Here is a 54,258-nt window from a genome sequence, read left to right as displayed (position 1 = left end):
ATAGAAGTTACTCCCTATTAAATTAATTAGGGAAATAGACACAAAAAATTCAATGATGAAAGAATTTTTTTTAGATTACGTAAGCCACTAATAATTCAATGCCTCCTTTCTATTTACATTCTTCGTATGAGATAGGAGGTTAGAATAGTTGGCTAGTTCTCCGACTTTTAAGCGTGAGGTCAGGGATCAAATCTCATCAAGCACAATTTAGGAAGGATTTCCCTTACATCTTCCCCTTCTAGGACGGGCCTTTTTCTTACCCAAAAAAAAAAAAAAAAAACTTCGTATAATTTCTTGGATATACTTAGATTAATTGTTTAATTTCTTAAGATATGTCTTTGGTAATTATTTTTTATCTGTTTACTTATTTAAAATCAAATGTTTTATTTATGAATAATGGAGGGAGTGTTGCTTAGCTTGAAAAAAATATGATAATGTAATAAGGAGTGTATTAATTTTAAAAGCAAAGTATTAATGAAGAGTAAAACAAGATCTCATATATGATGTTGATTTCTTGTATACAATTTACAGATTATGGGTGGTTAATCTTATTTACGAGTACAATACAAATGAAGTGAAGTGAAAAATATAACGAAAGTAATGTTTTAATTGTTGTAACGAATGCAAGAAAAATTAAAGAAACCAACAATCAAGAACATTGGACAAATTTTATGTGGTTCTGTAACGATGAGTTAGCTAGCTACGTTCACGAAGAGTTTTATAATTGATCTTGAGGAAAGAACAAATTACAATATAATAGTTAGGTTTAATACTAAAGTATCGAGTTTATATATTACTGAATACTCCTAAGCTGAGACCCTTGTCATAGTCAAACAAAGGGCTAATAAATGATTCACAACATATTCTACAATTAGTATATACTCCCTCAATTCGAAATATAGTGTCATACTGTCATTTGTCATTTTTTTCGCAAAAATTAAGAAAAGTAAACTGTAAGAATATATTTTTTAAAATTAATCATTAAGTGTAATATTGATTTTAGGATAGTTTTCAAATGGCCACAAAATTATGGCCATTGTATTAAATCAAATCACAACTGTTCAATTTTATTGACTAATGTGAACCGTTGATATAATTTAAAAAATACTACTCACATTCTTATCAGGTATGTTTCAGTTTCTTCTTTATTTACTCAGTATTTTTTTCCCCTTTACTTCTCTTCAATCTATATTCGTGATCCATGTATAGTACGTGATTATAACGATTGACTCCAAGTTCAACCATTATTGTCGTCTTCACTGTAATTTTTCTTGAATCCACCCTTTGCTTTAATCAATAGTTTTTCCCTATTACACTAGTGAAATCGCCACACAGTGCTATGGATCCATCGGTATGAGAATTATATAAATTAAGTAGAAATCAATGACGTACAATAAATTTAACGATAAGAATAATAGGAGCGTATCTTTTTTCGAATTTTGCGCATAGTACTACTTTTGGATGGCATTTGATCGACTCTATTTTAGCCTCTGAATCTGGCATTCAAATAGAGTTGATTGAATTAAAGAGTGCTACTGTACGATTTTTTCTTGATTACAAGTACTTGATGCATTGGCAATATTAGAAATTACAGGAGTTTGGTCTTTATACTTTAACTGATAGTATTTCTAATTGTTTGGTCAATTTTTTTTTTTTTTTTTTTTAAATTAACGATTCACATTAGTCAATAGAAATAAACAGCTGTAATTTGATTTAATACAATGACCACAATTTTACTGTGGCCATTCAAAGGTCATCCACTTATATTATAAAATATAAATTAAACTCTCTAATTTGTTTCTATAGACATTCAAAATAAAAATATACAAGCATTATTATCTAATTTTGATGGTTAAAAAAGTGAGAAATCTCCAAGTGAAAGGGGCAAGTGCCGGCCACGAGATGTCTGGGAGACTGTAGATAGCACGTGAAAAACATGCGATGGAGTGGGGACACCAGATGATGCGAAAAGTAGTCTACTCCGTTTTATATAACGGCAGGATAGTCAACACCGTTATAATTATTCTTTCTTACAATTTTTGGACACCAATTTTAACGCTGTTTATCTGGATTTAATAGCTCTATACTTGTAGCTACTAGTGCCATTCATACCAAATTAATGGAATTATCGTTCTCGTGCACCACGACGCCCACGAGCGCTACTGTCCTCATGACAGAGAGAGGCCAGGAGTCGGGAGTGGAGCCCTCTTGGAGACTTGTTCCTCACCCCGCCCTTAAAAATATAACAGTTAAATATTAATAAAATTTTCATTAAGATAATATATATATATGTATTATATAATTACAAAATTATCTCATTTTATAAATAGTGTCATGATTTCAAATGGAAAGAACAAGAAAGAGATAGAGGAAGTTGTGTGTTGGGATTTCTTGCAAAGTCTAAGAGTATTCTAACACATTATCCATCCATCTCTAAAAGTTACTTATATTTATACAGTACAGTATTTGTTTTACAAAATATTGGTCAATATAAGAAAAGAGACAGAGAGTATTTAATTTTGTGGTTTTGGACTTAAGTTTTTTTTTTTTTTTTGTTTTTGAAAAAAAAATTTATTAATAAAAGATTGTCAAACGACACTTACAAACAATTCCTCGGAAATCTAAAATCCCAACATAAATACAAATCACCTTAGAACTAGTTACATCGCAGATTCGATCAACTATCGCCTTAATAAAAAACTCATCCGAAGCAATACGTACAATTTGTGAGTTAGCACTAAGTCGATTTGAGATCCACCGATGAATAGTTGTTTGAGTGAAGATACTCATCATATGGTCTTCTAGATATATTTTCGGAGATTATAAAACCCTAAATATTCAATATTCGGCAGACGAACTAAAAAAAATTAAGCCTATTAGAATAACCATCATCTTAAAGATGGGGATTTATTTATTAAAAGTAATTAAAAAGTTTTTGGGGCTACCACCAATAAAAACACCAATAGAAGCCCCTACAAAGATTCACAATTGAGACCAGAAGAAAAGAAATGAAAGAGAGAAAAGGAGAAGAGTGGAGGAAAATCTTCAAAAAAAAGAAAAAATTTAGTAATGGAGGCTAGAAAACCCCTCCCAAGCTAAGAGAGCAACAGTAAAGGGAACTAGAAAAACTCTCCCAAGGAGAAACCCTAGAGAGACATCAGTTTCAAATTAAATACTTCGTATGTTGTTTGAGATTTTGATTTTGGACTTAAGTTAAAACAAAGAGACTATCAACAAAAATATTCAGATAGTATAACTAAAAGTAATGTTGATTTAAAGCCAATCTTTAAATTAGGGTTACAACTTACAAGCTAAGCTCATATCGTTAGTACGTACACTTTTACTTTGTTCCAATTTTGGCACTCTTTATTCCCTTCAATTCTTACTCCTTGCTACCGCAAATTATATTGACTTCACATACAATCTACGTAGTATTATTTATCTTTTCTACTTAATCTCACACAAATGACAGAGACACACAGCCCACTTAGTATTTCACTCTATTTTCGACTTTTTCTTACACAAACACACTAAAAACGAGAGGCGTAATTTCAAAACCACAAAGTTGCAGAGCACAAAGAAAATGACTTTTGCTTACAAAAAACAACCTACTTAGTGCAAAGTAAAGTATTTACTCCATTCTTAAAAGATTGCTTCATGAATAAATTACCACAAAGTTGCTGAGAACAAAGATAATTACTTAATGTGAAGTAAAGTATTTAATCCATTCTTAAAAGATTGTTCCATTGCTAAATTTTGGGTCAAGCTTTTAGAATTTTGAAATAGGATTTTTTTTTTTCAACAATGGTAATAAAAGGTGCTTAGTTTCCGTCTCTTATCGAATAATGAAGCATGCTCCACGACTCCGCGCACTACACCTTGGTAAATATATTGATATTTTAATTAGGTTTTCAGTAATTAGTGTTGATGGCTGATTAATTACGATAATCACATGCCATTTTTTTTCAATTCATGTTAATCATGCAGCTAGCCTTGCCTAATCAATAAAACATCGTGCGCCATAATTCAATTTGATTACACATTTGTCATCTTAATTAGTTGATTAATTATAGGAGTCAAGAGTAATTAAATCGAAGATGAGAAAACAGCATTGAATAAACGAATATTAAGGAAATTTAAGTTCGGATAGTTTAAGTATTAATAAGGCATGGATATTTAAGTTCATTTTATTAAGTTCTGATAATTAAGTTCAAATAATATAAATTTCACAAATTCTCCTAAAAGGCAGGTGTATATTAATTTATTGTAAGAGGAATTAAAGTTATCTTAAAAGTATTTAAAGTTATCCTTTATACTACAAAAGTTACTATTTTTCTAATATTAAATTTTATCTTAGAAAAAACTTATAATGTATTAGATTAGTCATATTAGCCTTTATAGTATGTAATCATGAGATTATAAGAAATTACACATTAAAATAAAATGTACCCTTTAAGAGGTTAAAGTTAACATAAAAATACTTAAAGTTACTCTCAAACTTATCGTCTTATAATAAAATTAACGTACACCCGCCTTACACAAGACTTATTGTACAAATTTTAATAAGTTCAAGTAAGTTCACTTTAGGTCAAATATGTATTGATAAGCTAAATTCAAGTAAGTGAATAGATGCACTCTTAATATACAAGTATAACACACCATTAAGCTGGATAAGATAAATTTTGGCAAATTATCACCGCCCTTATACACTCCCTCCTTTTCATAATAATCACAACACTTTGACCGGCATATATGTGATGCACAATTTTGACTATTAATATTTGTAATTATACTCGTATATTACTAAGAAAGATAAAAACTTGATCTAATGAAAATATACATAAAGACTAATCCAAAAATATACTACATGGTAATATATTTTTTTTATAAATTGATTAAAAAATAAAATTAGAATCAAAGTAAAGATATGAATAGTGCTAAAGTCAAAATATTACGATTATTGCGAAACGAATAGAGTAATAAACAAACGCACCATGTATCTTTATTACTCTTAACTTATTTATTTGTTGTGTTTTTATCGGATAATTATGTTTTTATAAAGAAGAAAGTAGGGAATATGGAAGTCACTTGAGAATTGAGATCAACACTATACTCCTATCACTTTATTTATTTTTTTCCTTCTCTCATCAATTTCATTCGTCTGCTTCAAAAATTTAGACATTGTTATTAATGGTTTTATTAAGCAGGTAACATGCAGTTAAAAAAAAAAAAAAAAAAAAAAAAAAAGGTACTCGTATATGAGAAATTATTGTTTTAAAATAGAATTATTGTGGCCTTTTATACGTGCTTCATGTCTAAAGCTGACAATATACACACACTCATCCTTACATGTTGTGTACGATAAATCAACTGTATTTAACTTGGATATCTCAAAGTGACGCGTAAGTTAGGTCAGATTGAGTAGGTACATATGAATGTTAAATTTCTAAATAGCACATGTATTTACCCTTAACACGACTTTAAAATTCTAATCAATGGTTTAAATTTGGTTGGACGCTAGCTCTTTATATTCTCGAAATAGGTCCAGTTTACATTATCATGGTATCATCGTACTTAAAAAAACATATTTTCCTTTCACGATGTCAATTGTGGTCACCGATAAAGATAACTCAATTATACAATATCATAATTGCACATCATTTTCAATTGTACAATTCGTGGGTTACGAAAATTGGCACCCTGACAAAAGAGTAGAGAATAATCTTGAGGTAGTACAACACAAAAATGCACAATACCATAAACAATACACCATTTAGGCTTTGTTTGGCAAATGACTATTGGCGGTTGGCTGGTTCACTTGGCTTTTTTGTCCAGCTGGAATGTTTGGCTGTTTATAATGGCTTTTGAAATTGGCTGTTTTTATAAGTGTTTGGTAAATTTAGTTATTGGATGTGTATTAGATAATTTGTGGGTCAACAAGCCAAAAGCCAACAAAAAAAACTACTCATAGCAGCTTTTTCTTTTTGGTTTAAAAGCCAGCTTTTTCGCTGAATGAAAAGCCAATTACCAAACACTTTTTTTGACTGTTTAACCACATAAAAAAACCAAAAGCCAAAAAACTAATCAAAAAGCCATTTACCAAACAGGATCATAGTAGAATTACACAATAATCACGAGGAATTCCAATTATTCATTAATCTTTTCACACCTTAATTATACCAGCATTATTCTTCAATTAAATATTTTTTTTGACTGGTTCAATTAAATATAATTCCCAGCAGCACCACACCTTAATTAGAAATTTAAAAGACCAAATAACTTTATTTGACTAAGATTCTCTTCAACAACTCCCTTTATATTAAGGTTTCTACATCTAGCTAAGTAAACTGAGATTTTGGGTCAGCCGTTACGCTTTTGACACATCTGAATCAAACAGTAGTGTAAAGTGAGAAAGGAACAGTACCTTGCCACTTAAATTACCACTCGGCGTTTGATTTTTCACGCTATCAGTATGCGTAGATATTTTCAATTCTATATGCGCAAAAATTATACTCTATAAAAATGTGATGTTATAACAAATCTAACAAGATTTTACTTAGATATATTACTTTCTTATAAATTGATGAGGATTTGTAGTCAAACTTTTAAAAGTTTAATCCTTAAAAACACGATGAGGCAAAAATATAGAGACACAGGGAGTACTCCTTTAGCTTCGCAACAAGTAGTGCTTTTTTTTTTTTTTTTTTTCTATTGTGCTATTTTATTGGCCTTCTATGTGTAGCTCCTATGTGCCTTAGAAAAATTTGCCAAACACTAGGCCTAGAGATAAAGAAAATTCAAAGAGAGAACGTTTCGAAACCAGTAGCTAATATGCGTTGCACGGATATGAAATATATTGTACAAGAAGTATATTAGAAATGTGAAATGTTATAACAATACATCAACTATTATGCGTAGTAGGTCTCTTAATGATGTAAACATTTCTGATTCAATTGAGGTTAACTATAGCAAAAGACGGCGCATGTCATGCCTCGTGTTATTATGGATGTATTAAAAGTTCACGAAATCAACACCCATGATAATAATCATATGTAGGGGGTTAAGGACTAACTGATTCAACACATATACACGTACACCTTCCCCACCGTAACCAACACCCAAGTGCCTCATTAAAAAAAAAAAAAAAGTTACTACAAGTAGGATTTATTTAGCTTTCTTTTGGTCTGGCCCTAACATAAGCCCGTTTGTTGTGATCTTTTGGTCCCTTCAACAATCAAGTCTAAACAAGTAAGATTAATGAATATATATAGTGCTAAAACTAAGCTCAAATTCAGACATTGTCTCACATTACTACTTCGTAATTACGAAGTACTACTAATTATTATGGCTTAGGCTGAAGCTCAAATTGTCAAAAACCAAATTAAAGACATAAAGTAAGTTTGAATAATGGAGGAGAGATGACCTTGTAGTTGGGCCTGGTGTAATACAGTATTGGGCCTGGTGCAATACGGTGTTGGGCCTTCCCAAAGTGACCGAATCTGCATTGCCTTTATTCCATTGGAAAAGTTAATTATAGACAGAATATTCAATATTGTACTTCGCAGTTGGAATAAGAAACGAAAACAAGCTGACATACAAAGGACTGTAAGGTAGCAAGGGCAGGGACTTTTTTCAGCTTATACTTACATATTATGTTCATGTAATGCTCACTTATCAATTACTTAGTCCGAAATTTATAGTCACGTTAATAGTGTATCCATAGTCAACTCAGGTACGTTTATAATATAATTATCAGTAGTTAAACAATTGTTTTCCTTGAATAATTTGTGACAAATAAATGTAAATACATTCCTAAGCAAGTACGAATTATTTCTATTATCTTCAAAGACATACAGTATTTAGCATATGCTTATTCTCTTATTTTAATTTATCGTATTCCATAGCTTCTTGTATGTATAGTTGCACAACTAATCAACGTCTATCAGAAAACCAACATCACCTTATAGGATTATGAAAATACTAATAATAGAATTATGTGAATACAGGAATTCAAAGTATTATCAAAAGACAGGATTATATTGAATGTATAAGTAAAGTAATGGGAAAACAGAAATGAATTCAAGTATGTGGGAAGATATTGAATTGGTGAGCATAAAATGCCCTTATAGGAGCCCGGTAGCGCGGTACCACAGAAGAAGATGGTCCTATACATGATGAAGAAATAACTAACCATTGAATAATAACACGAGTATGTAGCAACAATTTAAATAATATAAGACAGCCACATATATCTGACCAACATCACCAAATAATTCATGCACTACAGTTCCATAATGAAAAACTTTATATCATTCACTTGATGGATAGTGTGGTCCTGGAATAAAATTTCATTAAACTACGATTTTTTAAACTAAAGTTTTGATAAATAATAAAACATTGAATTTTTTTTTTTTTTCTTTTACATGATAAGCCTGTATATATGTATACTTGTATAGGTAATTCCTTTATTGTTGTCTCAATAACCCTTCAACTGTTTCATTTAGGGCTAAAGTTCTTCTTAAGTGACGTGGTCGAAACCCAACCACCCCCCACCCTTTTTGGTGTAAATAAAAAGAATCGTTAAAACAATGACGTAGATGAGATTCAATTCCTTGAGTACCACCTAGTACATCTCAACAAGTTTCTTGCAACAATCATTCACCTTTAAAGTTGAGTGGTGGAGGTCTTTTGGCTATAGGTAGTAGAGTAGCTTTATTACTCAATCCTCCAGTGTATTGGGAACTAATGTTATCAATTTGGTCCACTATATATATTCATGCTTTGACAATATTATTAAGATGAAAAGACATATATTTCAACCAAAATAATGATCTTGAATCTAAAACTATAATGAATCAAAGAAGACAATGGAACCACTCGATCACGGCCTACTAAAGCACCGGAGATTGGGTAGTTAAAGGCATTATGTATAAACCTTGCAGCTCATGAATATATATAGCTAGCTTTTCACAAATCTAGCTCACGCTTACAGTCTCACATTTTATTTATTGCCCTAAAATGATGTTATGCACAAATTTCTAATCTAGCTATATTGCCACAAATTTAAATCTATATGACAATTAGCCCCATCTTCATCCATTTCATCCCAATTCACCCCTCTTTTTAGATAAGGCGGTGTAAGAAGCATACCGGCAGCCATGCTATCAAGGAAAGCTGGCATATTAAATATTACTTCTTCATCAATAAACAATAACTCTTTGGAATCAAACCTCATTGAACTTTCTCCCATATCTTCACTCTTATTACCTTCACAAGGTGAGGAAGAGCAATGATCGGACCTAGTGGCTTGTAAAGCCGCGAGCCTAATGTCCTGAGCTGAGCTAGACTTAGCTCGAGGAGCAAGCCAAGCCGAGTCAGGGAAGTTGAGAGCAGCTTTGTCACCCCTTAGAGCTAGGGCTGCAACGTCGTGTGCCCTAGCTGCAAGTTCTGCCGTAGGGTAAGTCCCTAACCATATCCTACTTTCTTGTTAGGCTCACGTACTTCACACACCCATTTCCCTCTATCTCTCTCGCGAACCCCACGAAAAATAGGGTGGCGAGTCTCTTTGAATTTTTTCCTCCCTGCCTTCCGCTTATGGGGAGGACATGCAGCTTCACCACTCAGTAAGGTGCTGAGTGGTGGAGCTGATTGGATACTAGGCGAGTCCAAGGATGTTGTATCGTCAGACTCGCCACCACTTGATGGAGGTGAGTATGGTACTTGGGATGATATTTGTGGGTTCATAGCTTAGCTAGGTTTGAAATAAATGTGAGGATGATATTGGGAAATGGAGTTACTTCATGGGTCAAAAAATGGAAATATATGTATGATTTTATTTTGGGTATCATCTATAATTTGGCATGTCACACTTCACACATCACACGTGACGAAAAAAAGAATGTTATGGAGCACGTGAAAAAAATGGGATTGTGGGACACCAAAAACAAATTAAAAAAGAACGTGCTAAATAGATAACGGCGGGACATGAAGGATGGTTTTGTGAAGGCGAAAAGATAGAAATAGCTGGTGATTGATGTTGTAGGTCACCAAAGTTTTGACGCCGTTTGTTTGCTTTGATTTTTGTCCCCCACTATAGAAACTAAAGTTTGCTAGTGCTAGTTAGTACTCCGTATAATTGTTGTTGAAGCTCTAGTCTCATAAATTATCACATGGTGGTAAAATTGTTGTTGAAGCTCTCGTAAAATATCACATGTGACTATGTTAGTGTCTTACATTGATAAGAAATTAGACGATTGTTTACATCAAAAAACCCAATGGACTTATTGTCCATGTCATACCCCCAACTTCTGTTTCAAATTAAGAGTATCATTTTACATGTCGCATGTATCAATACACAATGTTAATTATTGATATGTTTATATGTATCTTTAAAAAAAATAAAAAAAAAATAAAAAAAATTAAAAAAAAAAAAAAAACGTATAAAGTAACATTCATAATATAAATATAAAAAACATACATTTATTATTATGTCAACATATTGTCAAAGTTAGCATATAAATTGAATAATTCAATAGAGTAATAAAATGATTAATAACATGCTATGGCTGGTATCAAAGTCATGACCATAAGACCTATAATATGTACTTGGAGTCCCCAGTTTATCAACTAGAAGTAGTTTCACCATAAAAATAGATAAATAAATAATTAAATAAATAAAAATAGAAAAATGAAAATCAAATTCATAATTATATAATAGTAAGTGAAAAGATATAAATTTATCTACTTCATTCGTTTTGTAATAATAGCAATATTTTTTTTTTTTACATTTTTTCATAACTGCAACATTTTTCTTTTTTGTTATTTATCAAATGGCAAACTTATAAATAAATAAGGTATTTTTTACACTAATTATAGGTATAATAACCGCTAACATTGGTAGCAGTTTTAGGGTAGCAATTTAACCCTAAAATTAAAGGTTTTTACCCCCCGATAAGCATCCCTAGTTTATCAACTAGATAAACCGGTGCAACCTCGAAGTAAAATTTCTTCATGTATTGTGAAACTTCCAAAAGGAAAAATCATATGTTGATCCAAATTGGGCTAGGATCGTCGGCTTGGACTTAAAAAGGAGTCGCAAGCTTTAACCAAGCAGGGTTGCAGGTTGGGCTAGATTGCTCATAGACAGGATGGGGTTGACCACATGGGTTAGGTTGTGGGTCAATCGGGGCTTGTGACAGGTTGGGAACAGATTAAGGATGGTTCACACTTCACAAATCATGCTTGAGGATAACAATAGTTACAAATATACCCTACCACAACAATAATAAAATCCATGGCAAATAACTAGATACCACTCTTAAAAGTACGGTGGTGGCATGGTGAACTCGTGATGCACGAAATAATAAATTTTTTAAATCCAACCTCAAATAACTTTTTAGGTTGGATGTGATAGACTTTTATTCCTAAAACCTAAACGAACGTTTTTCTGTATTAATAGTTGTTGATTAGACTTGGCAACAATAACAAAAACATTTTATTTTAAACAATGTTTATGCAATTGATACAGTCATTTAAGATACCATCGAGTAATGCTTGACTAGCTTAGCAACTTAATATCACCGACCAATAGCTTCCTCAATTAAAAAACATGGTTATATTGTTTAAAAAATTGTTAATAACTTACATGAGGTTTGTTAGTAACATTTGTTATCTTCAACTAGCTTTCCATTAACAACTTTACGGCAATTATTCAAAACTCCATTTTAATTAAATTCTAATACTAATGTTATTTATTAATGTTATGATAAGCAATGTTTTTGGGTGTATATAAAAATTAAAATCCAATGAAGATAAGGGTTCCTGACATCTAAACCCCGAGATGCCAAGTTGGTCATGTAAACAACTATTATCTTTTATAGCTTTTCACTACCAATGCAACATAATCCTGAAATAGTAGCATAACTAAACCAACCTCATTCACGAGACTTAATAAACATATTTATAGATCTCTTATAATTTTAAACCAACTATTTGACCCTGGGACATCCCACACATCTACTTCATTTTTGAGAAAATTTCCCAAAATTGGTCATTTGAAAAGGCATTTGGTCGTTTGAAGGACCATCTACATCCTTGCCCCAACACTCACCCTAAGTACCCATACATACTCATCTTATTTACACAGGATCTACCTTACCATTGGCCACCTTCAAACAATTCTAACACTTACCAAATAAGTATGTAATACTTAACATTGTGACTATTAACATTAAGAAAAAAATCAATCATTGATGACCAACTGTACCTTATATAGGCAACTAAGGCAACTAGGCAGGCATGAGGCTGGGGAGATCAATATGAGATAGACACAATCTGAAAATCACACCCACCACGCCATAAAAAAAAAAAGGGGGTAACCATTAATCTCATACTCATATGAACTTGTAGTGCAACATGTAAGTTAAACCCCAAAATTTGTAATATCAATGTATCAGTCTTATGCAAGAATAGGTGTAAATGTGTAATTAGTGCATATGTAACATACAATAACATGAGCAACAGCAATACATAAACGACTACTCCCTCCTGATGTATTCAGCACTCTATAATACACAGGAAGAACTAGGGATTCATGTAAGCATCACACATTAACTTAGAAAACATCAAAGACCACCTCTCCCAAACAGCTCCTTTCCACACGGACCACACCCCAATCTCCAAAATAAAGATTTAAGAAAGACAGCAAAGTATGATGTTTAGCGTCATTACACTTGTGATGCATCTGAACTTACGCAGTCACCCCCCGGAAGCTGTAAAGAGACGGTAAAGAAAGAACCTTGACGCTTCTTTAGATTTGCCATCCGTTTCCTATGTCCACGCCCTTGATTATGTTGTTCCCACTCATGTGCACCACGAAGGATCTTGTCACATGCCTACAAAAATGGAGCAAGAGAGAAAATAATTCAAAATCTTCGAAATTAGCTGCCAATGTTGCAGACATGGAAAATAGAAAAGCAAAAACAAGGAAACAAGAAATGCAATTTTCAAACTATGAAATGTGGAAATGCAAAAGCTAAAATAATGTACCAATACTTTTGTCCAGAAACCTAAAAATATTTCACTATTATCAACAAAAACATACATTAAGAAAGAAATTAGGGTTGATTTATAGAAATTATAAAAATTTATGGGGTAAGAACTGAGAACAGTAACACAATCCTCAAGAGTTTCTGTGCATCAAAGATAGTAGCTTCATCACACAATGGGTGTAATATCTATTCAAGGTTAATTGTACCTTGCACGTGTACTGAGTCCATAGATCTCTCTCATTGAGTTTTTGGACCAAGTGGTCAGTATCATCTGAAGCTGAGGTCACATCAGAATTGAGGAAAGAGCTTATTACTTTTGCAGCTGGTTCAATCACTTGGCAAATCCATGTATCCTCTGAATTTCCTGAAAAATCAGTGTTTCATAAGATTAAAAATAATTGAAACAGACCGGTAGAACTCTCAAGATGAAATATTTGTCCATCAGGAGATGTCAAAAACAGAAAAACTCCAAAAGGATTACCAAGTAAAGACTCAGTAGAATCTACAAAATGTATGTTCCATCCAAATAATGTCTGCAATCGATTTATCCTCCTCTTCTGCAAAATAACAATAATGACCAGCAATTAAGGGGCCGTTTGGTTTGCACGGGGTAAACGGAATAGAATGAACAAAGGGAAAGAAAAACCCTGAAATTTACTATGTTGTTTGTTTTAACAAGGGGAATCAAGCTACCAGCCCAACCACCACACCACCACCTATTACCTTCATTTTCCACCTTTTCCAGCCACCTCACCACCCAGCCACCACTCTCCACCCCTCCCCCACCCCTCGCCGCCACTCCTTTCCCCCTTAAAAGCCCTCCCCTCCCCGAAAACACCCCCCACCCCCGCAAAACCCTAGAAACCAGTCCCCCTCCCCAAAAAACCGCAGGCCGCCTCTCCCCCTATCCTCGAAACCCTAGCGGGGGTGAATTTCGGGGAAAGAGAGGGCTTTTCAGAGGGTTGCGAGGGGCAGGGGAGGTGCGGCGAGCCGGCTGGGTGGTGGGGGTAGGGTAGGAAGGTGGTGGCTGATGTGGGTATGGTGGTGTAGTGGTGGCTAAGGAAAGGGAATGGATAAACCTAGGGGGGTGGGGAATCAAGTTGGAAGGATTTGGGGGAATGGAGAGTAAAGGGATTGGGGAAAAAGGCCTAACAAAAAACAACAAAGGGAATGAGGACAGTTGATTCCCATACCCTATGATGAATACCCCCAACCAAACGGCCCCTAAATCCCTCTAGTGTACATGATCCGAAGGATCTGAAAATTGAATCCATGAAAAGAGAATCATACAAGTTACTCTATATTTTCCTAGAAAAGAAGACTTATTTTCCTTTTCAAAGTAATAATGTATAATCCTCAAATATACCTAATTAATTGATTGATTCATTGGGGAAATGATACTTTTGATAGAGGCAAATTGTTTAAAGAGAAAAAAATTTGTCTATTGTAATATGATTGTCCTTAATATGTGTCAGAACTGAAGATAAACTTTATTTTTGGGGCAAAGAGTTGAAGCAATCCCTGGCAAGATCTTTCCTCTGACTCAGTAAAGTGAAAATGACTATGTGAAGATAGATAAGGACATTTGTGGAGGACGGAAATTAATGAGTTTATAAGAAAATATCATAGCATCCCTCCCTTTTTAAAACGACAGTGAACCCGAAAATTTGGAAGTGCACAAGTACAGCATAGTTGCAATTTGTGGGTTCACATCCATCATTAAAAACAAAAAGTGAAATAAATATAAGGCGGTAGACAAAAAGCTTACTTGCCGACGAACAAGTCGTCTGGTGTTTTGTTTTAGTTTGGAAATAGCTTCTTCCAATAGGCGCCTATCTGGGGTATCAGAAGAGGAACTTGAAACTTCCTTCAAATCTTGTCTGAGAGATATATCAGTATTATTCAGTGAAGCTGTATCTTGGAAAGAATTGTTCCGCTCCTTCCTCACTTCAGAAATTTTAGCACAAAGAAAATCCTCAAATTCCCTTACTCCAATAGCCTGTCGCAGACCTCGTGTATAATCTGTATTCAGGTTGTAAATGTCATAAACTTCATTAAGCAAACCAGCTCCAATCATCCGATCAACTCTCTGGTCCACAAATCGGTCTAGTACAGGAAGAGATGCGTCAACACAAACAAAACAGCAATTCCATCTTGAATTACAACCAAGACGACCCCATTTCTGTCTGCCACATAAAAGTGAAACAATTTTTAAGCAAAAGATCCAAGATTTGACTTAATTCCAGCTCCTTGACTGACCACAAAAACTGAAACTTACACAAAAAGATGCATAAAGATGATGCCATGCCATGAAAGAGAATTTCATTTTCAAATATAGTTAGCAACTCTATCTTCTTATATTTTCCCAGTACAGGCCCTATTTGCTTATAAAATTATAGCAAGCAGTCAAAAAAGGCTGAACAGCATGCAAAAACAGGCATTGATCCAGATACAAGATGGATATACAAGTCTACCTAATCAAGCCAAGTTCCCAATATAACAAAGTCAATTCCAAAATAGTCCTTTCATATCTTAAGAATACAAACCTCTGTCATTTCTCCCTGAAAGAGTTGGCTAGGGAGGATTTCAGAACGAGTGAACAACTCTAAATATTGCCTAATCTGCAAAATATTCAACAAATTCACCACAAATCAATGAAAGTAATTAGCAGAAACATCAGACCATAAAAGTCAAGCAACTTTAACAGAAAAGATAGATAGGCAGCAGGCATGACTTCAAACAATTATATTTTTTTGGGGGGTGGTGAATAGAATTTAATCACCAAATAAATGATGCAGTTTACAGCCGATATTCTGATCTATTATAGCCATTATCCAACGGCCCAACAGTATTATACTCAATTTTGGCCTTAAACTGCATCAAATTCACTTTATTGATCAACTTCAAGAAATTTCTAAGGTTATCAGTCTTATCACTGAATATTAGTCAAATGATGGTCCAGAAGCATTGCAAGGGGTATCTTAGCAAAATATCTTTATTGTCACCCATATCTTTAACCCCTTCCCTAACTCCAAATAATAATTCAAAATGATGGACATGGAATGTGAGATTGAGAATATTACTTTTCTATGGTCATTTGGATGTATTCTGTTCGCTGCCACAGGATCCAGGTCTCTAAGGCGGTCATAACTGTAATCACAACTGCCTTGCTCAAAAAGTTCACATTTTTGCAGATTAGCAACATCTACAAAAGAAAAGTTTATATTATGATCATAGCCTGACAAGAAGATCTAAATTGTTGTGAAATGTGCTTATTTGCAATGAAGATTCAAGATATTTGCTTTTAAAGAAAACAATAGGTGTAGATAAGAAGATAAATAGACTTTCTTCTACCAAATGATAACCTTTATGTTTACCTGAATTCTCCCTTATACATGAATCACTTATTTCTTCAACAGAATCATCAAGCAGGAAAGAACTCACAAGAGCCTGCATGCAACACAGATTAAGTAGCATCATTAGGTACAATAGACCATAACAGGTACATAAAAACCAGAATGAAATGGCTAGATATATTCTTCCTCCGTTCATTAGAGTTTTAACATAGTGTCAAAAGTCAAATCTGTCAACTAAAAAATATGAAATAAGTAGAGAATAAGAGCATTACTTAATTTCCAATGTACAGACAACTAGGATTCAGAAAAATTGAGGGCTTATGCAAAGAAAGAAAACATAATACACCATACTTGAGAGTATGTATAATTAAAATTGCCCAAATAAATTTTTTTGTAGGAAATACGGCTACATAGCTAGAAAGCTTAAAAGGCCAAAATGAACCAAAGATCATACCTGTATATAGAAATTAGTACCGCCAACTATAACGGGCAAATGATTGCGAGATAAAATATCCTTGATGATCTGAAAATCCAACAAATGTTGTTACACATAGCAACACACATCGCTTCTGTATTAAAATAATGATGAATTATCTTTAAAAAATGCCGAACTACCAAAGGACGATAATTAGGAAACCACAGCCAGCAAAAAATGCATATGAAAACTAAAGGGGCAGATTTCCATATGCCAATGACAGTGAATCTAAATGCTAATACCACAAATTACAAAAAAAAAAAAAAAAAAAAAAAAAAAAAAAAAAAAAAAAAAACATAAAAAAAAATTAAAAAAAATTAAAAAAAAAAAAAAAATCTGCAATTCCATAATACACTTCTTCCAATCACAAATTGCAAATTTACAACTAGTTTTTCCAGAAGTTTATCACACAAAACAGTTGCAACAATAAGAAACCAGATGCGGGTCAAAGGAAAAGATTAGTTAAATCACCCCCACTTCCTCACCCCATCCTTCCTCTTGACTTATTGAGACATACCAAAGTCCCACATCATTAGATTACAAGGAAAGTGATTGATTTATATGAAATATATCCCTTCCACCAAAACAACGAGACACTCCACTTTTCAATATAAGTGCTTTGAGTAAGACTAGTCTTGGGATAGGTGATCTTAAGAAAGTTTCCTAAGGTGTGTTCAAGTATGGACAAAGTACATAGACTGGGGTGTTACCCTCCCCTTACCCCCCCCCCCCAACTCCCCCACCTTGAACCCTACCCCCGCCCCAACACAAACACAAGAAGGAGAATAACAGGTTCCAAATTCTAGCAGAGAGCATCAAATGCAATTTAACTTCGAAAAGGCAGCATCAGATGCCAATGAGATTCATTATCCCAAAACAAAAATAAGCTACTGAACAAATAACCTAATAAGCGGCAACTGTTGATGCTTATAAGATAGAACAAGAACGCCTCCTCGATTATCATTCAGTTTTATCCAAAACAATCAATTACCAACATACATTGATGTAAAGAAAATCAGAATTCCAAAGTTTACGAACACAGGTCTGTAATTTGGTCTACTTATTTACAACAGAGAAGCAAAATGGACCTATATTCATCTATAAGAGGGAAATTGTTGGCATAATTATCAACTACTAGTCTTCATTCCATGAATTCAACAACAATGCCTGGCAAAATAGGGAAGCAAACCACTCCTCAGGCCGGGGTAGTTCAAATTACACTATCAACGCGACTATTCATTACCGTCAGGAAATCACCCTTTCTAAATTAGGAGCTTAACGCATAATAAATAATAATGCATACATAATCACTATTAACCCGATAAAGAGTTCATAAAACCAGAATTCAAATCAGACCCAAATTAGCAGCTACAAAAATTAAAAAAAAAAAAAAAGGTGCAAAATCTTACAGGAATAGCAGCATCTCGGAAATCTTTTGCAGTGAATTCCACATTAGGGCTGATTGTTCCCAGAAGATGGTGCGGCACTCCTGCAACACAAAACCCCAAATTCAGAAAAACTAGAGAGAGAAACTAAAGAGAGAAATTAGAGGGAGAAAGAGAAAGAAGTTACCTTTCTGCTCAGAAAGAGTGAGTTTGTTGGTGAGAACATCCAAGCTATGGTAGACTTGCATGGAATCAGCGTTGATGATCTCAACCGGGAAATGGGTTGCTAAATCAATGCCTAATTTTGATTTTCCGGACCCGGTTGGACCCATAATCACCACTAATTTGGGTTTAGTTTCTCCTCCGCCATTGTTAGGGTTTTGGAGCTCCATTTTTTCGCATCCTCCAAATTGTTTGATGTGGATTACGGAGTAATGTTTAGTTAGTGATCCTTCATGCCAAGTTGTTAGTGTTTTTTTTTGGGAGGGGGTCGGGTTCGGGCCATTAGGCTATAGACGAGATTTACTTTTAATCTATTATTTAGGCCTCTGTGATGTCCCGGTTCACATTATGGGATTAATCATTAATATACTTTTTAATTTATGACTCAATTTTCTAGTAATTAAAATTTTTATTCATATTGTCATTCGCTGGATATTAATATTTTGTATTCAAAAAATAACATAAAATGTCACATAATTTGGTGGTAGACATTCAATTTTGGAATTAGAGGTTGTATGTTCAAATCTTGAAGATAACTAATTTTTTTTATTATAAGTGCATGACATGCAATGAGAAACAAATAGAAGGGACGATTGGCGGTTTTAAGAGGAGGAGGATCGTTTTCTAGGGTTTTGCGTGTGCGGGGGAAGGTTTTCCGGGGTAGCGAGGGGTAGGGGAGGTTCGACGACGGGCGGTGAGGGGTGGGGAGGTCGTGGCTGGAGAAGTGGGAAAGAGGGGTTGTGTGGTGGTGGTGGTGATTCTCTTTGTTTTTGTAAAACAAACAACATAGTACATAGAAAGGGTTTCATTCTATATTCTCTTTCATTCTCTTTATTCATTCTATTCCGTTTACCATGTACAAACCAAAGGGTCCCTAAGTAATTGATATCAATTGATATCATCGGCCAAAAAAAAAAAAGTGAAAACAATTTTGAAGGGAAAAAACAGTACCAGAAAGTGACACGTGTCATTCCTGGTATCTGTTTTAGTACTATACTTTTATGTTATAGATTGATTGGCATAATGCATATTGAATTGAAAATATGAAATATGTGTACAAACTTTGGCATATATTGTTGAGGGGCAATTAAGCAAATAATTTGTCTTATTTTTTTTTTTTTTATATATAAATAATCTATTTACTCTATGATATTCATCATTCTTAGTAACGGTAACTTAGACATCTTTACAATTTTGTACACAAATATAGCCTTGTACACAAAGCGCAACAAATGATTGAGGTAAGTGAATTTTATTTCCGTTTAGCATATTAATCTTAATCAACAAGCAACATACATAACACAAGATATTCCATAATGCACAAAATTTGTATACAAATCTGAAAACTTTCTCAAGTATTATAGAAGTATAATACACATATTATTCACATTTGAACACAACAATTTCCAGATGGAGCAAGTTCTCTAAAATGTCCAGCTAACAATATGAATTCTGTAACCCCAAAAATATTAAAATACACAAAATCAAACAAATCAATTCTAGTGAACCACGCCAAAATAAAAAGGAAAAAAGTGCTAAAAATCAGCCAGTTAATGATACTGAATTAGAATTATAAAAATAAATCAATGAAGAGATTCAATATGCTTGCCGAGCTCCTCCAGCTTCTTGAACCTCAGAGTCTCACTTTCACTCACCAACTGCAAATTATATAAGAATAATTATTTAAAATTAATTAATTAAAATTTGTGATTAATTTAAGTAAATATTGAAACCAATAATAGATGAAAGTTGTGATTACTTTTGTTACCTCCATTAGTTTGGCAACAAGCTGAGATTTTTCCTTGCTTTTCTCATTGAAGGATTCAAGAGCTTCTTTGTATTCTCGTTCCTATCAAAATCAAATGAGTATATAAAAAAGATGACTACTATAAAACTTTCCTCGAAACAATAATCTAGTCAAAACCTATTAGTACACTTCTAGTCTCTTACGCAACAACTTCTAAAGATACTCTCGCCTATGATGAGATGACAAAAGAGGTTGTTGGACATAATTAATCTTAGTTTGAGATTGTTTCCAATTGACCCTTAAACCAAATAAACAACAAATGTATATACTTTGTAAATACTAAAAAAGCAAAGACCATTCAACAAACTATTTTAATTCAATTCATTAACCGATGTTAACAAAGATCCTAAAACAAAATTTATAAAAAAACAGCGAAAGATGTGAAAAGTTTACCTTCTTCTGGCATGTAAATCCAAGTGGCCTTAGCTCTTTGTTGATAGTGTCAATCCTCTTTCGAACATATGCAACTTCCTTCCTTTTTGGATCTTCTAATGCTTCAAGTTCCTAAAATTTTAAGTACACCCTTACAAATTATTCATGGTACTATTGCTAAAAATATGATTTCAAATTCAAATTAATAACGAATTGCTTAATATGGACATTGAATTAAGACTCGAAAAATTAGATTCATTAACACAAATTAAACCCGACAATACCAAATAAAAGTAAAATCACCTAACCCAAAGCAACCTACCTAAGAAAAACCCGACCAAATTCAAATGAAAACCTCGAAAGCCCCTTAAAAGAGGTAAAAAAAAAACATACCTCGCGAATCTCAGCTAGACGCTTAGTTTCCTCTTCAACACGACCTAAATGAGCCTGAACACGTTCCTTAACCTCCATCTTCTTCTTCTCGATCTCTTCTTCCTTGGCTCGAAAAGCCGATAAGACCGACTTCGACATCTCTTCATCCTTGTCTTCCATATTAGGACTTCCCATGAAACTCATAGTACCCGAATTCTTAGTCTTCATCCCTTGATGTTGTTGCTCCCAAATCTGTTTTTGGTGTTGTCATTATTTCCAATATACCAAATCACCTGATCTTCAAAATATATAGCACCTCTTTTGTTGTTTTATAACAGCACTTAGCTTAGCTTCTTTCTTTATTTTCCTGTTACACAGTTTGCTTATTGGATTCTCATCAAGTTTGGCTTTTAAGGCAATGAACCAACTTATGAAATTAAATTAAACTATAGTATTTACAGGTATCTTTTTTAAAAGCGTATACTATAATGTATTATGTATGATATAATATACTATTATACATTAACATGAAATGACTAAACTGCCTATGTTGTTACTCTTTAATTTACAATACAAAAACAAAAGTAGTGAAAGTGAGAAATTCCTGACCTTTTTCTAAGGGACAGTTTGTAGCCTGAAGGTCCCAATAAAATTCCTTTTTTCTTCTTCTTTCAATAAAAGAAAGATCATCTCTAAAATTGATCTAAATAATTGAGTTGTAGTAAAGTTTTAATACACCTCACTTAATATCTATATATGGATTTAAACATTGGTGATGGACCTCCTTTGGTAGGATTGCTATTTTCTTAAGTTGGTGAATTGGCAAATTCATCTAACAACATAATTTGTTCCTATGTACATTTTATCCAAACTTTTAGTACATAATTTTTATTTTTATGATTGGTATTTACCCTCCATTACTTATATCCTTTTTAAAAAAATGAAACTCATAATAGTAGGCCCAATAATTAAATGCTTGTGAAATAATTTGCAACTATAATGTGCTGAAGTGATTTTAGTAATACTCATCAAAAAAAAAAAAAGAAAAAAAAAAAAGTGATTTCAGTATGTAATAGACAAATTGTTAGTAAAAAAGACCACATGAGTTGACACGAGTTGTCACACATTAAAGAAATACAGGGAGAATGACTAAAATACATAAGATTGATGGGCTACACTCACCCTTTCACCAATAATTGGTTTTAGGATGGAACCTTGGTGGGTTTATATTCTCCAATGCCCACATATATGCCCACATGTGCTCAATTCAGTCAAGTATACCAAAACACAATTAAGGTTCGATATTATTCAGTCCATCCTGGTCATTTACAGGACATCCTGGTCATTTACAGGACATCCAGACCATCACACATTCACACTTAATCTGCTCTAAACATGACTTGCTCATTGTAACTTATCTGCACAATCTACTCTAATATGAAAACTTATCCTTTTGTTCCCATAGTCATAAGGCCTTAGTTTGTCCAACCATATTTATTTCTGACATGCCCTTTTCTTATAAATTGAGTAGAACAATAATATATATATGAGAGAAATTAAAGCATATATATATGAAAGAGTGACAGTAAATCTTTCTGTTATCTTGGTAGAGGGGTGCTTGAAGTAGAAGATTGCTCAAGGATTGGCCTGGACAGTAAAGGGTCACCTACATACAATCCTGTTACTATAAACATTTAAACAAACAAAAAAAAAAAAGGTAAAGGGCATAAAATGGAAAATTATTTAAAGCCTTAAGGACCAAGACAGGGTAGGAGAGAAGTTGCCTTGCCTTTTACAGGTATGATTGCTCTCCAGCTTCTTGTGCCTGTCACATATTGACATGTGAAATTAAACTACCTTAGCTTCATGAGTTGTGAATCTTGTTTCTAAATTTCATATGAACATTCTTACTTTGTCTATTGATTTTATATGTTACTTACTTTTGTGACTATATGATGGCATACTTATGCAATACATCTCTTTGTGTCTAAATTTTAACTTGAGGCTTGATAGATCATCCCAACACTATGTGACTAACCACTAACGTAGACTTGAAGGTTCTTACTTTGTCTTGGCCGGGGAAACTTTCTTCAAATTGACTCAAGGGAAATTACTTGCACCTGTTGGAGAGTTATTTCATCATATAACTTTAGATCCGCAATGAACTTGGCTGAAATTTTATCAAGTTAGGTTTTTTTACTTTATGTAGTTCCTCAATTGTCCAGAATTGATAGTCACGTTGATAGTGTAATTTGAACTAATAATGTGAAAAACAAATGATTTGGATAAAAGGAGTATATAATTATTTCAAGTCATGAAAGATTAGTAATATTATTAAGCATATCCAAATAATAAATCATTCTTCTAACTAACTCTCCTTATTATTAGAGCTAAACAAAAGAAAGAGCCCCTACAAGTGGATCTGTATGCTGCTACTGCCCCTGCTAGTAATTCAAAAGTTTCCAATGTAATACTATGTTCAAATTCACTGATTTATAATGCAAAGTAATCATTAAATGTAGCACCTTTTGTATACAATTACTTAGCTCTCTATCATAGCTTAAACTGTTTTTCAAAAAAGTTTTGACATTGATTGGTTAGAGGATTTAAAAAGAGATCATAAAAAAAGATGAAGCAATAATTTGTTTTGTCCCAAAGATGACAGCAAATTATCAGTAATTATTAAGGAATCCAAAATCTTAAATTTCTGAATTTAAATGACAAAGATTCAATTGACAGGTGTTTCTGATTGTAGTTTTTTTTTAAAACTTTGAATTAAGGCTCTAAATCATGTTCTTTTTGCACAAATTTGTTGAGTAACAACTTTTTAATGTTATCTTTGCTTTTGTTGAGCTTTGTGGCCATGACTATTATTTTGAAAAAAGTAGTGGTAGGCCACTGAATTGCAAGAGACAGAGTAGTTAGAATCAAAGAGTAACTGTCTCTGCCTTTTTGGAACTTTTCTGAATTTTTGTTTTGGTTGCTAATCTTGCTATTGCTGGCTTTGCATTTGCCTCAGGCTTATTTCTTGGCACACTAGATCTATATTTATATCTATTTTTATGCAATTTGTGCTTCACATTTCGAAAACATGTAATAGTACTCGTAGTATTGAAAAAATAAATTTTAAAAAGGTGTATGTAAAGTAAGGATGCTGTAAGTAAATTATGTTGATACCAATCATCTCTAGCTAAACTTGGCCTATAAATAAAAACAATATTCACTTCACCTTTTTTTTAACAATTTAGATTATGGTAAGAAATGTTCATGTAAAACAAGCTCAAGATTCGTATAAAAACCAATTAAGCAATGAGAAGTTCAGAAAGCAAACTTAACAAGGATGAAACTACACTTACAAGGAATTACTACAACTCTATCAAACTACAAACGTTGATTGTATGGCATCGAATCATATACTCCGTATCTAGTTTATTCATTGAATTTAACAACTATCAGTATTCACAGTATGGGAGGGTGCCTTAAGAATTGGAGCTAGAAAGTAACAACTTTCGTAGATTTATCAAGCAAAACTTCATTGTAAATGTAGCAAACTTGTGCATGTTCATAAAGTTGATATCATGACAATGAAAAATAAGGAAAAGGGATGAGATATGGCCGAGTGATATTAATATTATTAGCTTTGCATATATGTATGCCAATGGTTTCCTTACAAGTTACTATTAACTTACCTCCCTCTGCCAAAGAATATTTTTTGTTCTTTGTTTCTCATTTGGTACAATGAATTAAGTTTGCAACAAGTATACCAAGTATGACACTAAACCTTTCTTCCAACAAAATGATAAGAATAAGTTATTTTAACAAATACTTCATACTTGGGTCTAAAACAAATTTCATTGTTCTTTTGTTGTTCTTCCACTAACAAAAGTCTTGGGTGAAACCATATCATACTAGTTCTAAATAATCTACCAATATATCATAGGAAATTATTAAAATTCGTTAGACGGTCAAATCCTAACATATAATCCAATTTGCAACACCTTTTATGAATTTTTTTTTTCTTTTTTTACGCCTTATTCTTGACGAATTAAGCAATGTTAATACATATTAAGTAAGATTACATATGTTCTTCTATACTATTTGGATGTTGAGGGCTTTATAGCCTTTTTCAAACTACTTTGTATCAAATTGAAAATTGAATATATTAAATATAATATGTTCCAATTATGAATATGAATTACTATAATCAACTATAAGAAAGTGTAAAATAATCCTTGTGATTGACAAAAAATAAAATGTAAATTTTTATTAAAACTTTGCCTATGTAACCCTCCTATAGTAGATGTGATCTTTATTAGTAAATTAGTTATTCTCTATTTATAAGCGACTCTTCCAAAATTTGATGTTCACCTATAATATTATGTATTTAAAATGTTCTTACTCTACTATAAACAAACTGAATTTTTGTAAAAAAAATTAATTGCATGCATATTACCAAAGACACTAGTTCTCTCACCACTCATTTTTACAATTGAAATATTATTGCATCTATCGAGAGTCAAATCGGACAACAGATTAGATAATTAATGTAGGCCATTTAGTATTTGGCAGTATGAATATAAATGTTTGTATTTACCATTCTTTCTTCTAATACATTACGAAATATATTACAAAATTCCTTTCTTGAGAAGAATTTACTCATAATATACTCTGAGTATTTTTTTCTTACCTATTCAAAAATTTAAATATATGGTGCAAACCTTGAATGTTTTAAGTGTACTAGCGTAGCCCAAAATTGTCTATGCTCCAAAACATTATCAAATATCTCTAGAATAACACAAAAGACTAAAAGAGGCCCATTCAAAATAAATAAATAAATAAATAAACAGTACTCCTAAATAAATACTTCCTATGTTTTTTTACTTGACTTGTTTCATTTATCACTATAATAGGTGAAAATCTATAACTATAAATCCCTCTAATAAGTAAAAATTATAAAAGTTATATATTATGATATTACTTATTAAAAGCGGGTCAAATAAAAAAGAACGGAGGAAGTAAAAGACAATAAATATCATAGATACCAAAACCTCTGTCCAAAAAATAAAAAAAGTGGGCATTGCTAAACGCAACCTCACTTTTCTTAACGCAGCCCTTGTTTCCATCATTTGTAAAGGTTTAAAGAAAAAAAAAAACCTCCCACTCTTACTTTTTTTTTTCCTCCCACTTTTCAAAAATACAACCAATATTCTAAACACTTCCAAATTGAAACGGATGATTTTTTTTACCAAACTCAACTTGAATATGAGTAAATCTACATGTACTCTTGTCCGTCCATGTAATTATTAAAGCAAGGACCTCCTCTTGCCTCTTCAAAGGTTCATGTAATCCATGCTCAGTACTCATCAAACAACTAAAGAAATGAAACGCGAAACAATTTGCGGGATTGTCATGTAAACTAAATAGCAGGCATCAATCCAAATATCCAATAAATGAAACAACATGAAAGACTTCAATCCAATAAAGAGAACAAAAAGACTTGCGTGGACCTGGTCCACAATAATATTATTGTGGACCCGAGGTCCATACACACGCAACTGACATTATATTGAACATAGTGACCATTATTTTTAACATAGTAACCTTATTTTTAACCTAGTAACCTTTATTAAAACTAATACAACGTTTAATAATATTGTGAACTTGAAATATGACGCTATTACCCTAATTTTAACATAGTGGCCTTTATTATTCATATTGATCAGTATATAAAATATTTCATTACAAAAATAACCACTTAGGCATATATATTACCAAAATAAATTTTTATTTCAATATAGTGACCTTTTTTTTAATTATAGTGACCCTTTTTTTTTATTAATAAAACAACCCTACTTTCTCTAATGTTAGTGGTCCACAATAAATTAGTGTGAACCAGATCCATTTAAGAATTTGTATAAAGCGAAACAATAGATCATATTTCAGTCAAGTTACATGAAGTAAAACAATCTAATTTCGCCCAGCTATATGAAAATTACCCATATGCTTCAGCCCAGCTATATGAAATACCTCAATTTATAAATTCTAATTTTCAAATCTGTTTCTAAATTTGCCTTTTCTTTGTTAAATTCCTCGATAAAATTGCAATGTACTACTATATTCGAATTATCATTGTGAATTCCTATCAACTTCAATGTAGAGATTTTGGGGGAAAATATAGCAAGATGAAGAGAAGTGTATAACTCAAAAATTTAAAGATGGTCAAGAAATTCTAACTGGTTTAGAATTATTTTTTTAAAAAAAGAGCAAAGTGAGATTGAATTTCTGAAATAAAAAGAGTAAGAAGAAGAGTTGAGTTAATGGATTCACTAGAAAACGAACGTCTGGATATCTAACTGACATAGTATTTGGGAAAAAAAAGTTAAAGGGGTATTATGGGTATTTAGGAGGGTTGTGTTGAAGTAAAATAGGGTTGCATTTAGCAACCATGAAAAAAGTAGAAGAATCCCAGCGAAAATTATAAAAATGCAACACTCATCTTCCTATTTTCTCTCTCCTCTGTTCTACAGAATTTCCAGAAACTTCCCTAAAACCCCAATTAACTTAACCTCGCATGAATTTCTTCTTCTGCAAAATTCCCCAAATTTGCATACTGTTTCATTGGATTGATTCCTTCTCCTCAATTCACAACTTCGTTTTCTGATTTCCCGTCGTTTTCTAGGTAAATTTTCGACATTTCTTGTTTTCCCGCCCAGAAGAATTTTGTCTTAGGGTTTGTTCATTGCTTTATCTCAAGTGTTCTTCGCAAAAATTAAAGAAATTTCTCCTCTTTTGCTTTAATCTCGCAATTTCTGTTCTTGTTTTCGATTTTTTGATTTTATTAGGCTTTTAAACTGCGCAATGGTTTTCGTTTTAAATGTCTGAATATATTCTGAGTTTTCGCTTTGTTTTTGCGAAGAACTGCTATGATTTAGCGTAGATGCATGCTGTTTGTGTTAATCGCTGTTACTTGAGGAAATTAGGTTTAAATAAAGTTGGAATTTCTGGGTTTAAGTTTTTGTGGTAAAATGACGAGGGAAGGAAGAAGAATGGTAGATAGACAAGATGATGATGGTAGAAGAGAAATGGATTATCATGGAGAGAGAACTGGGAAAGAGAACGCGGTAGTAGTCGACATTGGTCTGCTGAAGATAGAGGGTTTGGTTTGGTTAGAATGAGCCGAAATGGTGATGAACAATTGCGGACATTTTCGCGGTTTAATGATCAGGATGTTCCAATTAGGGATGGTGCTGCTGAAGAGAGAGGGGTTGGCTTGGTTAGAATGAGCCGAAATGGTGATGAACAATTGCAGACATTTTCGCGGTTTAATGATCATGATATTCCAATTAGGGATGGTGCTGCTGAAGAGAGAGGAGTTGGCTTGGTTAGAATGAGCCGAAATGGTGATGAACAATTGCAGACATTTTCGCGGTTTAATGATCAGGATGTTCCAATTAGGGATGGTGTTGTTGAAGAGAGAGGGGTTGGCTTGGTTAGAATGAGCCGAAATGGTGATAGACAATTGCGGACATTTTCGCGGTTTAATGATCAGGATATTCCAATTAGGGATGGTGATACGGCTTCGAAGTTTCAGTGGAAGAATTTGATGAGAGAATCAGGGAATTCTATGGTTGATGGCATGGAAAGGGGTTATCTAGATAGTGGGCATGCCAATAATGGTAGGGAAATGATAATTGTGGAAGGCGAGGTGATTAGGAATTTACCAACTAATGAATATAATGCTCGTAATGCTGAATACCGTGGACGTACTAGGAATGTGGCACGTGTTTTGGTTGAGGATCTGGAATATCATGGAAGTATTAGGAATGTTGTGGCTGAACTTCCGAATGAAGGTGCTGAGTATCATAGACAGAATAGGAATGTGACTGGTTTTCGGATTGAAGATGCTGATTATAATGGACACACTAGGAATTTGACTGGTCTTCAGATTGAAAATGCTGATTATAATGGAAACAACATGAATATGATAAGCTCTAGGAAAGAGACTGGGCTTTCAGTTGAAGATGCTGAATATCATAGATGCACAAGGAGTGTGATGACTAGTCATCCAGCTGAAGATGGTGGGAGGTTTTTGGCAAGGAACTATTCTCAGCGTATGGATAGGGAATTTTCGTTAGTGAAATCTTATGGGGAGGGAAATTATAATAGGTTTCAGGGTGAGGATAGCTCTTGTAGTTTGACTCCACGTTCACAGTCTAGTGGTCAACATACCCCATCGCAAGGAATTACCTTTTCAAATTTGGAAGTTCCACGCCAAGTAGTTTTCCATCATCCTGCTGATGGGCTTGGAACTAGTGGGAATAATCCATCTTCGAGTTGCTATGATTCCCATGGAATATTATACTCTAAAGCTGGTACAAATGCTTTATCTATTTCAAATAATGATGGTGTTTATCTAAGAGCAGGGCATAATTCAAACACGGGCAGGCATGCTGAGTGCATGCATTCAGAGAGTCAAAGGTCTGGAAAGAGTTATAGAAGAGCTTTATCAGAAGATGCCTATGACAAATATGAGAATGTCCAAGATTACAATAATTATGGAGAAACATTTGGAAATGACACTTTAAATCCTGCCTTGCCCAGACATAAAGATGATAGACGACATAGTTCTGATCACACACTGCAAGAGGCACCTATCACGGATGTCAATGGCTTTAGAATGACTGCCCATGAGATAGAATATGGTGGGGTTGAATTGAAACCAACGAATAGCTATCGTGAACATCAAACACGGGCTTAAATTCAGTGTTGGTATAAACTCCAAACAATTCTGCATTTTCATGCATTGTAATTGTCTTCTATATTGATACTGTTGTATTTCTTTCTGTATTGGAGAGTCTTGATTTTGATGTAATTAAGAATATTAGTGGCAGGGTTTTATTTCTGAAGGAATCATGTTTGCTCTTTTACGAATTGCATATAAGTGGAATTACGCACACTAATCTTATCTCTTGGAATAGCTTTTTACTTGAAGTAGTCTTTATTTGCAACCTTTGTTTTGCTGTTGATTCTAAATTTCCATTGCATGCCCCAACCGGCACAAATCATGCTTGGTATGGTGCTGGTGCCGCAAGTGGTAACACTTTTCTCTGTGTATAATTTCTTCCAGCTTTAGCTACTTAGTTTAGCATAACTAATAGACTCTGACCCACGTTCAGAGCAATCAGCCTCAGGCAGCACCGCAACCATCACCTCCTGTTCAGCAAACAAATATCCATGCAGCTCACTCAGCACCTAAGCAAGTTAGTTTGCCGGACCAAGCAAATATATCCCAGGCTCAAGTTCCTGTGAGAAAGCAACAACATAATCAACCTTCATTGCCAATCGCGTCAACTACTATGCAGGGTATGCATTCTCAGTCCATACCACCACAAGTAATTGAGCAGCCTAGGGGTCCCTTGAATACCCAGGCAAGCCAAATGCCACATCCGCAGTCTTCTCAAGTTCCTAATATGCCCCCACTATCGATGCATTCTGGATCACAGCCGCCTCCTGTTCATCAACCCCCCATGCCACCTGTGCCTGGCCATTTACAGCAACCAATGCAAACAACTGGTGTTTCTCATCATCAGCTACAACCTCCACTACCTCCACAGCCTAGGCCTCCAATACAGATGCAGTATCAACCACAAATTGGAACAAATGTCAACTTTCAGAATGCTGGCATCCCTCAAATGCACCATTCTCAGCCTATGTATCATGTAAGCTGTAATTTAAGGGGGGGAAAATGTTAACTGTTGGTTACCATGTCTTCATTTTGTGTTTTCTTGGGGTAGGGAGTGGGGATGGGTTGGCTTGGCTTGGCTTGGCTTGGCTTGTATTATTTCCTAGCATCTGTCAACGTTGTTATAATTCTACTTCATTTTAATTGCTTTTTGTTGACATTTCTAGACAAGTAGCAGGCCTCCTGCTGGAACTGGACCATTTACTCAAGGGCAACCGCCTCCTCTCCCTCATCAGCCACCTCATCAGTCACTCTATCAGGTATTTGTAATGCTCAAATATTCAATAGTGCAATGCTACTAAGCAAGTGATTGTTGTGTTGCAATTAATAGTGTTTTTATTTTGCTTTTTGTTGGCTTCTATTTGTATTTGGATATAAGTTTTCTATAACAACCTTGATTGCGCTCATAAAATTACAATTCAATCTATTTGGTCATAAGTTATATTATCGACTATACCTGTGGCCTTTTTAAGCTCTATTGTCTAGCAACGCGTCCCTTTTTCCTCTCTGCATTTTTGGGGTCAGGAAATGATGTTGGTGCAGTGAGGGGTTGCTAGGTGGCATGTATATTGACACGCAAGGTACTGAACATGGGTGTAGAGTGGAGTGCATTTTACTTTTTGTGTATATAGTGTGTTGTGAAGCATAATTTTGAAGTTGTTGTAAGAGAGGGATGTTGTCCAAGAAATTTTTATTACTAAGCTAAAACTTTAGAGTAGTAGAAGCTGTAGAACCAAGCTAAGGGTTTGTTTGGTTTCAAGTAATTAGGAAAGGGAATTATGGAACCTTTCGTTGTATTTCTTCAATTTCCCAGCAACCTTAAGGGGTTTTTGGTTGACACTAATAAGGTAATCCCTCGTCCCATAATATAGTGCCCTTTTTTTTTACGCGGTCTTCAAGAAGTGCCTTTGGCCATCAAAATCTTTAGTTACGCAATAACAAAAATGACAAAAAGTTAATATTATAAAACTACACATTGAGACGAATAAAACAATATGCCACATGATTTTGTTTTTTTGTATGTTATTAATGAGAATTTTCAGTCAAACTTTTAAAGTTTGATTAAAAAGATTAAAATAGGCACATGGATGAAAGTGGTATGATTTATCAATTTGGAATGGCTAAAACCTAGGCAAAGTGTTTGGTTTAGAGATTTTCATTTGTAAACCCATACCTCAATCCTAAGGTATGGGATTTTAGAAACCCAAGAGGAGAGGTGTGTGTGGCTCATGATTTCTCTACAAAACTAGCACATTGTTTGAAAATTCAAGTTTTCTCTTACCACCCTGATTTCATTCTTGATTCCAATCCCAAACCACCTTGTGAACCAAATTCCTCCTAATAGAATTACCCTTAACCCCTTATGCCTTTCTCCCCACGAAGAGAGGAGGAGGAGGATTTTCAGCTGGGACTATGTGGATTCTCCTTGGCCATATGCAACTCCACATCCCACCTTGCCATCCCCATTATATCCCAATACCACCACCAAGCTGCCAAATTAGCCAAGGTTCATCTTTGTTATTCCTTATCCAGTGCAAACACCTCCTTTTTAACTTTATACTCAGCTTATAACCCACATTTGTTTCCTCTCTCACCAAGACCCTGTCAATTTAGCGATTTTTGTCTCGTCACCCAACTACAGCCACACACCCTGCCCAACTCCACCTCTCTTTTAGTCATGCCTAAATAACTCCCAACACCACCTCTTAAGGCCAAATAAGTAGACCTGTGAAAAGAAGGGCAAGTGCGTAGGCCTTTTCCTCTCTCTTGCTGGTAAATGAAATTTTGCTGTTTGATTGTCATATCATTCCTCGGTGGTCTAACATCAAATGTCAAGGTCTAGCTGTCTAGGCCCTTTGATATTCAATGTTTGGAACTTGAGAGCGATTACTTTTCAGCAAGTGATACACTTGTCATTTGTTGAGAGAAGTTGTGGAATTGGAATTCACGTAGGATTTGCAGTGAATGCAACAAAGACGGCAAGAATGAGGGTGGTGACACAAACGAAGGCTGTGGTTAAAGATGAAAGCAGATAGATTGGTTGAAGATGATGTATTTTGGGGCTTAGTGGACACTTGTAGAAGTGTCTACTATTATGTAAACCATCATCCTTACAGTAAATAAAGAATAGAAACTCCTTTTTTTCTTTTCTTTTCTTTTTTCTTTTTTTTTTTTTTAAAAAATTCCAGCCTACGAATTTTGATAAATATGGTTTTTGATTTATTTCCTTTTGTCTTTCTTGCTTTCCTTTTCTTTTCATCGTAACGGACCATAAAAGACACATCTGGCTAAGAGATACCCACTTACAATTTATTAGAAGTTGTGAGGTGCACTAAGGTGATAAGCATGGGCATAATTGAGGGATGTGCCATCAGCCATTTTACTGTGTGAGGGACTTTCAAAATCTTATATGGAGTACCAACTCATGTGCCCTTCTTTTGGTCATTATGAAATTATCTTTGGTTAACTCAGGATTTATTCTTGGTGATTTGGATAAGATTGTGCAAGATATGATGCAGATCTGTATTGCAACCTACAGTAGATCTATTTTATAATGTGATAATACAAAGTCAAATTGAGCAAAAAAGGCAGCTGCTCAGTTAATTTGTTATAAACATGAGTTGAACTCATTTAAACTCATCTTGGCAATATATTTTTTCATGACATACTTTCTTAAGATTTGAGTAATGATCTTGGAAATTTTCCACTGTCTGAACCTTAAAATTTTTGACACTTATCAAGTGTGTATGTAGGCTGTATAGACCTTAAACTCTGCTTAGTCTAACTAGTCAAAAAAATCTCCAGCACTGATCAATTCAAAGCTCAATGCATGTACTTATATGACATTAATTTTTTATAAGAGTATTGAACTGTTTTGTTGAAGAGATTATGATGTAGATTTGGGTTATGTTCTCTTTACTAAAATAAGGTTTGATCTGGTCTGATTTGAAATTTTTGATTTGGCCTGGTGTGGTCTTATCTTGATCTTATCTCCTGGTTTGAAAACTTTGACCGTATTATTACACTAATATATAAGAAAATACATTATTTTGTGGGATCTAGTCTGAACTGGTTTGATGTTGAAAAAATGAGTAATAAGCAAAGAGAACTTTTGTCTTAAATGATGCATTTCTTCTGCTGAAATTCTATGTTTCATTTCAAGCTTTCTTTATAATTATCTTTCTTCTTGGGTTAATGAAGAACATTAATCCAATATACTGTTTTTTTCCTTTAATTAGAGGTTTTTTGCCGAGCTAGGTGTAGAACTCTTTTAATTTGAATATGTTGTAGCCTGAGAACATTCTAATCTGAGAGTATCTGACACAATCATGCAACCCATCTGAGCTTGATCTTTCCAAAATTGTAAAACTTGCCTGTTTGTCAATTTGTGTAGAAAATTTTTAGACGTTTGATTTTCATTGTGAGCCAGCTTGACTGATTTTGCCTGTATGAGCAGCTTTCAATTTTCCCCAAATAATCTTTTAAAGTAGTAAAAAATTGTGTATTGAGTTTAGGCAAAGTGGCTCTGTATTATTAAACCTCTTTATTTGATTCTTTTTTTCCCCAGTCAGGAGGCTCACATATGAACGTTGACTTTAACCACCAGAGTGCTAACAAAATGCAGATGGAAAGGCCATCCTCTTGGCCACCTGTTTCTCGAGAAAACACGTCTGGTGCACAGCTTCCTGCACCATCTTTGGGCCCAGGACCACAGCCTGTTGGCAATCAGCCTCATCGTCCACCTCCAGTAAGTCATTTGTAACCTATGCATTTTACATAAGTTTGGTGATTTAGGCATTTACCTATACATTCTTGAAGCTTGCACCTAGTAAATTGTGTTCGGTTTTGCAGTTAACCCCTTAGGTGGAGCAGCAATTGCTTCAGCAAGTTATGAGTCTCATGCCAGAGCAGATTAATCTTTTGCCTCCAGAACAAAGGCATCAAGTCCTTCAGTTGCAGCAGATGCTTCGGCAATAACTTGGACTAATTTACATGTGGGTTTTCAGGTTCTGCCCAGTTATACGTGTAATGGTAAAATATATGGCTAATGTCACTTATTTAATCCAAGTTAATCTCTGTTGAAGATTGTTTTACTAGATTTGCTTAGCTATAGGACTTTTTATTGACCTTTTTTTTTTTTCTCTCCAATTTAAAATGAAGCCTAAAGTTAGCTTCAATTTGAACATTTGGCTACCAGTTTAGCTAGATTTGCTCTAGCTTTCACGAGTGTTGATAACCTCGCTCAAGTTTCAACTTATAAAATTGAATCACCCTCATCTAGAAAGTTCTGGCTCAATTTGATAACCTCGCTCCAAGCTCTCTGCTCTTGCTTTTCTTCACTTTTCCGTCCAAGATCCTACCAAATAAATACCGAGTTTTTATTGGTACATGAATCAGCAGCAGGACCATTATCCTGACTTAATGGACCTAAGATTGTAAGCATTCTTGCACCTAATATGGAGAAGGCCTTTTGAATTCCGAGTTTTTCCACAATAGGAGGTAACCATTAACAACTGAAATCATAGATGATCCAGTCTAATGGATAAGTAGTAACAGAATTTTCTAGAAAATGTTTCATAGGATCTTGTAAACCGTCGTAGGCCTTCTTTAGAAGATCAAACCCCATACTAAAGCCTATGTCGGTTGTGGCTTCAGCATTTGGTGGTAAGTTTTCAACTCGAGGTAACGGAAGAGGGACTAGAGTGATCAAAGGGGCTAAGTTTTCAGGGATGTTTGGAAGGCGTTTGCGGTTTCGAGGGGTTGAAACAAAGAAAATATGGTGTCCCTTTGTAGCTAAGCGTTTGGAGAGCTGTAGGAAAGGTAGCATGTGACCGAATGCTAGCCATGGGAACATTACTATGTTGAGCTTCTTATTGTCTTACATGGTTCTGGTAAGAGAGATTTCTGTATTGTTTATTTAGCGTTTACCCCAAATATATACATACAACTATACAAGTAACTCAGAGAGCTCGGTCGTTAGCTTATACATTCATTTTTGGAGGTCAACGTGTTACTTTCACCATATTCTGTTTAATATAGATGACAAGTAATTTACAATGGATAAAGTATTATTATTACTAGTTTTGTGCCTGTGCAAATATGCACAGATTCATAATAGTAAGCTTTATTAACAATGACTTATGTAACATTTTTTTTTTTTTAAATTTTAAATTTGTTTATTGTATACCCTTAAAATTCTTGTTTGTTTATATTAAAATGATTTTAAATTATTTGATACAAATTCAAAAAAAAAAAGGGGGGAAAAAAAGAAGCTTTTTGGAGGGAAAAAATTTCATAGAATTGTGTCAAGTGTTTTATTTGGTAATTACTTTAGTACTCCCTCCGTCCCCTAATACAAAGCCTTATTTCCTTTTTGGATAAACCAAAATACAGTGCCTCTTTTTATTTGAAGGTTGTATTTTTTGACATTATTATCCTCTTTTTTGATGAGTTGTCATCTTTTTTTCATTACTTTTTTGTACTTTTAACCTCAACTTCTAACACTTTCTCTCTCTATCTTTTCAATTATTCCTAACTACTTTTTCTTTCTCTCTATCTCTCTCTAACCCCACATGCACATATGTACTTTTAATTATTAGTTTTAGGAAAAATTGACTGGAATAATCCCAACTTTGCCTTATTCGCTCAAAATAATCCCAACTTTTAATTATTTTTTTAATAATTCGAACTTTGATATCAATTTACTCTCGATGGTCCCAAGTCACCTGTAATCGGTTGAATAGGTAAGTTTTTTTTTTTAAGTTTAATTTACACGTGTCACCACGTGATTAGTCAAAAAATACTAATTAACACTTAAAAAACTGTTATTTATTATTTAACACTTAACTACTCAATAAAACTAATTAATTAAAAAAATAATTAATTTAAAAAAAATAATTTAAAAATAATAATAAAAAAAAAAAACCCACCACCACCGGCCACCCTCCCTACCCCGCCCAATCCAGCCCTTTGCCCTGCCCAGCCCTCCGCCCTCGCATCGGCGCTGCCCTCACTCTACCCCTTGCGTCGCCCCTAAACCACCATACCCAACAATGGCGAGATGCCGAGATCAGTAAGATCCTCGATCATTTTCTCGCCTCTACTCCCCACCAATTTCAATCTTCGTCACCTCCATTACGCCACCACCATCCGATTATTCTCCGCCAGCTGCGCCGCCCGCGTGAAAGTAGAGAAAGCTCTGAATTGCAGCATCTAATTATTGTGCTAGGGTTTCGAAAGTGGAGGAGGGGCAGTTGAGGGCTTTTTGCGGCGGAGGAGGAGTTTTTTAGGGGTTTTCGGGGGAGGGAGAGGGGTTTTGAGATTGGGGTAATGGTAATTTAGGGGGCGGCACAGGGGTAGGGGCGGAGGGCCGGTGTCGACGCCGGCGAAAGCGTAGGATCTTGGCGCGGCGGGAGGGGCAGGGGCGGAGGGCTGGCCGGATAGGGTGGTTGGTCTGGTGGAGGATGAGGTGGTGAGTGTTTTTTTGGTTATTGAATTAATTATTTTTGGAAATATTTTTTTAATTTTATTTTTATTTTTATTTTTTTGACCAATTACATGCCGACACGTGTCAGGTAACTTGTTGTAACAAGTTAGATGACCGGTTGGAACCATTGGAAGCAAATTGATATCAAGTTCGGATTATAAAAAAGTAATCCAAATTTGGGATTATTTTGAGCGAATGAGGCAAAGTTGAGATTATTTTTGCCAATTTTTTCTTAGTTTTAAAGAATTTACAACTTTCTTATTTCTTGGGCAAAAACCAAAAGAGGCTTTGTATTAGGAGACGGAGAGAGTATATAGTATAGAGAAGGAGTAATCATGTGCATATAAATAATTTGGGGGCGAGTAATATAATATGGGGGTAAGATCAAATACTTGTTTGAACATTGCTACCATTACTTGTATCCACGTAGTAATATACGGAGTCATACTCTACCTTATATTGTCCTATTGCTAATATTTAGGTTAAACTATGAAAATTTTGGCCGTAAATTCTTATTAATCTTTAAAAGATGACATAGTCACGTGGAATTTTGTTGAATTCGTCTTAACGTATATTTTCTTAATATCACAATCCACAGTAAACCCTTCTAGATTATGCAATGAGCATTCTTTCTAATTTTGCATCTACATACGGCTCAAAATTGATTTCATCGAGGCCCTTACGATCACCAAAAGATCCTTTTGCACAGAATTTCAGACCTCTCTTAAATAGAAAACCTGAAAAACCTGGCAGTTTGATAAGTAAAGGATTTAACTAACCAAAACCTCAAATGGACATCAGAAGACATGTTTTCAAGAGAACAAGGGTACTGAAAGTCTGAAAGACTAAATTTTTGTAGCTGCAGACAGAAATGAGATTCGTGACACTTTGTATATAATTTCATCAAAATCATATGTGACCGCTGTGTGCCTCTTTCAAGAATTACATAAGAAGGCTCATTTTCAGTCAGATAGATATTACACTAGATCAGAATTGGTAGAAGAAGAAAACAAATGAAGTTTATCATATGAACCAAATCAAGTTGATGCTGCTTTCTTCTTAGGCTTTTTCTTTTTCTGCCTTCTCTTGTTACGAAATTTTGGCTTCTTTGCAATCTGTAGAAGACGATTACCCTTGGTAATTCTAGTATTCAGCATTGATGTATCCTTGACTTTCAGAGAGTGCTCCTTCCTCTTGGGCGGAAAAACCTCGGTTATTGAAGGATCCAACACATCTCTTGAGCATTGTAGAGCAATACCCATTCTCTCTGCCTCATCCCAAAGCTCTTTGCCCTTCTCAAATTCACCACACTTACAAAATTTTGGAATCAAAACATCATACACCGGACCATAATTACCAGCTGAGCTTTTCTTCATGCGACCAAACAACTCCAATGCATAATTTACTCTCTCAACCCCACAAAGAACACCAATCAGGTCATGATAAAACTTTGCTGGTGGCTCGAGCCCATCTTCTGCCATCAATTCCAGTATCTGATTACCTTTTCCAAACCTTCCCGTCAAGTATAAAACCCGAATTAAAAGATAATAGGTCACCCAATCAGGAGCACAGCCTGATTTCCTCATGGAATCAAAGATTCTGAGCGACTCCTTTACTCTTCTTGTTCTACCCAAACAAGAAAGCAACACATTGTAACTTATTGAATTTGGAGTGATCTTGTATGTTTTCATTTCCATGAACACGTTAAGAGCTTCTGGCACAAGCCCAGACGGGTTTTTCTTAAGTTTATACTCACAAAGGCACCTAAGGTACGTGTTGAAGCAATAAAGATCCAGAGTAATTTTCCTCGACTTCATCTCCTGGAGAAGTCTACGAGTCTCCTTGACATTTCCCTGCACAGACCAACCATATAATATACTCCTATAAACACAAGACTCTGCACCGGATATCTTATCCTTATGATGATACACAACCCCTTCTGCCCCTCTTGCATGGCCTTTTGCACAAAGCGCATTAACAATAGCAGTGACAGTCATTCTGTCCTATGCACACTTGAACAGGTCCAGATTTTTAAAGATGCCCAGTGCATCGTCTTCTCTCCCCATCTTCACAAATAATTCAGCCACAATTCCGAAAGTCTGTGCTTCCAAAACCCTTTGATCCTTACGAAGATCTGCCAGCAAAATGTCAACTGCCCTATGATCCTTCTTCTCAGCAAAAACCCGAATGGCATGGTTAAAGTCCTTATCCCCCAAAGCCGAACCCAAACTCTTGCATGACCATGTGAAGAAACGAAGCAACCGCCTCGTGGATGCTTCCTCTTTACAATGATTCACCACTTCGACCACAATTGAAGGGGTTAAGTGAACTTCACATTTCTTAAGACTCAATTCCAATTCATTTAGGCCACCAATAGGAGTCGAAACAAGGCTGCATAGCTCCTGAAACCCAGGAAGGTTTTGTAGAGCAGTAGTAGGAGGAGGTGTTACCATTGTGGTATACAAAGAAAAGCGAAAACCTTTCAGCTTCAGGGTATATATTCTTTTTACATTACGTTCTCTTAGGTAATTCATCGAACACTTGGTGAGCAAGAGCAATACACGCAAATTCAGGCATAAGAGTAAAAAGACTTCAAATTCCAAATTGTTGCTGAAGATTGGTTGGCATAAATCACAATAATAATCGCTTCTTTTACGATTATACAAGATTGAATCTGAAGCTGAAATGAATATAATGTGATTATCTGAAGTTTGATTGGTCGAAATTGAGAAGCGCGGGAACTTTGCAATTAAAAACTTGATGAGATACGAGATAACTCTAAATCTCTAATTATGTAATTATGTTAGGGATGGATAATGACCATTTCAAGTTATGAAGAAATGGACTTCTGGAAGATTGTAACTTGTAAGGAGAGCAAACTGGGTTGGTTATACTCTGATAAAATGAGCACGTGTGTTAGTATATGTTTCGGATGAAAACAATTCTGCATTTTCATGCATTGTAATTGTCTTCTATATTGATACTGTTGTATTTCTTTCTGTATTGGAGAGTCTTGATTTTGATGTAATTAAGAATATTAGTGGCAGGGTTTTATTTCTGAAGGAATCATGTTTGCTCTTTTACGAATTGCATATAAGTGGAATTACGCACACTAATCTTATCTCTTGGAATAGCTTTTTCCTTGAAGTAGTCTTTATTTGCAACCTTTGTTTTGCTGTTGATTCTAAATTTCCATTGCATGCCCCAACAGGCACAAATCATGCTTGGTATGGTGCAGGTGCCGCAAGCGGTAACACTTTTCTCTGTGTATAATTTCTTCCAGCTTTAGCTACTTAGTTTAGCATAACTAATAGACTCTGACCCAGGTTCAGAGCAATCAGCCTCAGGCAGCACCGCAACCATCACCTCCTGTTCAGCAAACAAATATCCATGCAGCTCACTCAGCACCTAAGCAAGTTAGTTTGCCGGACCAAGCAAATATATCCAAGGCTCAAGTTCCTGTGAGAAAGCAACAACATAATCAACCTTCATTGCCAATCGCGTCAACTACTATGTAGGGTATGCATTCTCAGTTCATACCACCACAAGTAGTTGAGCAGCCTAGGGGTCCTTGAATACCCAGGCAAGCCAAATGCCACATCCGCAGTCTTCTCAAGTTCCTAATATGCCCCCACTATCGATGCATTCTGGATCACAGCCGCCTCCTGCTCATCAACCCCCCATGCCACCTGTGCCTGGCCATTTACAGCAACCAATGCAAACAACTGGTGTTTCTCATCATCAGCTACAACCTCCACTACCTCCACAGCCTAGGCCTCCAATAGGTCCTTCGTCTGGACCTTTCTTGTGGGCTGAAAACTGGACTCGGCCCAAGTGATGACTGGGACGAGGTTTCCTGCACAACATACACACGCAAAATAGCCTCGGGGATTGTGCCGAGAAAGGCCCCTCCAATGCCGAAGTCAGTACAGTGTTTCTAGAGAGAGAAAGCTATGCAAGAGAATTAATTGCTTGAGGCTTGAAATGAATGAATGTAAAAAGAGAGAAGTCAAGGCTTTTATTCCTTGCTCAAATAAATAAATTGGGCCTTGAAATCATATCGGCTTGCCATGTTTATCGGGCCTTTGACTGACCTAGCATGCTTTAGGAGAGTTGGACCTTTTTTGAGCTTTGTAATTGAATCATTTGTGGACCAGCCTAATTGGAGTAAATTGAATCCAAACAACTTGCCCCCCAGACCCGATTCGGTAGTTTGACGAGTTGGGTTTTGATTTGCAAAATGGAGGGAAGCAAATGATTAATTAGCATTTGAATTTCGTGGTTATTGAGGCAATAACGGCTATTTGTAGTTATTAGGGTATATTGAGAGTTTAGTGGGTGGCTGCCAATTTAGGATATGTCTCTGTTTATTCCGAACTTGATTTGTTGTAGCTCGGGGATCCGAGCATAATTTGCTGCTTTGAATGCATTGTTTTCTTCTCCAGCTGCTTTGCCTCTTTTACTTAGTCTTGCACTTTTCTCTCTTGTTAATTTTTCTAAGTGTTGAGCTTCGGCTTGAACCTATTTGGTCCCCACTTGCTGAAAAAGTAAGACTGGCTGAGTGCTTCTTGTCCCCCAGAAATCTGAAGTCATAGTCTTAGGATTTATAAGGTATTTGCTTTTTTAACTGGTATAGATGAAGACATTCTTCGTTCTGCCTTGTATTAAGCAAAATATTTTTGAAGTTTCTATGCTTTTTTTTTTTTTTTTGAAGAATCTATGAGTTCGCTGCTCAGAAGTCTTAGACTTCGAGAGCAGTATTCTCTTGATCCTTGAAAGTTTCTCGAGGGAATGACTATCTGAAGCACAATGCTAGAGTATGGCAATGCCTCGGATATAACACCACTGAAGCACAATGCCAGTGCTTGGCTATGCTTCAGATTTGTCCACGGCCTCTTTGTCCAAGGGACTGATTTATCAGAAGTACCGTGCCTTCATATGGCTATACTTCGGTTGTGAAATCATTGTTCCCTGTTGGGCGGGTTTGGCTGCAATCCGAAGTATTATGTCGCTGTTAGGCTACTTCGGACAGTGCCGAACAGAAACCCCTTTTCAAAAAACCTAGAAGACATAAAATAGAAATTAAACTTTCAAAATTGATAAGAACGGTGGCTCGAAGGCCTTTCATTAATTTTAAAAGCTGCACTTACATAGATTGTTCTTCCCCGAAGGGTTTACACATGAAATTTTTTCAGTACATCAGCATTCCAGTGGTTTTTCAACTCGGTTCCATCCAACTGACGAAGTCGGTAGGTTCCAGGTTGAAGCTCATCATAAATTTCATAAGATCCCTCCCAAGCGGCTGAGAGTTTCCCATGAATGCGGCTTTTTTTCATTGCTGCGGTATTTCGAAGAACCAAGTCCCCAATTTTGAGTGGTCTTGCATTGACCCTTCGGCTATAAAACTTGTCGATTCTTTGTTTGTATGCAGTCATTCTGTCTCGAGCCGAATCTCTGACCTCATCTAGAAAATCGAGGGATTCTTTCATGAGTTGTTCATTTTCTTCGGCTGAGAAGTGGTGCACTCGCAAACTTTCTATGCCAATTTCGACTGGAAGGACGACTTCGGATCCATACACCAGCTCAAATGGTGAATGTCCCATAACCTCTTTTTCGGTTGTCCAAAGTGACTAGAGGGTTCCAGAGAGTTCCCATATCCACTTGGACTTTTGATCCTCAACCCTCTTCTTGAGTGCGTTGAGAATCTCCTTGTTTGCTGCTTCGGCTTGACCGTTGCTCTGCGGATGGCATATTGCAAAATAGGCCAACTTGATGCCAAACTCAGAGTACCGCCTCAGCGACAGATTGTCAAATTGTCTCCCTGAACGAAGACAAAGACCTTCGGAATTCCGAAGCGAGTGATAATATTCTACTAGATGAATTTCCTGACAGTTTGCTCAGTGATGTTCGAGGCTGCCTTGGCCTCGGCCTCGATCATTTGCTAAAATAGTCAATGCCGACTACCAGCCATCTTTTCTGGTACGGAGCATCTGGGAATGGTCCTAAGATATCCAGCCCCCATTGAGCAAATGCAAGAGGATTCAGAATTGGCTGGAGATCTCGGGCTGGCTGATGGATAACTAATGTGAATTTTTTGACATTTCTCGCATTTTCTGAGTAGTTCCTTGGCGTCTATGATCATGGTGGGCCAATAATGCCCTGCCCTCAGTGCCTTGTGGGCCAAAGTTCTCCCCCCGATATGATTCCCACAGATGCTGAGGTGAATCTCCCGAAAGACGTAGTCAGCATCTGTTGGTCACACACATTTCAACAGTGGGAGTGGGAAGGATTTTTTCAGTATCTCTCCTCTGAAGACGATGAATCTTGAGCTGATTCTCTTCAGCTTGGAGGCTAGGTTTCTGTCTTCGGGAATTTCTCCCCGAAGTTTGTAAGCTAGGATGGGGTCCATCCAGCTCAGTTCGTGTGTGACGTAGCAAATTTCATGTGCTTCGTCAACACTTCTTTTTCGCCGTACCTCAACATAGACAAATCGGTTCAGCTCGGTTAGAGTTTAACTTGCAAGTTTGGAGAGTGCATCGGCTTGTGAGTTCTGACCCGTTGGGATCAGCTCGACTTCAAAAGTTCTCAGCTTCGCAATTATCGTTTTGATTTTTGCGAGGTAAGCCCCATACTCGCCTCGGATCTGATTTGTGACGAGCTGAGAGTCTGTCTTCAAATAGACATGCTCGGCTTCTAGTGATATGCACAGTTCTAGGCCAGCGATCGCTGCCTCATATCCTGCTTCGTTGTTCGAAGCTCGGAATGCAAACTTGAGTGCATACTCAAAGGACTTGCCTTTGGGTGAGGTAAGTACTACCCTCGCCCCCGAACCATTTACAGTCTTCTTTTCTTCATCTAGTGTTTCCTGGTAAGAGCACTCGGCCAGGAAGTCCGCCGGAGCTTGTGCCTTGATGGATGTCCTCGGCTGGTAGCTGATGTTGAACTCAGTGAGCTCGAAGGCCCACTTTGCCAGCCTACCAGATTTTTCCACTTTACTGAGGACTTTTTCCAGTGGCTGATCAGTTAAGACCACTATTTGATGACAATCAAAATAGATCCTCAGTTTGCGAACGGTTACCACTACTACATATGCAACTTTTTCGAGTAAAGGGTAGCGGGTCTCGACATCCGTCAAAGTGTGGCTGACGAAGTAGATCGGCTTCTGGACTTTGTCTTCCTCCTTCAGCAGAACTACGCTTATAGTCCCGGAGGCTTTCGTCCTCCCCTTGCTGCACGCTCATGAGCTCCGCAGTTGTTTTCTCTCGGCGGTTTTGCCGTAGAAAACTTGCTATTGAACTTGTTTGAGAGGTCTTTCCAACCAGGTATTGAGCCTTCCTTTACACCTTTGGTGATCCATGCTTGTGCAACACCCTTCAAAGTTGTTGGAAAGTATTTGCACCAGGTCACTTCTGACCTGGGGTTCAGATGCATTTGCCCCTCGTAGGAGGTAAGGTGGTCCTTCGGGTCTGAAGTACCATCATATGTGATGTGTGCCAGGATTTTTACTGTCGGCACATGCTCTTTCAGAATCCAGCTCTGGAATGGGGAACTAGAGGGAACCATCACGACTTTCCCTTGTTCCCAGGTGATGGGACCTCGCTTCCCCCTCTTAGAGAGGTAAAAGTGGTTTTCGTCCTCGGCTGGGATGGTGCAGGGTAAGGTGCAGTTCCTTAGAGGTAGGTGAGGCGACTGTGCACGCTCCCCTCCTCGGGCCGATGCGTTCGTGAACGTTTCAGCGGGCAGTCTCTTGCAACGTGGATGCGGTGTTGCTGCTTTTGATACTTCGGAGCTCGGAATCATCGAAGAATTGTAGGTTTCTTTTTCTTTCCCGTTCAGTTCTCCAAGTGTCCTCGTCCCAGTATTCGAGCTCCTTAAAAGATGGAACTCGCTCTCCTTCCTCTTGCCCTATCCTCCTTCTCAAGTGTCTCGGCTGCTCTATGGTGTCAGCGCGCACTGAGGGAGTAGGAGGTGGGGGATGCTGAGTCGCTTGGGCCTTCATGAAATCCATGAAGTTAGCGAGGGCTCTTGCCATTTCCTCCGTAGAGGGACCCGTTTGGGGCGTCCCCCTTGGACGGGACTGGGAATAGCAGCTAGGAGTTGGACTCTTAGCGATTGACTGGCTCGGCCAATGAGAACTTGGCAGCTGAACTATGTTGTGAGGTGATCTATCCGACAACATTCCTTGACGATGTAGCCTCAGAAGATGATGAAGAAGGTGGTCCTTTCTTTAAGGGTGAAGATGGAATTGAGCCTTTCTATGAGGAAGAAGGACCATTCTTTTTTTGGCGCTCTTTTCGCTCTTAGTCATGTTGCTAAGATGATGGATTTTTGGCTTGTTTTTTTAATGTCATTCCCACAGACGGCGCCAAATTGTTTCGGATGAAAACAATAGGTCCTTCGTCTGGATCTTTCTTGTGGGCTGAAAACTGGACTCGGCCCAAGTGATGACTGGACGAAGGTTTCCTGCATAGCAAACACACGTAAACTGGCCTCGGGGGTTGTGCCGAGGAAGGCCCCTCCGATACCGAAGTCAGTACAGTGTTTCTAGAGAGAAAGCTATGCAAGAGAGTTAATTGCTTGAGGCTTGAAGTGAATGAATGTAAAAAAGAAGGAAGTCAAGGCTTTTATACCTTGCTCAAATAGATAAATTGGGCCTTGAAGTCAGATGGGCTTACCATGTTGACCGGGCCTTTGACTGACTTGACATGCTTTAGGAGAGTTGAACCTTTTTTGGGCTTTGTAATTGAATCATTTGTGGAGTAGCCCAATTGGAGTAAATTGGACCCAAACAGTATATACTCGTACTCGTTAGTCGTATCACATCGAAAATCAGATCCTACACTTGCGAGCATGGTGCAAATATAACTTATAGGCTTATAGCAAATATTATTAGGGTATTTTAACCATTAATGAGATATGTTTATCAAGGGTATATGTGTTGATATGACTTAAAAGTAATAGCAGGTAGGCGTTAACTAAAATGTTTGACACGGTAACTTTTACAAATAACGGCGGATTGTCTCTTTTTGACCAAAAATACGGATAGTCCGAAGGAATGTCTCTATGTTTGTGAAACATAGAGGTGTGCGGGACAATACCGACACCGATATGGATCAGGTAAATTGGGTTGGGCCTTGACATCTGGTTCATTTCCAATACCAGCCCATTATCTATATCAGCCTATTTTGCCAGCCATGTGGAGAACTACTTCTGGCCACGTGGACACCCACTACCCACTTGACAAAATAACTAAGTGGACCGACATGTAGCACCAACTTGAGAATTTTTAAATAGCCAAGCATATTTCACTTCTAAGGTGCACTTTTCTTAACCTAAACACACTTAAACCAACTTTTTTTACGCATATCATCTACTCCATAGTTCAGTATTCGGATCATAGCTGGAAGTCGGGAACACCGAAAGAAAACAAAACAATGCTCGATATTCTATAGTTAACCCTTAAAAGTTAAAACCGCATAAAATCATACTGTAAAACAAAATAGCTGTCGACCAAAAAACAAGATAAAGAAAGTTCCTTTGTTTAAAACAGTGTTGAAAAAGTTACATTTTTGCCATTGCCAAGATCATCCCCAACACCAAATAATCGCTGCAAACTCCTTTTCGCTGGAAATTCCCGGATCTCTCCTTTTTCGATAAATCAAATTACGACCTTCGATCACCGGCGTCAATTTCCGATCAATTTTCTGGTAACCGTCTTCTCTCCCCTTAATTATTTAGTTAATTTTCTCTTTAATCGAACCCAATTGATTAATCTAGGGTTTTCATTACGAATTGAATTTGATGTTCATCGAATTTCCCTTTATTTTGTTGGAATCAGGGTAGACAGAGACCAATTTCAGAATTAGTCATCAAAGAAATATTCGGAAAAATGAGTCAGGTTTTTTGAAGGGTATGAGCGTCAATATTGTGAAATTTCAGCGAATTTGACTCGGAAATGTTCTGCTGCTGCTGCTCTCAATGGAGGTGATTCCCAATTTTTCTGAATTCCTTTATTGTTTTGGTGAATTACTTTGTGTTATATAATGGCGGCAAATTCTTTATTTATGTAGAATGAGGGTTTTCAGTTATAATTAAGTGGGTGGAAAGAAATGGTTGAATGATTGGATGGTTTGTGATTGTATAATTTGGGATTATTGTCTTGGGTTAATCCCTAAGGTTGATTAAACTCAGATGGTTTGGAGGGAAGTTGGGGCGAAGTCGTTAGAATAGGAATTGATCATGGCAGCATTGTATACCCTCCCTTTCTGGAAGGAATCAAAAGTTGAATATCAAATACTCGAGCGTGGCCATTTTTTTGGTTGAATCTATCTTGATTCTTAGCATGGCCATTTTTTGGGTTGTTTGCTAGCTTTGCCTGCTTATCGTAGTTGGACCAATTATTTCATATTAATTCCACTTTTGACCCCTTTAGCTTCGGGAGAATAAGATGTTGATAGGATCTCCCTATAGGTGATGTGCAAAGGGTTACTCAAATCACATAATCTTAATTAATATTTGGTGTGGCTTATCTTGTAAATCAAAGCTGTAATGGATATACTTAGTGATTTAAAGTTGTTTTTGGGTTCTGAGAAATGGAGCAACAGTTTGCCCAAGCCAGCATGTCCAATTTCCCAATCTAGTTAGTATTTGATTAGCTTCAGATAATTTTGGTATTGATAATATTTTAATTATTTCTTTAAGAGTTCTAATATTTCAATTGTTGTAGAGATTTTCTACAGGGTTCAATTGAGCTTCCCATTTTAAGGGTTAATTGTATTACATGAGAGAGACTTGAATTTTGATTATTGTGCTGAGTCTTATGCTTGATTTATAAGGGTTCTAGAGCGAATTATAAACCCTTTTCCTTGTTGCTTGTGCGCTTCAAAATCCTCCAAACTTGCGCTTAGGGATCTATCTTGATCGTATCAATAAGACTTGACCAACCTGTTTATCTGGTAACATAAACTTTTGAAGAAGCAAGTTTCATTGGTTTTACTTACCAAAGCAAGGGGATCTTTATGGTGTTATTTGAGAAAAGAGCTATGTTTTCTGTTTTACAATCATTAAATCCTTGTCGTATATTTCTTACTGGGGACTGCTGAGTGATGGGAGCACATTTAATTCTAAATATAGAGAGCTTGGAGTTTATAATGATGTAAAATACAACTTTAGAAGATACGTATTTCTCAGTGTTGCAGGGTTGTGGGTCGGTTAAGCAGGGGAAGCCCATCTGCAAGCTTACCCCAGCAACAACAAATATCAAGATTTTGTTTCTGTTGGGGTAGTTGGATGATTGGAAGGTCATTGGTCAACTTTTGTTTCATGGGGAATAAAGTACAGTTTATTAAGATGCATTATTTTGACACTTTTAATTCGAGGACAGAATTTTATCTTTTAATCCTGCTAAATCTGTCAAGATAAATATTATATAGACATCTTAAGGTGCAGCATCTAATGAATCTATTCTATGATCAACCCTGAATCATGTGATGAATGAACGGGCTCCATAAGATCCAGTCGAATGGGTGATTTTGCTGTTATTTTCTTATTGAAAGATATCCAGTGTTTTTCTGCAATGTCTGTTTTCCTCATTTGGCAACTTGATAGCACTCTCTACTAGACAGATTTTGATTTTACTTTGGCTGATGAGATTATAGTTGGAGGCTGGAGCTTCACAACCTGGAAAACTCTGCAAGTCTGCATACTAAATTACTAAGACAGAAATATATACTGCTTTGCATTAATTAAAACGAACTTACATTCCTCAAGATGTTGTATGGCACTTCTCTTCACTAATCATAATATTTTAATTGAATCATCATTCGTTGGTGTGGCTATTGCCATTTTTTTGTCTGATTTATCCAGTGCTGCTTTGCAGAACAGAAGAAACAGAAAGTCTCTGAAATCAAAAGTGGGTTGGAAGAAGCAGAAGCACTGGTATTGTATAAGATCTTTTCTGTTGCAATTCTTCTTGATCAACATTAATCTTAAGTCAACCCTTTGCAAGTTGTGGTTACAAATATGTTTCTTCTTTGAACATGTCCAGATCCGGAAAATGGACCTGGAGGCAAGAGCATTGCAGCCGAATGTGAAAGCTATGGTACTTACCAAGCTTAGAGAGTATAAAAATGACCTAAGCAACCTGAAATCTGAGATCAAAAGACTTTCTTCTACAGACAGTCAAGCCGCCCGAGATGCGTTACTGGAATCGGGCATGGCTGATGCACTGATGGTTAGTGTTGTATATTTTGTTTATTATGACCTATCTCATTATCTGTATGGCGAACAACTCTAGTCAATTAGTTGACTTATTATACTTCCTCCGTTTCTTTTTAGTTGCAACACTTTCCTATTTTGGAAAATTGTTAATTACTTGCAACACTTTCCATTTTTGACATTTCTTTCTCTCTCTCTCTCCTACCACATGGGTCCCTCTTATTTTTCTCTCTATCTCTCTCCTCTTCCAAAATTTCCTAGGAGATTGTGAAAATAAAAGTGTTGCAACTAAAAAAAAAGCGGAAGTATATTCTTCATCCAAAAATTGAAGAGAAACTTGTGAATTGTTTGTAAATAAAAGTAACGTAGTATATTTTTAAACATGACTACTTATATGAATCTTGCTGATCATTTCATATTTTTTTGTTTGTTTATACGCGGTTCAGGCTTCTGCTGATCAAAGAGGGCGGCTATTGATGTCAACAGAGAGATTGAATCAGTCCACTGACAGAGTCAGGCAGAGCAGAATGACCATGCAGGAAACTGAAGCTATTGGGGTTTCTATACTAGAGATTTGCATTCGCAACGCCAGTCACTTTTGCATGCTCATAATACAGTAAGCAGTGCTTCCTTTTGTGTGACATGTATCTTTTTTTTTCCCTTGGAAACCCTTAAACATTGAATTTAATCTTCAGTATTTGCATACATTTTGAGCTTTTTTGTCAAGCCCGTTTTCTAATCAAATTTATGCTAATTATTGTACCCAGCTTCATGGGGTTGACGAGAATGTTGGCAGAAGCAAGAAAATTCTGACTGCAATGTCAAGGAGAATGAACCGGAACAAATGGATTATTGGTACTATCATCGCAGTACTGGTCCTTGTAGTTGTGTTGATCATTTACTTCAAGTTGATCCATTAGTTTGTCAACTATGTATTTAAAGCCCTATAGTATTTGGCAACTCGCCTTGTTGGCAGTCTGATATCCATGATCTTCAGTGTGATTAATCATTTTATCATTTTGTCGTTGCTAAGTTTCTTTGTTCGTCAATTCATATTATGTTATGCCACTTCACATTCTTTGGCCAAGTTTAATATAGCCTGTGTCAATGTTTGCCCTTAAGTCCCATCTTTGTCAATCAGCAGCTATTGTGTAAAGGTTAGCACTTGACATATTTGTTTTGGAGTTAACAACTACTTCAAATACTTGTACTTTGTTTTACAGTAATTTTTTTTTTCCCCTAAACATACTAATTTGGGTAATTGCCTCTGATACTTGTTAGAATCAAAGAGTAACTGTCTCTGCCTTTTTGGAACTTTTCTGAATTTTTGTTTTGGTTGCTAATCTTGCTATTGCTGGCTTTGCATTTGCCTCAGGCTTATTTCTTGGCACACTAGATCTATATTTATATCTATTTTTATGCAATTTGTGCTTCACATTTCGAAAACATGTAATAGTACTCGTAGTATTGAAAAAATAAATTTTAAAAAGGTGTATGTAAAGTAAGGATGCTGTAAGTAAATTATGTTGATACCAATCATCTCTAGCTAAACTTGGCCTATAAATAAAAAACAATATTCACTTCACCTTTTTTTTAACAATTTAGATTATGGTAAGAAATGTTCATGTAAAACAAGCTCAAGATTCGTATAAAAACCAATTAAGCAATGAGAAGTTCAGAAAGCAAACTTAACAAGGATGAAACTACACTTACAAGGAATTACTACAACTCTATCAAACTACAAACGTTGATTGTATGGCATCGTATACTCCGTATCTAGTGGTATTCACAGTATGGGGTGCCTTAAGAATTGGAGCTAGAAAGTAACAACTTTCGTAGATTTATCAAGCAAAACTTCATTGTAAATGTAGCAAACTTGTGCATGTTCATAAAGTTGATATCATGACAATGAAAAATAAGGAAAAGGGATGAGATATGGCCGAGTGATATTAATATTATTAGCTTTGCATATATGTATGCCAATGGTTTCCTTACAAGTTACTATTAACTTACCTCCCTCTGCCAAAGAATATTTTTTGTTCTTTGTTTCTCATTTGGTACAATGAATTAAGTTTGCAACAAGTATACCAAGTATGACACTAAACCTTTCTTCCAACAAAATGATAAGAATAAGTTATTTTAACAAATACTTCATACTTGGGTCTAAAACAAATTTCATTGTTCTTTTTGTTGTTCTTCCACTAACAAAAGTCTTGGGTGAAACCATATCATACTAGTTCAAAATAATCTACCAATATATCATAGGAAATTATTAAAATTCGTTAGACGGTCAAATCCTAACATATAATCCAATTTGCAACACCTTTTATGAATTTTTTTTTTCTTTTTTTACGCCTTATTCTTGACGAATTAAGCAATGTTAATACATATTAAGTAAGATTACATATGTTCTTCTATACTATTTGGATGTTGAGGGCTTTATAGCCTTTTTCAAACTACTTTGTATCGAATTGAAAATTGAATATATTAAATATAATATGTTCCAATTATGAATATGAATTACTATAATCAACTATAAGAAAGTGTAAAATAATCCTTGTGATTGACAAAAAATAAAATGTAAATTTTTATTAAAACTTTGCCTATGTAACCCTCCTATAGTAGATGTGATCTTTATTAGTAAATTAGTTATTCTCTATTTATAAGCGACTCTTCCAAAATTTGATGTTCACCTATAATATTATGTATTTAAAATGTTCTTACCCTACTATAAACAAACTGAATTTTTGTAAAAAAAATTAATTGCATGCATATTACCAAAGACACTAGTTCTCTCACCACTCATTTTTACAATTGAAATATTATTGCATCTATCGAGAGTCAAATCGGACAACAGATTAGATAATTAATGTAGGCCATTTAGTATTTGGCAGTATGAATATAAATGTTTGTATTTACCATTCTTTCTTCTAAACATTACGAAATATATTACAAAATTCCTTTCTTGAGAAGAATTTACTCATAATATACTCTGAGTATTTTTTTCTACCTATTCAAAAATTTAAATATATGGTGCAAACCTTGAATGTTTTAAGTGTACTAGCGTAGCCCAAAATTGTCTATGCTCCAAAACATTATCAAATATCTCTAGAATAACACAAAAGACTAAAAGAGGCCCATTCAAAATAAATAAATAAATAAATAAACAGTACTCCTAAATAAAATACTTCCTATGTTTTTTTACTTGACTTGTTTCATTTATCACTATAATAGGTGAAAATCTATAACTATAAATCCCTCTAATAAGTAAAAATTATAAAAGTTATATATTATGATATTACTTATTAAAAGCGGGTAAATAAAAAAGAACGAGGAAGTAAAAGACAATAAATATCATAGATACCAAAACCTCTGTCCAAAAAATAAAAAAAGTGGGCATTGCTAAACGCAACCTCTCACTTTTCTTAACGCAGCCCTTGTTTCCATCATTTGTAAAGGTTTAAAGAAAAAAAAAACCTCCCACTCTTACTTTTTTTTTTCCTCCCACTTTTCAAAAATACAACCAATATTCTAAACACTTCCAAATTGAAACGGATGATTTTTTTTACCAAACTCAACTTGAATATGAGTAAATCTACATGTACTCTTGTCCGTCCATGTAATTATTAAAGCAAGGACCTCCTCTTGCCTCTTCAAAGGTTCATGTAATCCATGCTCAGTACTCATCAAACAACTAAAGAAATGAAACGCGAAACAATTTGCGGGATTGTCATGTAAACTAAATAGCAGGCATCAATCCAAATATCCAATAAATGAAACAACATGAAAGACTTCAATCCAATAAAGAGAACAAAAAGACTTGCGTGGACCTGGTCCACAATAATATTATTGTGGACCCGAGGTCCATACACACGCAACTGATATTATATTGAACATAGTGACCATTATTTTTAACATAGTAACCTTTTTTAATCTAGTAACCTTTATTAAAACTAAACAACGTTTAATAATATTGTGAACTTGAAATATGACGCTATTACCCTATTTTAACATAGTAGCCTTTATTATTCATATTGATCAGTATATAAAATATTTCATTACAAAAAATAACCACTTAGGCATATATATTACCAAAATAAATTTTATTTCAATATAGTGACCTTTTTTTTAATTATAGTGACCCTTTTTTTTTATTAATAAAACAACCCTACTTTCTCTAATGTTAGTGGTCCACAATAATTAGTGTGAACCAGATCCATTTAAGAATTTGTATAAAGCGAAACAATAGATCATATTTCAGTCAAGTTACATGAAGTAAAACAATCTAATTTCGCCCAGCTATATGAAAATTACCCATATGCTTCAGCCCAGCTATATGAAATACCTCAATTTATAAATTCTAATTTTCAAATCTGTTTCTAATTTGCCTTTTCTTTGTTAAATTCCTCGATAAAATTGCAATGTACTACTATATTCGAATTATCATTGTGAATTCCTATCAACTTCAATGTAGAGATTTTGGGGGAAAATATAGCAAGATGAAGAGAAGTGTATAACTCAAAAATTTAAAGATGGTCAAGAAATTCTAACTGGTTTAGAATTATTTTTTTAAAAAAGAGCAAAGTGAGATTGAATTTCTGAAATAAAAGAGTAAGAAGAAGAGTTGAGTTAATGGATTCACTAGAAAACGAACGTCTGGATATCTAACTGACATAGTATTTGGGAAAAAAAGTTAAAGGGGTATTATGGGTATTTAGGGGTTGTGTGAAGTAAAATAGGGTTGCATTTAGCAACCATGAAAAAAGTAGAAGAAT

At 35.4% G+C, this 54,258-nt stretch overlaps 4 protein-coding genes and 2 pseudogenes across 5 annotated transcripts; 2 read left to right on the top strand and 4 right to left on the bottom strand.

The window, feature by feature from the left end:
• Nucleotides 1-8,933: 8,933 nt before the first annotated feature.
• LOC110719821 (dehydration-responsive element-binding protein 1F-like) lies at nucleotides 8,934-9,744 on the bottom strand. The gene is given in 2 exon segments (XM_021898804.1): nucleotides 8,934-9,480; nucleotides 9,483-9,744. Coding segments are annotated over 2 exon segments (699 nt in total). The 3' UTR covers nucleotides 8,934-9,043.
• A 2,580-nt stretch (nucleotides 9,745-12,324) lies between these two features.
• On the bottom strand, nucleotides 12,325-18,723 carry LOC110719828 (tRNA dimethylallyltransferase 2-like). The gene is made up of 10 exons (XM_021898807.1): nucleotides 18,453-18,723; nucleotides 18,290-18,369; nucleotides 16,860-16,928; nucleotides 16,427-16,499; nucleotides 16,133-16,254; nucleotides 15,596-15,670; nucleotides 14,818-15,231; nucleotides 13,531-13,606; nucleotides 13,256-13,413; nucleotides 12,325-12,893 (listed from the first exon to the last, which is right to left on the bottom strand). The coding sequence occupies exons 1-10, from the start codon at nucleotides 18,655-18,657 to the stop codon at nucleotides 12,726-12,728; spliced, it is 1,440 nt and encodes a 479-aa protein (XP_021754499.1). The 5' UTR covers nucleotides 18,658-18,723; the 3' UTR covers nucleotides 12,325-12,725.
• A 1,111-nt stretch (nucleotides 18,724-19,834) lies between these two features.
• Nucleotides 19,835-21,782, bottom strand: LOC110719827 (probable DNA double-strand break repair Rad50 ATPase). 2 transcript variants are annotated; one of them, XM_021898805.1, is made up of 5 exons: nucleotides 21,648-21,782; nucleotides 21,060-21,290; nucleotides 20,688-20,798; nucleotides 20,247-20,336; nucleotides 19,835-20,145 (listed from the first exon to the last, which is right to left on the bottom strand). In XM_021898805.1, exons 2-5 carry the CDS (start codon nucleotides 21,264-21,266, stop codon nucleotides 20,071-20,073), a joined length of 483 nt encoding a protein of 160 aa, XP_021754497.1. In that variant the 5' UTR covers nucleotides 21,267-21,290; nucleotides 21,648-21,782; the 3' UTR covers nucleotides 19,835-20,070. The 2 variants fall into 2 exon arrangements, with proteins under 2 accessions (XP_021754497.1, XP_021754498.1); XM_021898806.1 differs by lacking the exon at nucleotides 21,648-21,782 and having other exon boundaries at nucleotides 20,256-20,336; nucleotides 21,060-21,298.
• Nucleotides 21,783-30,102: 8,320 nt separating this feature from the next.
• LOC110719812 (proline-rich protein 2-like) lies at nucleotides 30,103-34,982 on the top strand. The gene is made up of 6 exons (XM_021898797.1): nucleotides 30,103-30,132; nucleotides 30,215-30,757; nucleotides 30,948-31,040; nucleotides 34,349-34,539; nucleotides 34,600-34,609; nucleotides 34,654-34,982. Exons 1-6 carry the CDS (start codon nucleotides 30,103-30,105, stop codon nucleotides 34,756-34,758), a joined length of 972 nt encoding a protein of 323 aa, XP_021754489.1. The 3' UTR covers nucleotides 34,759-34,982.
• A 3,322-nt stretch (nucleotides 34,983-38,304) lies between these two features.
• On the bottom strand, nucleotides 38,305-43,516 carry LOC110719811 (annotated as a pseudogene).
• A 3,365-nt stretch (nucleotides 43,517-46,881) lies between these two features.
• LOC110719825 lies at nucleotides 46,882-50,551 on the top strand (annotated as a pseudogene).
• Nucleotides 50,552-54,258: the final 3,707 nt, after the last annotated feature.

This window comes from Chenopodium quinoa, unplaced genomic scaffold (genome assembly GCF_001683475.1).
Source record: "Chenopodium quinoa cultivar QQ74 unplaced genomic scaffold, ASM168347v1, whole genome shotgun sequence".
In the NCBI taxonomy this organism is placed as follows: Eukaryota; Viridiplantae; Streptophyta; class Magnoliopsida; order Caryophyllales; family Amaranthaceae; genus Chenopodium; species Chenopodium quinoa.
The sequence above is the reverse complement of the archived record's forward strand: the minus strand, read 5'-3'. Positions and strand labels throughout refer to the sequence as shown.

Bases quoted from the DNA above. Each gene is read 5' to 3' on its own strand.
- LOC110719828 (XM_021898807.1), bottom strand. From the start codon at position 18,657: ATGGAGCTCCAAAACCCTAACAATGGCGGAGGAGAAACTAAACCCAAA. The intron at 18,370-18,452 runs GTAACTTCTTTC...TTTGTGTTGCAG, and splicing joins CACTCTTTCTGAGCAGAAAG to GAGTGCCGCACCATCTTCTG. The intron at 15,232-15,595 runs GTTTGTATTCTT...TGTGGCAGACAG, and splicing joins TTCAGGGAGAAATGACAGAG to AAATGGGGTCGTCTTGGTTG.
- LOC110719827 (XM_021898805.1), bottom strand. From the start codon at position 21,266: ATGAAGACTAAGAATTCGGGTACTATGAGTTTCATGGGAAGTCCTAAT. The intron at 20,337-20,687 runs GTAAACTTTTCA...TGATTTTGATAG, and splicing joins GATTTACATGCCAGAAGAAG to GAACGAGAATACAAAGAAGC. The intron at 20,146-20,246 runs GTAATCACAACT...TATAATTTGCAG, and splicing joins AACTAATGGAGGTAACAAAA to TTGGTGAGTGAAAGTGAGAC.
- LOC110719812 (XM_021898797.1), top strand. From the start codon at position 30,103: ATGCTTGGTATGGTGCTGGTGCCGCAAGTG. The intron at 30,758-30,947 runs GTAAGCTGTAAT...TGACATTTCTAG, and splicing joins ATTCTCAGCCTATGTATCAT to ACAAGTAGCAGGCCTCCTGC. The intron at 31,041-34,348 runs GTATTTGTAATG...TTTTTTCCCCAG, and splicing joins CTCATCAGTCACTCTATCAG to TCAGGAGGCTCACATATGAA.